Below are 72089 nucleotides of genomic sequence, written 5' to 3'. Positions count from 1 at the left end.
AATGCTTGGGTGGTCTAAGACTTTCGAATAAGACTGTTATGAAACATTTAGAAACTGGATGAAAAAAAATTACTCGTTCAAACGTTGAGTAATTTTTAAAAGATGATTCCACACCAAAAAGGAAAACAGCACTAGATACAGTCATATAAATCCACAGCTGAAGTATATACATAACAACATGGCTGCCATTACAAAGAGTGATACTTAATGCAAGGATATGAAGGAAGACTAAATGTGGCAAAATTGCTGCTCCAACGCTCAATTTATTTAACATTTTTATATTGCTGATCAGGGTTGTGCGGTTTATGTTCAATGATTATTTACACTCCAATCTGTTCAATTGTTGTGTGCTTGTTTTGAGTTAGAATAACGGCTGGTATTTGTGTAACTTTATATTAATATATATCCATACTTAAGTTTTACACCAGTTTGAGCTTCTCTGTGCTGAGGCAACAATGGCGCTATGAGCTAATGTAAACATTAGCAAACCTGCTAAGATAACGCTAACTAGCTAGAATACTGTAAAACTCGGCTAATTTACTCTAGTTTCAAACCGTTCAAAATGGTAGTTGAACTCTAACCTTAAACAATGATATTGACTTTACTTTCTAATGCATTTAGTGTCAATGCCTACTTCCTGATACTTTTCTTTCACATTTTTAGAGTAAAGAAGTGGGTTTTGTGTTCTTGAAGATAAAAGACAGAATGTTGTATATGATATTATTAAATGTAATTGTACAAATCATGGGTCTTATGACGTAAGGGAAAATACCTAGCTTGGCAAAAAGTACCGTCTTTCACACATTTTAACATTCATTTTCATGCATTCTTAAATAAATATAGACTTCAAATCTAAAGTGTCAATAAGAAAACAAATGTTTTGGTATGAAGGAAAGAATAAATGTTATAGTTGGTTATTAAACTCTGTGAGCAGCAGACATTGCTAATTTCTTCAGCGGTGTTTAAACAGTAACAAAACCAATGGTGTAGTCGTGACATATTCACACACACACTAATAAACATTCATTTTCATGCATTCTACTGACTTAAAACCATGAGTCTCAGGTGATAAAAAGTGGCAGCTTACTTTCACCTTCTTTCTCCAAAAATACATCAGTGTCCATCTTTGGAGAGTTGAAGTAAAATATTTAGGAAAGTTTATTTAATGACGAAGGAGTGAATAGGAGCGAATGTGAAAGCTTCGGGATGTTTGGATATTCTGACAGGCATTTATGGTGAGGATAAGTGCACTACGCACGTTCGCCAGCACTTTTTCTTTGACAAATGTGCCGCTTTTAATCAGAGCAAATGATCTCAGGCAGAAAAAGAAGGCAATGCTAGCACCAGGGAAGATGGAACATCAAGTTCACATCCAGCTGGTGACTCGGGAGTGTGTAGGAAAGTGGTGCACGGAGCTAATGCGTGTCGTTATCCAGCAAGCTAAATATTCTTTGGCAAAGTTGTACGAACACACCACTCAATACCAACAATGCCGACGTGAGCAAGAGTGGAAAGGAGTTGAGCGACGGGATGGAAACAGCTGTAGGAGGATGACGTGGATTCAAGTCAAGCATTCATGAAAATGCTACTTTCAGTTTTAGCTTCTCTTACTCAGATGTCGCCCATCTCGCACATGCTTGGCACTCCTTTTTTCACTTTTGCCCTTTTCCCTCACCTTCCTGAGTCGCCTCGGCGGAGGCGTCCCCCTCGACTCACTGTCCTCTTGAGCGCTGGAGGTATCCATTCCATCCCGCTCCTCAGGAATGTTGGGGATCGCTCCGCTGCTTCCATCTAAAATGTTCCTGAGGGAGAAGTCTTCTGGGGTGCACGTTGCAGTGTTGCCACTCTCACTACTGCTTAAATCCGGGTCTTCGTTGTACCTTCCTCCTCTGCCGTGAAAGGGAAGGGAAGAGGCCCTGATGGACGGTCGATCTCGCTCTTGCTCTCTGATGCTGTGCAAAGGCTCGTTCATGTCCACGCCGGAGTCCAGGCTGGTGTCGTTGCTGCTGTGTGGACGATGGCGACCCTGGAGCTCGATGATGGAGTGGCGGACCTGGGCGGCGGGTTTGCCATCGAGTGACACGAACCAGGCCCTGGCGTGAGACTTGCCTCTTGTCAACTCGAGCAGGGTACGCTCTGAGATTCCCTGCAACTCACTTGGTCCTCCATGTCCACCGCTGAAGCGCTCCATCCCAGCAGCTTCGTTCAGAGTCCCCGGTACCGAAACAGATGACTCTAGGAGATTGTTGTAGCGCCCCCATAGGTTGGGACCTGGACCCTGCGGAGGAGTCTCCAGAGGTTGTGGGTCGTCTTGACTGTTGGTCTGTGGACTGTTTCCATCTTGAGAGTGATGGTGCTTGGGCAGTGTCTGGGTGTAGGTGTCTTTGCTCCCGGGCTCAGAATCGTACTCACCACCATTACGGGGGAAAGTGTTGGATTTGCAGCCGGACATCTGCTGCTCCTGAGAAGCGAAAAGGTCAGAGGCCTGGATTATGGCCACTGGCTGGTTACAGATGTGAACCAGCTTATCCTGAAAGAAGTTAGTCTCGGAATTCAGGTTGACGCTGTTCTGTTCCGACTTTTCCCGAATCCTGGCCACCTCTTCGCTGTTGATGTAGTGGGACTGTTGGCCTTTCATGCGCTCTGAGGACAGGTTCTCGTACAGAGGAGCCGACGGACGGCCGCTCGGGTCCTCCACGTAGATGTTGAAGTTTGCCTTGTGCCTCGGTGTCGATAGGGTTTCACACTGGATGCTGCAGGAGGCCAGGCTATTTTCTCCGTGATGAAAAAGCAGAACCTCCTCCATATGTGTGGAGGTGGTCTGGTCTTTTTTCAACACGGTGAGTTTAGAGAATCTGGCTTTCCTTCTCCTCGGCTCACGATGAGAACGTCTACAGTGCCATAAAACAACACATCAGTCGTGAAGGTTTGCACAAACTTCCCTGATTCTCTTACCGGCAGTGACACAGCATCAGGCAGAAAAACCCGATGACTACGACCAGAGTTGCGCCCAGTAACCCCACCAGGAGATACGTTTGATAGGACATGAAGTGGAAGAAGTCCCCATATCCTTGATCTGAAAATGAAAAATACAAGATGATTAAAAACAAAAAAATCCCGATTTGTCAAACGAATATAATCACCATTTGATGAGGGGAGTGGCGCAGCAATCCAGTTGCCGAGATGAGAGGCAGTGTAGGTCCAAACCAACTCTTCCCGAACTCTGGTCACGATTCCCAAGCCCTGATTCTCCCACGCACCTTCACAAGAAAGACAAAAAAACCCACTTTTTTTCATGGCTTTGGGGAAATGTACATGATCTGATGCTTATTGCACTTGCTACCATCAAAAGTACATAGAAGTTTTCTACGGATACTGATGATGTGTTTGGTGAAACTACCTCCTAAAGTGGTTTGATGCATGTGACGGCTGGTACACCCGAGCAGTGATGCAGTTTATTTATAATATCTATATATTTAAGATTATGAAAGACAACGCCAAAACTAGCTTTTTGTTATCAGCTGAGTTTTCAGGAAGGGCTTTATTTAGTCTAGGGAAAAAAAGGTATACTCTTTACTATGTGAGCCACGACAGTAGAATTGGGAACTGTTCTAACACCATGTAAGATTGTATATATTGCCATTTTAAGGGTTAGTGTTTACGTGGAAGAGGGAAAGCATTCTCTGAGAACCACATTTCTTACCAGTTTTCAGGTTGAATGCCCAGGCTGGAATGGTGTCAGAGGCCTGGAGATGAGAGTTGTGACCCAGAGGGATGCTGACTTGGATCGGGCCGCGGACTTCGAGCTCCTCTCCACCGGAGTAGAGCAGGACACTGATGGCTACCACGGGTTTCAGCTCGACGCTTGCAAGAACTACACACATAGAAACAAAGCACACAAAATAAGTTGACGGTTCATAAAATGCAAGTGTTGATATTAAGGCTCACCGGATTTGTTGAGGATGACCCCAGGGGTGCAGTTGACGCAGTCCCTTGCTAGCTGGTACTGAGGAACTGTCAAGTACGCAGTGACTGATGAGATGTTGCTATTATCAGAGTTTGTCAGCAGATTCTTGGGGAATTTCACCATAGGCTGAGATGAACTGTCTAGAGGTAACAAGGCGTTGAGGATTAGGTTGCAGGTAACGGCTGATCCGTTAATGTCAAAAAGGAATCACAATACTTACCAGGCAGCTTGGCAGTGATAAGGACAGAATCTTCAAACAGCCAGATGTTTCCCTGACTTTGAGGAAGCAGCAGAATCGTCACGCTGGAGAAGACTGTGGAGAAAGTTAATATCTAATGATTTATCATTGATTTAACAAGGAGTTTCAAGTCTGCAAGTTTAACTATATACAGAATGTATTTAAACAAGAAAAATAATAATCTTCAAGCAGGTGATTGATAAGTTTTACTTTTATTTAGTTTTTATTTTGCATTATAACTTCCCGTTTCTCCATTCTTATCCCATGAGCTTGACTAATGGCTCACCGATTGAACCCATCATCCATCAACACCAGCACTATTTCAACCACACAGGATTTCCTGTGTTGAAAATTGACTGTTCGTTATCTTTTAATGCCCCAGTGCTTTAGTCCATAAGTTATATTAAATATTTCCTAGCTAGTGTTTCTGTTCAATTTTCAGATTCGCTGTCCGTGTTTATTTCCTAGTTTGTGGACATTTACTAGGAGATAATAACCTCGATATTTGACTCAGTCTTATTCAATTGTAGGAAACGAAGTAAATAAGTAAGTAATGATTATTTCTAGAATGCCTTTCTAGACCAGGGTCACAAAGCGCTTTACCAATCACAAACAATACAAAGTTAAAATGTATCCTTTAAAGATCAAGACACATAAGACAAACACAGGAGTCCCAGAAAATCAGTGAAAAGTCTGCACAAATAAGAAGGTCTTAAGATGTTTCTTGAAGGAGTCAGTAGATCCATCAAACACAGAGGGAGAAGAAGATTGTTCCAAAGCTTAGGAGCAACAGTCTGGAAGGATTTCTCTCCTCTTGTCCGGTGTGTTCAGGAGCCATCAGTAGATTCGGATCCACAAACCTCAGAGCCTGAGCTGGGGTGTAAGGCTGGATCAGATCACTAATGTAAGGAGGAGTATGACCATGAATAGATATGTAAGTAAGAACTAGAATTGTAAAATTGATCCGGAAAGAAACCGGCAGCCAGTGAAGAGTTTTAAGGATTAGGGAAATGTGAGTTCTTCTACTAGAGCAGGTCAGAATTCTTGCTGCAGAGTTTTGTATTAACTGCAGGCGAGACATCTCCTTCTTGTTTAAACACGAATATAAACTGTTACAATAGTCTAAACGAGAAGACACAAATGCATGGTTCATGGCAAGCTCCAGATCGTGTTGTAAAATAATTTTCCTAAATTTAGAGATTTTTCTCAGTTGAAGGAAACAGTTTTTGGTCAGTTTTCTGCAGTGTTGCACTAGAGACATGTCTCTGTCAAATACAACACCCAAGTTTCTCCCAAGGAACTACAACCCTGGAACCTTATCATCAGGAGCAACAACCAGAGTTTCAGTTTGGTCCACATTTAGCTGCAAAGTGTTTTCATTCAGCCATTGTTTGATTTCTAGCCAACAATTGACTAAGCTGCATTAGAGCTGGATGTCATCACAAAACATTTGGTAGTAACATCAGGAAATCTCTGAATGATTTTACCCAGGGGAATCAAGTACTGCAAAAATAATAAAGGACCTAGACGGACTCCACACAACAGATCTGCCGATTCAGACCTCATTTGATTGGCAGATAAACTAAAACTGCGCCCAGAAAGGTAAGATGAGAACCACTGTAACACAGACCCAGACAGTCCCACTTCATCCCTCAGTCTTCTCAGCAGGATCTGGTGATCAACTGTGTCAAAGGCTGAGGACAGATCCAAGAGAACCACAACAGTGTATTGACCCAAATCAGCCGACATCATGATATCACTGTGTCCATAGAGTGATGTTTGCGGAAGCTGGACTGAAACTTCTCATGGATGCCGCTCTGGTCCATGAAGAATGACAGGCAAGTTTAAATGCATTGGGAAAACCCCTGTGGGAAGGGAGAGGTTTTAACAAAGAGCCTACAAGGGTAGGACGTCTGACGATCAAGAGGAGGGTTTCATCTTGTTCACCAGTGCTGAAATATCAGCCAGCGTTACAAAGTTGAAGGAGGACCACTATGTGGAGACAGGCTCAGTGACAGCAGGGGTTCCACACAGAAGTGGAGAGATTTTCTCTTTGATCAATTTCATTATGTCAGTGAAAAATCTCAACAAAGCATTGCTGTCAGCTTCACAGAAGACAGGGGTGGTTGGAGCAGCAGGACACGAAAGAGAATTTATCGTGTCAAACAGCACTTTGGTTTTTTTTTCATTTGTTGTAACCAGTTTCCGAATGTAATCAGATTGTTTGTTTTTTCTACTTCATTATCCGCTTGTGTCTCACCTGTACATGGAGTTGTCCCTTTTCAGTCTGTGAGAGTTAAATGACAATTTTAATTTAATATTTAATATTTTTCTAACACTCACAAATGCTATCCCCAAAATGTAGGGTTAGCTTGCCTGGCTTCTAAAAATAAGGGTTTTGTTCAGAAGAAACTGTTTTGTCCCATTGACCATCATTGTCCGGACGGCACATTTTTCAGAACTAAATATATTTAAAGTGTAATAATAATAATAAACATAACTGCAGTTTTCAACAAGTAAATATCTTAACTATTTTTAGCTAGGAAAGCACAGGTCATTGCAGTTTGATTTTGTAGTCATTATTTGAGGTAGAAAGGTGACTAGCCTTCTCCAGGCTAGTTTGGTTCTGTTTCAGTCTGTCCAGGCTCAAAAAATGTGAAATATGTACCTGTCTGTGGTGTGAAATAAAGATGTTTCCTAACCTACCCCAACACTGCTGTTTTTTTGTTCTGAATTTGCAACTCTATTTTAAGAACTCTCAGTTTAACCAGCAGGTGGCAGTCTCGAGCGTGTATCTTTTTAGGGCTCACTACCAGAACAAAGGGGAGGAGTCTAAGAAGCTCTCATCTCTCACACATGCTTTTTTCTCTTATTAACCCTTCCATGTCTGGGTGTTGTCGCAGAAAAACCTGCTCAGTCTGAGTCAGAGGATGCCAGTGAGCAACACAGACAATAAATCCCAGAGAGCGCCCCCTTTGTAAAACATTGGTGTCGCTCACATCCCCCCACCGCCTCCCTGTGTTTGAACCAGGACAAAGACACACAAGCCAGAATCCAAACGCTGCTGTAGAAAAGAGTCTTTAGAAGTGCAGTGAACAGATTCACTCCAACGTACAGCCAGAACATGAACCGCTTCATACAGACTCAACAGCATCTCAGACGCTTCATTAATCTATAATGACCATGAATAATGCAGCTGCAAGTTGGAGAAACACAGTCGCTGTAAATGGGCACTTACACATATTGTCTACTTAGAGGAAATCCTCATTTATTTTCTCCCCAAATTAAGTGTTTTAAATGTCTTTCCACCAGCCGTCTGAAAGCTTTAACGCTCTAATTTGGTTTGCTCTTGACTGTCCAATCAATATGTGGAGGTGAGATGTAGGTCGACTGTGAGGCCCCCAGATTCAGTTTCAATCTGCATCAATTGACCTCTGGTGTGGGGGCGACCATGGGTGAGACGTATGGCAATTCGGTTTGATTGCACCTGAACCTGTTCATTTGTAGCTTTAGAAAAACTTACAAAGATTTCAACAATCTGAAGATAATTCATTATTTAACCAAGAATTGGGATCGTAAAGGTTTTTTAAAGAATATATTTAGATTTATTTTTAATAATGAGTAGAATATATGAATTGAGTTCGTAGTCCGACTACTCACTTGGTCTCTTGGTGGTGCTCCAAGGAAGCGGGCTGGGTACGTAGCCCTCCATCTGGCCCACCAGGGTCAGACTCAGCCCGGGGCTGTACAAGACCCACAGAAGAACTTCACCCCCCGCGCCGGTCTGTGCCGTGGTCATCACTGTGTGATTGACGCACAGACGAACTGTGGCTCCTGGTAGGAGTTGACGGGTCACCCGATCCCTCACCAGGACCTTGAGGGAAAATCCAGATTCTGCCGGAACACAAAACAACCTCATGAGTAGGCAGAGATATAGCATAGCATAGATATAGTACATTATTATAATATATAAATAAGCTTAATATGATAGCTCCAAAACTCGTTCTCACCAATAAACCATGAAGAATCTTCAAATAATATGTGGATCCAGATGGTGATTTGAAACACCACCTAAATGTAATCTGTCTTTGGTTCCAACATTACGATTGCCTGGCAATAGTATTGAAATAAATGTTGCCGTCTGGACAAATAATAACAACAATATTGTTTGTTTCGTTGCATCAAGTCTCCCCTTGTACTCAGTTAGTATTCAAGACACCACAGCCTCCCAGTACGAGCCTCACAGCGCCAGCTTATTCCCTCAGTGACCTTCTCCCACCATGAAAAAGTGATGAGGCCAGCACAGCTGACTCGGCATGAGAAGGAAGTAGGGATGAAAATAGGACAACTCTCCAGTTCCGGTTTATTAAAAAACACACACACACACACAAACAACACACACAGTATCACACCCCTTTGTTATTAAGTTAAAAGTAACACAACACAGAGTGAAGAGCACAACAACAAAGCAATCACATGGTCTTATTTGACATAATTTAAGAATAAATAGTAAATATATAGTTTATACTGTATATTATTCTCCTTTAATGGTGTAAGTGCGACTTTTATTCCTGGTCTGCGTGTCGCTGTTTACATTTTAATTATGTTTCAGAAATTGTGTAAACAAATATAGGTGAAATGATGTCATCAAGACAAAACAAACAACAACCAGCATCCTTTTTCTTCCAAATCCCAGCTGCCTCATCCGACCATGACTCAGTCAATGCTGCTAATTTACATTTTTGGGGGAACAATGAGCGAGTCAGCGAAGGCTCACCTGCTGTGGCGGCGGCTGAGCTCGGGGGTCGCCCGGGAGTGGTGGGCCAGGCGCTGGATGCATCTCGCGGCGTGGTGCTGAAGCCATTGTCCCCGGGCGCGGAGGGAAGGAGGCCCCCGGCGGCCACATGCCCGGCTCTCACCGCCTCATCCAGGCAGCAGATCAGCAGCAGGGTCGGCAGGAGGAGCAGCAGCGGCGGCGGCGGCGGGGGGCGTTGAGCAGCGGGCATGGCGGGAGGGGGAGCAGGCTCTCAGACATAACGAACCGAAAGCAGCGGGTGATCTTGGAAGAGGGGAAACTACGACGTCCAAAATTGACTTCTCATCGAGGCCTCGTCCCTCTTCTCGGTGGTTTTCTGAGCTCGGGAGGAAGAGGAGGGAAAACCCAGGGGACGCAAGATGCGCTGGTGCTGAGGCTGGGCGTGTGTGGGCGAAGATCCTCTATTGCAGTATGAACGCTCACTCTGGGCCGAACACAAGGGGCGCTGGAGATGTCGCAGGGAAATCCTCAGAAACGACACAACAGAAAAATAAATGCCAAAATGTATTCATTAAATTAATTGTTTGCAGTTTTAAAATTAAAACCCTATAAAAATGTTGTTGTTTTTTGTCTGAAATCTATTCCGATTTTTAATATAAAAAAGATGGTTTTAATCCAAATAATCGCTTTTTAAAACCGTAACAATCTATAGCCCACTTATAAAGTCATTGTTTTTCAAATATAAATCTTCGTTATAAACAGATATTAAACAAAACTATGAATAGCACCGCTATTACACAAGATGGAAAAATTTTCGACAGAGTGATACATCTTACTTATTGTTTTTCTTTGCGCGACGCCGTTACTTGACTGGTCATCTCTGTTGTTAAACTGAAACCCTGGTTCGCTCATGGTCACAAAGAAACGTGCACATTTGCACGTTATGGATCATTTTTATTTAAATACAACTCGTAACTACGATGCTTAGAGTAGACAACATGTCTAATATAAAAACAACCTTTATTCGACTTTTAAAATAACCCATATTCCGTGTTAAAACTAGAATTATTATGTCATGGAATATGTAAAATCTGGTTATATCCTACTCTGAGTATTAATATGATGATTGTTTATTGAAAATAAAATATTATTAATGATATTAAGACAAAGCAAGCCACAAAAGTACTGCAACCATCCACTAGATGGCAACATTATTGCAAGAGCCGCAAGACCTCGTTCCCCCTTTGACGAGTTCTGCATGTATGTTTGGACTAAAGGGCAAGAGTACAATCAATAGCAAAATTGAGAGAAACGACTAATTATTTAATTTAATTATCAATTTGATAATGTTGATGACATGTCATGAACAGCATCACCAACAGCAGCTTCTATAAAACTGTTTTACACCAACAACATATGTTTTTCATTCTTACTAGAAGACTTTATTGGAGTTTAATCACTTCAATGCCTTACGCAGGCATTCTAGACATGCGTGTATACCATAGCCCCCCTGAATGATGCAGCTTATTGTTTACACCTGTGATTCTTATACGCAAAAACAAGTTTATTTACAACATTATAGAAGCGATGTGTTCCACAATTACACGCCTCCATGTGGAGTAGGTGTTACACTGATGATTTTTATTATTGTTTCCAGAATGTGTTTGTGGCTCGCAACACAATTCTAGTGCTTCAGCAACAAAATTAAAATGTATATTGCAGACTTTATGAAGTGGACTTGAGAATCCACAAGAATTTACAGAGTGACCGTCCCCTCGGCAGTTGAGATCGCAACCCCCTGGTCTACATTGAGTATTTGAACTAACTTTCTATTCACACAATGTTTTTTGTATGAAGAGAAATCTTGTCAAAGTTAAAACTTAGCATAAACAATCTTATTCTCCCACTCTGGAATATTTTTCTATAATCATCAAACTGGACATACTGGACATAAACAAATATAAAACAAAATGTATTTTACTTACATAAATATAATACTATATTTTGGACAGAATCATCACTCAAAAGAAACAAAATATGTGGATAATGGTAAAAAAAAATTACAATAAAAATAAATGTATTTTTCCCTCAATCTCAGTAAAATATACCATGATGAAAAAGTGATGAAAACATTGTAAGTTAAAGTGAATACAATTGATAAAATGAAGAGGTTTAAACGAACTGAACTCTATGTGAGGCTGATGTAGATGAGACACTCATTACTACGCTTGTTCAAAAGTAACACATTGTACGTCTTGTACAACAGTAAGAGGAAAACAGATCCCAGTGATTTTGTCATTAAAGAGGGAATGTTGTTCCAAACAAGGCAGATTGAGAACAGGTGCATCCGTTAGATGACACTGCTGATGAATAACATCAATACTGTAACAACAAGCGTCGCTCTCACTTCCAACTACATTTAATAAAGCTTAGAGAAAATAAACTACAGTGAGTCGCACAACATTTGAACTGTTACGCCTACATATTCAGGACGAACATGTTAGTCTGAGTGAGAAAAGATCTCGCCACAAATTGTTTCCAGTAGTTGTTGAGCAGGCACAGAAGCCTTCTTCTTCTGTCTGAGGAATCCGACCCTGCAGCCATTTTTAAACACACAGGTGGAAACCCTTTACTGACGTGTTCTCACCTCTGTTAGGGATTAATCTGAGAGGATGATGGAAAAAACATTTCGTTGGGAACCCCAGCTGTAGTGTTACCTGGTAGCTGCCAAACAAAATTATTTTATGGAGGAGACTATTAAAACCACCGCAACATATCTCTCGCATTAAAGAAAGGGGTCTCTGGTTTCCAAGCCTACGGATAGGAGAAAGCATGACTTGTCGGAAACTCTGAGGAAATCCTCTTCAGGTTGATGGTTGGTTCTCTGAGCTGCTGGGTCTCCCTGCTGTGATAACAAGCTCTTTTTTTTCCTTGACAGCTGAGCTACATTTACGAAACCATTCACACTGATCCTCGAATTATACGATGTTTCCATCTTTGCAAGGACTTCCTGATATAATCTTTAAATCTCAGTATCTCAGGGATTAACCAAATAAAGTTCTATATTATTCAGTCAAGTCCAAAAGTTTAGACAAACCTAATGGCCTCACTTAAAGTTGTGACCATTTTCAGGCCTGGCTGACCTTTGTTTCCCCAAGAAATGATGGTCGCTCGTTTCTTTCACTCATTGGTTCTTGTCATAATATTGTCCGATAAGGCTGTCGGCTGTGCACTCGCATCATTAAAACTACTATGGAATCCCCGACATCTGTTTCCCATTCTTTGAGTACGCACTCGTGTGCGTGTGAGTTTCCCTCTCAGCTTGTGTTCCGGTGGAATCACGGTTATTGGTGTGAGGTCTTTCACTCCTAAATAGGTATTTCCACATTGCATCCGGGCACTTGTTCGTGGAGGGAAGCCCCAGTTAGCCGTGTGTTCGGCTCGTAAAATAGGTGGTGGTGTCGTACCCTGTTGTGAGAATGCAGAGGGGATGGGAATATCGGTCTGAGATAGATGGATACCTTGAGTTTTATATTTAGTTTTATGTAAGAGTAGGGGTTCCCAAACTTCACAATGCCAAGGCCCCCCAAAACTACTTTTATTCCCCTTTTTTAATACTAATTATTTTCTCACTCCGGGCACTAATGTATGGATGTTTAGGCATACTTCATGTTTGCTGCCTCATAGTTCTTGTATTTCAAATGTCAATGCAATGTTAGCTTCTTTGGCGGCGGAATCTCTAGCTCCGTTTGTTGGGTAATCAATGCCTATTTTTCCTGTTAATAATCTGTCCATTTCCTGCTTACTATCTAGCTACAAGCTACTGATTTGTCACTAGCGCTAAAGCTATCGTTAGCATATTTACCGTGTTCTGCAAAATTACAAACAAATGACATTTGTATTTAATAAAATCCGCACATTTATGCTCTTTGTTGTCGCAATTTTTAATCGTTTCTGGGTAAATCCATCATACCCCTTAAGTGTGCCTCCGACCTCAATAGTTTTCAAGGGCTACCTGACCCTTTGTCTTACCCCTTCCCCTTCATCCAAAGGGGAATTGGGACACCACTCTGTCTCACGAGATGGGCGCAAAGGGTCCTTTGGTAACTGTCATGTCCTTTCATTTATGTTCCCTTTACGTCTTACTACCTCGGCTTATTGTGAAGTCTTGATCCTTGTCTTGTTTACTTCCTTTCGTGCTCCTGATCTTATTGCCCTGATTCGTGTCTTTGTCTCTGATCCTTGTTTCTCTTGATTGTTGTGTGTTCAAAACCCTCCTTTGTCTGTCAATCTCTGTCGTGACGTCAAACTTCTATGGTTCCAGTTTTGCTCCATGTTAGCACATGTTCAGTTCAGTTCACTTCGTTGGCCAATGTTTTGTGCCTTTTGTCAGTGTCTTGTGTCTGCTCTTCTTGTTAGCCTTTTTGTTAATAAATTAGTTTGTTCATCATTCCGGTTTCCTGCCTCTTCATTTGTGTTTCCTGCCCCCAGTCCTGAGAGTAACGGAAACAAACAGCCAGGTTGAATCCGAATCATGACATATTTTGTGATTAAGTACAATTGCAAACTCGGAATCTGAAGTTTCAGATAGTTTGCGTGTGCTATATTCAGAGCAAATGATTAATAATATTTATTTTACATCACAAACATATTTCCAGTTTTGTAAACACAACATAGGACTTTCTTTTTGTTGTGACAGTACAGAATATAAGTATGAAATAAGATAACACACAAAATAAGGAATAGAAAAACAGAAACAAGCATCAATAAATGACTTTTTTTCCCTTCCCTCCCATTATCTTAGCGCCCCCTATCGCCCCTTTGTGGTCTCTCTCTCTGCACATTATGATCTGATCAACTGAGCAGATATTGCAGGTTAAAAGGGTATTCTTATAAAAAAAGATGTGGAAATCCAAGTGTTGACATTAGACTTCAGAAGGAGCAAGTGAAGTTGACATGTTGAAATACGTAATGGGAAACCAGTGGCAATTCGTCCAACCAGTGGTCTACTGGCCGGTATCAAACCAACATTAATTTGTCGCAGCATGAACCAAATACTACTCGCTCTGTCGTGTGAGAACACACCTCTCCTGACTCATGTTTCTAATGTTGAAATCTTCTTCTCCAAGATGCAGTAAGTCCAACATGACAATGGGCTTTTAACACATTAGTTTCCCTTCATTTTAGGCTGTGCCCCCCTTCGTGAACAGGACTGTAAGTATTCGCCTATCTGACCTTACAAGCCAAGTCAGAGTTCAACTTACAGTGTTTGTAGTTCAGACGTGTCGGGTTTGCGTTGCTGAGCTTGTTTCAAAGCATTAATTATTGTTGGGAAAATTAAGGATAGTAAAGGTTTTTTAGTTAGTTTAAAAGATTCAGGTTTGTCAAGAAATAATTAATTAAATCAATTAAACTGTTATAGTAAAATGAATTTTAATAAAGATATGATTAAATAAAATAAAACATGAATTAAGCAAAATAAAGTATTGAAATTCATACTTTACAAAAGTTTGATGCCATTATTTTCATGGTAAATAAATAGGAAATACAAATGTCGACCTCTATAATCAGTAATAGTCAGTACCAGTACCTTGAATCAGAACACAAATAAACATATATTGTTTAAGTGAATATGAAACATATTTGTCTAAAACACACACTTCTAGAGTTGAATGTCTGTCATTGAACTTTTTTGTTCATTCACGTGTCACCTCTTAAGTTATAAGTCATACATATCTTAGTGAAATCACAGTTTTCTTTTACATTTGACGTGTTTAATGGAGTCAGGGATGACAGGGGTCCCTGCATCCAGAGGCTCCTCCCTTCTCTATAAAAGTCAGCGTCGAGCAGAACTTCCCTCACAGTCCTGCATCCTCACCAGGACAGAAGATGTCTCACCTGCTCCTGCCTCTCTGGATTATCTTCCTCCTGAGCCTCGGTGAGGTCTCCGGGAAACGAGATGACCCCGCCGAGGACGAGCCCTGGTCGGATGACGTCCCGAGGGCGCGATGCTCGTCCCGGTGCTTGAGTTTACACATCGTGACCGCGCAGCGCGTGACCGCGCACTCCACTTTACCCCAGGTAAAGCACTTCACCTACACTCGAGTCACTGCTAAAAAACATTGAGAATGTCTAGTATCTGAAGATATATATATATTGGTAGATACATTTTTTGTTTTTCTCATCACTTCATTGAGGTCAGAGTTCATCATTTAGTGGTAGATCATAAGCAGTATTTTAATTGAACAACTGCATTATTTGATCAAAGTATCCAAAATATCATTTACAACCCCAGATTATTATTCATGTGACGCGACAATTATTCGAGAACATGTATTTATCAGCACATGAACTGAATTAAACTCTCCTATGATCATACTTTGAAATCTCATTTGAATAACTTGTCCTTGATTTGGTCTGCCTTGGCTTGTTATTTTAATGATGAGGCTCCTCTGAGCTCGTTTCCACAAGGACTCCTGGCTTTCTCTGCTGCTGCGGGCTTGTTGCAGACATCCATCCAATTACAACAATGATAACATCATCCAATGATTCCATAAAAAATGAGTCGTCGGGGGAGACGTTCAATGACAGCTGACCTATCGTGGCCTGGTTTCATGCGGCAAAGCGAAACAGAGTCAGACAAAAGTCAGTCAACATATCCAATGACGAATCAAAGAAGACAGTTTTTTACGCTCTGTTTGTTTATTGACCCCGTGTTTGTAACGGCCGCATGATTTTGAAGGCTTAGGGACGGTCAAACTTGACCCCAAAAAACGATATGCTAGTTGTAATGTATTTCAATTTTTTTTTCAAAGTTATTTATTAAGGTGCAGAAAATCATTTTAATGAAAACTTGTTTGGTGGCTGGTAGTTACTATTTTTAATCCTATCAGGAAGACAATAAAAAGGCCTATTCAGTTGAGTCTTCCTCATATTTCAGAGTTACTCAGTGAGCCTACACTTTTGTTATTTCTCTAAAAGCCTGAGGCCAACTGTAGACATGCATTACTGAAAAACTCATTTGTTTCTCTGCGGACAAACAACAGTATACCTTCCAGCTCTGAGCCATGTACAGCATGAAAAAGAAAGAAATAAACTCACTGTTAATGTCATTACTCAGTTTGATACATTTGTGTTTACCTACTTTTTTGTGTTTCTTCTCCATCCATTCTTCCAGAATAATGGATCCCTGGGCTGGTGCCATCATCATAAACAGTGTGCGAAGGTAAGTAAACACACCTGCAACCATCCGAGAAAAGACACACACACACACACACACAAAGGATGTAATGAAAGCAATAACTGCAGCATTCATTAGATCCCTGGAGATGATTTGTTCGTACTAAAGGATCGTTCCCGATGATATCATCAACCATGTGCAACTGTTACACAACTTAAGCAAACATCTAAACGTGCTTTATTTTTATGTCCTCGCCGAGAGTGTGATCTAAGGCAGTGGGTGCCTATGAACGGCAGGTTTATTCAGTGATGGCTTGAAGTTTAAAAATGATGACAGGTTTCAAAAGAACATCTTTTTCAAAGCAATTTAATATAGATCAGAGAGTGGAATCCAGTGGACAGTGAAAAATAAAGACAGTGCTATATGAAGCTACAACATATTCATAATTATGTGTCGTAAAATTGATATATATATGTATTTTTTATTAGTTAAAGCAGCAATTCGTAAGATTCAAGTTTCTGGCTCCCCTGTGTGTAAGAAAAGCTTGTTGCAATGTTGTTACTCCATCATTGCACAGTTGAAATAAATCACTTGTATATTGTTTTTCAAAACTAGATACAGTTTCTCTCAGCACTGTATATCAAAACACTGTCTCAGAGCAGTTTGATGGTCATGTGACACTCACAGACTCTATGGATGTCACCCAGAAAAAGTAAAAGTAAAATAACTGTTAAAAAAAATGTTATAGACTTCTACTGTATATGTAATAAATGTTCAACCAACCATTGCATAGTAAATAAAACTAATAAATAAGTATAAATGTTTGGTGTCTTTGAAGAGCATTACTTACTTACTATAATAAATTACCTTTTATGAGTTGACCTAAGTGTGATGAAGCAGTTTTCTTTTTTCTTTTTTTTAAACCACTAGAGGGCACTCTTTAGCCTTTATTTTAATTGAGTGCGCCACCTAGTGACCTAAAATAAAATAGGACGATGCTTCATGAGGCTTTGTCAGTCCATCAGAATCAGTATTTACTGATAAAAACAAAGGTTTATTTTGAGAGAGGATGAAAAAGGATGAAAAACATCCTCTTTACTGCCTTTGTTGACACCTGCTGCCATCTCTTCTCGCCTCAGCCATCTTCAACTCTTGTTCTGTCATCAGGCTCTGGAACCAGGGTGCCAATGATTGGGCTCCAAAATCTAAACTTGCACTCATTTAGTCAGTTTTCTTGGAAAATATTTAGAAAAAAGGAATGAACACAGTTGCCCAGGAATGCCACTATATACTTTACAACTAAGAGTCAAAGTTTCTGTTTGTATGATGTTCTAAAAAGCTGATATTCATACAGGAGCTGAAATATTGAATGAAAACATCCATGTTTATTATGTACGGAACATTAACACGCTGTAATAAATCAGCTGTTAAACATTTATAGACCGATTTGTGTGTGTGTACATGCATGCATCTGTGAACAGTATGATGGATGCTAGTACACCGCGCTGGTTATTACCTATTTTTCACTTCCATCATTCATCACTAACCAGCAGTCGGTTTCCCGGCATCCTATACATCTCGTGTGTTTTCCAGTCATTCATCAACCGATCGAAGCTACAATCTCACTTCATCAAGTTCGCGCTGTTACAACATCATTTTCAAATAATGAGTCTGCCCCCACTTAGCCGGCTCTGTCTAAATATCCAACCCCTCCCAAATGGAGTATTGTGTTCTTCAGAAGTGATGGCGGTGTTAACAAGAGTGAGCAGCCTCTCACTTTGGTCGGCGTGCTCTCCTGATGGAAGCTGATCGTGGCGACGCGATAACACTCTTGACAAATCCTTTACTGCCGTCTGAGAACCTTTTAAAGGATGTTTAGTTTTTATAATGAACTGTGACAGTGAAGCGAGCTACACAATACATCATTGTGTCCGACATCATAGAAGAATCTCTTTAATCATAAACTTAAATTCATGCTGTGGTATCGTTTCATTTAGTCTAGAGAAGAAATTATAGTGACATCTAGTGGTAGTTTCTAGTCGAAGCAAAGTTAATAAACAATCTTCCTGTTGTCAAAACCAGTTAATAGTATTAATACAATTTGCCAAATATTTATATTTACAGATGGTACAGCTACATTTTAAATAAATTGTGTTTCATTCATCTTACAAAGAAGATTGTTGTAAAACACAACACACAACGCAAAAACATTTTGTGTATTGTTAACTGGAATCAAAATTAAATTAAAAAATAACTTAAAAAAAACATGGTAATGTATCTAAGAATTTATATTGAATGTTCACAGCGTTAAATTGAATCAAGGGGCCAAATATAGTCCAAAATCACATAGTGATGGGAGTAGGCTGCGATGCAGCACATTAGCTTACCATCAGGAGCGATAAAGGTTAAGTGTTTTGCTAAATGACTCAACCAAACAATTATATATAGATCTTGGATTTAACCCGCAACTGTCTAACATCTTAGATATGCTTGTACTTGCGGTCAGGTTACATTTTGAGTCCAAATTAGTTCAGTCTCGTTTAAGTACCTTTTTGTTTTTGTTTCTTTTTTTGTTTCTCTGGCCGTAGTAACAAAACAAAATAGATGCAATGCCGAAAAATATTCCCGTTTAAAAATGAACGACTTAATATAATGTTAATGGATGTAATGTACATAAAAGTAAAGTTTCACACACATAGTAGTTCTTGCAGAAAGTTCAGGGAAATACTTTCCATTCTGAATTGTGTGGCATGAACCATTTCCTTCATTTAATGGTCTGAGGGAAGTGGAATCAAGCGAACGCTGGGTCTCACTGGGTATGGAATTGTCAATCTGGATTAGCAGAGACGTCGAGCGTGGAGACCACAGTGTGGAGATGAGAAACGACAGCTCTGGCACAGAGATTTTAGACACGCCTGAAAGATCAGTTGAGCTACAAAACACTTGATGACCTCGAGCACTACGAGGACACTTGGTGTTTGGAGATCATGGCTAAAGTGGGAGGAAAGTGTTTTTTTGTAAACGTGGGACTGCAGTAAAATAAGGACAAAATATAGAGGTGGAAAGAATGGTACATTTTGTAGATTGAATTCAGTAAAACTCCTTTAAATAACAAACCTATAAATTCTATACCATATTTGAAATAAATAAATGTATTTAAATGCATGTAACTATGGCAGCTCAGAAGAGTAATCGCAGCAACAGGCTCCTCTCCATGCACTGCAGAACAGAGGCTTTAAGCAACCTTTGTTCCTTCGGCCATAAGGTGACACAACAGGACTCTCTCTCAGGCTTGGCATGAACGTTTTACTTTTTGTTGGCAACTTTTGAATTATTTCTTTATGTCTTTTTATATGTTATGTATGTATTTATTCTATTATTTGGAGCATTGTATTCATTTATTTATTTGATTGTTTTTACATGTATTTACTTACGGATGTTTGTTTGGATGGATGTGTTATTGCTGCTGGACAAAATGATTTCTCCTCCAGGGGATCAATAAAGTATCCATCCATGCATCTGTCCATCCATCCATACATCCATCTATCTATCAGTCCATTATACTGTAAATACTGTAATAAACATATTAATACTTGGTATGATAAAATTAATGAGACACGTCATAGTTGTTCTTTTTGGAGGTAATCTATGTCTTTTATAATGCGAAATGTCTTAAATTATGTTTTAAAATAACGTATATATGTCAATAGATTATTGTCAATAGGAAATGTTGTCATTTCCTGTAACACTACAGATCATTTTGAGACTTGCATGCCTGTTAAAAGCACGTGATTTAAGAATAATTAATATCATACTTTCAAGCTAGTCATATTTTTAAGCTCTGGAAAGTAATATGTCAGTAAAAAGCAGAAATGTATGTTTATGTATTTAATAAATAGTTAAATAGGGTAAGAATTGATTTGAAGGACTTAAGTAAACAAAACATATTGCTTTTGAAAATTAAATTATTATTTTGGGCTGCATTGGGTATAGATATACTTACGAAACATACATTCTATGAGGATACCCTATTAAGAATGGCATCCTTTTATTTCCCCAGAAACGGAGGTCGTTGTATAACATATTACATGTCAAAAGAAAACGTTGTCCTTGTGTAACTCTCTCCTCCCCACTGTTTGTGAGTACAGCATGAAATTAGCTCCTGTTCTCCGTGGACGCCTCTGCTCGCGGTGCACGTTTATGAAAGGAGAATCGCTGCTGTGACAAAAATAATAATGAGAAAATATATAATCAGGAGGTTCTGATGTTTCTCTTCAATGGCTGGAATCTACATCAGAAGCTATGAACATAACTATGTTCTAAGGTTATATTTAGTTTCAAAAATACTAACATTAAGATATTATGGATAATTTTACATTTGGATTACATTTTTAAATAGAGTTTTAACCATTAATTGGTTGATAAACGTGAAAGCTTTCCTACATTTTTACAACTTTTAAGTTTATATTTGTCTCTTGTCTTTCAGTGCCTGGAACCGTGTATCTCATCCTTGCCCAAGAAGAAGAGAAACAACTGCAAGAAATTTTGTGAGGTATACAATCTTTGCGTCATCTGCTGATCCATCTTAAGAGACCTTACGATGAACTCACCACTCTCTGGCGACCTCTAGCGTGCGTTTCCGAAGCAGCCCTGGGAGTGTGTGACCAGCTGCGAGTTCCTGCAGTCGGTGTCGTCGGTGAAGCAGGGCGGCTGTCCTTCCCCGGAGGACGCCAGCGGGTTCGCGGCCGCTTGCGTGGAGAGCTGCGACCGAGACCAAGAATGTCCGAAGCAGAAGAAATGCTGCTCCAACGGCTGCGGACACACTTGTCAGTCTGCGAAAGATCTGTACAGAGGTAACCAGAGAGTGTGTGTCCCAAACTTTCTCACATGTTTCACATGTCGTTTGTTCGTAGTACCTCACACTTTCACTACCACACCCCTATAAGAAAAGCGTGAGAAGCAAAAACACTTTTACAGTCTAAAAAATAGTTTAAATAGTTTTTAAGAATACTAAAGTGGTGCCGGTACGACCACCACTGGGTTCTCTTATCGTGGAAAAGAAGCTGATCTACCCTGAGTCACTGCAAAATGACTGAGCTCCTTAAATCACCTATAACGGAGAGTCCAGACACCGACAGATAAAACTTGTTTCCACTGCTTGTATCTGAAATCTTGTATTTTTTAGTCGCTACTCAAAGTTGGCAAACATATGTGAGAGTAGGATCATAGATCGACAGCTAAATGAAGAACATTGTCTTTTGGCTCAGCTTTTTTTTTTTCAGCATGACAAACAATACAGCAACCTCATGACCACGGATGCTGCAGTGATCTATCCCTTAGTCACTAATTTATTCGTAAAATTAAATGCAGCTATTTTACGATTTCAATATGAAAAATAATAATAATGAAAAATACTACCAAAAATATATAAATATATTTAAATATATTTTGCATCTGACTGAAGGTCACCAAAACAAACCTTCGGAAATATATGAATATTTATATATATTTAACATACCAATAATCACATTCAAATAACTCTGGGTCTGAATTTACATTTACTTTCACAATAGCACATTTAGAAATGTATTTTATCAGTTTTGAGCCATGTGATCAATCTTATCAAGGGCTATTTATGGTCTTGGGGTGCGATGGTGGGTCTTTTGTTGAGTGTGTTCCATCTTGTCTTCTAAAATATGAATTCAAGAACACGTATCGACATTAGAATTAAACATAATGAACATTAGCGCCACTATTAGGGCAAGATGTCCATGTGCAAGTGAACCTAGCGTGATGCGTTCATGTGCAGGCGTGCCTCTGAAGCCGAGGAAGGAGCTGACTTTTGAGGAGCCTTCCATTGGAAACCTGCTGGTTCGCTGGGCTTCGCGGTTTAACATCTCGGCAGATCCGGTCGTTTTCGTCCTGCAGAGAAGATGGAACTTCGGCATCCAGCCCAGCGAGGACACGGCCACCAGCTGGGAGGTCGTCACGGAGGTGAGTTTTATGTTTCTGTGTAACAGTTACTCCAAAAACTTAATGCAGTATTTATTACTTTGCATTCATTTCAATGTCATGTGTTACACTATGTTATGTGTTAAATTATTATGTTGATGTGTTAAACTACTTTTATTTGACTTTTGCATTATTTCCACAAAATATAGTTTTTTAATAGAGCAATATGAACTTAATTTATAGTTTCACGGCATAATATAATTCATACAGAAATGCTATAACTTTTGACATATACAGTAACACATAGAATCAATAGATCTACAGCCTATTAGTTTTGTTTATTGCAACATTCATTCTGACGTGAATGAGAGGAAAGGTGTGAATGTGAATAGACAGGATGAGCAAGAGCGGGAAAAAAAAGATAATTTACAAAAACTCTTTTTATATTTCCTTTTTTTTTGAATGGCAGATAGTACTTCATCAAAATTAATCATATATTAGTCCCTAGTTTCAGGAAAATGGAAACGGATTAAACTGAGATTACAAAAAAAGATTTAATAAGACAGAAATGAACATAAAGTATTTTAATTTAAATTAAAGTCACTTTAAACCACTTACAAGCTTTTGCTAAAACTTACTTCCTTCTTCAGACCCAATGAAGTGAAACCTCGTGAAGCACTTAATGATGTTTATTCTTGAATTATAACACATGCACTGACTTTGTTAGAATGTATTCTGAGAAATGTCCTTAATCTAACAAGGAAGTATATTTTTGCAAAGCCTTTTTTTCCAATTTAGCTACTCTTGAGTGGTTAATTTAAATTAAACTTAAATCATTAAAATAACAATGTTGTTTTTTTAGAGTAATATTTTACTATATAAGCATTTATTTAGTGATGCCCAACGCCACTGCCTTATAGTAAAAAGTAATAAATAACTTTAATTTAAGTGATTTATTTAAGTTATTTATTTTTCTTTTATCCGGATCCAGACGACCGAGCATGAAGCCAAGATGTCGGACTTCCGAGCGGGCCGCTGGTACCAGTTCAGGGTGGCCGCGGTGAATACACACGGCACACGAGGATTCACCACGCCCAGTCGACACGTTCATTCCAGAAGAGGTTCGTGTTTTTTAACTCATCTTCACCTCGTGTCTCGATCGCTCTCAGCATTCTTCTTCATGTTTGAACCGCAGACCCATCCCCTCCGCCGGCCCCCACGCAACTCAGAGTGGCCAACCTGACCTTTGGCCCCGGAAGGTCAGTGCAGGCTACGCTGCAGTGGAAGACGCCCGCTGACCTCGACGTTCCCGTCCACCACTACAAGTTCACCTGGATGTGGACAGGACCCCTGACATCTTCTTCTTCTCTGACGAAGAGGAGGAAGACGGTCAGAGAGGTATGAGCCTCACAGCAGCAGAATAAAAACACAACTTTATTATTAATGTTTATATATTTATGTTGGTGTGTGTACAGTGCCAGGTGGTGCTGGACAGCATGCGCGCGAACAGGAGCTACACGGTTGAAGTACAGGCTGTTTCCTACTGGGGAGGAACTCAGCTGAAGGGCCCTCGAGCAACACTCCAGTTCAGCACGCTGCACACAGTGTCGCCCGGTATGTCGTCACTATTGCACTCAGTTCTGTCTGGAGTTATGAGGTCGAATCTGTTTTTGTTCTCCAGCAACAAACATGAAACCTGCCGTGTCTACGGGTGATATCGTGGACGTGGGAACGCCGTTCTACCAGGACGGTCAGCTCCGGGTTCACGTGTACTGGCAGAGAAGCAAAGGTATTGTTTCTGGAGATGAATCGGCAGCTTGAAGAGGATTTAATCATCAACATACATGATCATTTAAAGCATATTTATTGTGCTTTATAAGGATTGATCAGAAATCTAAACCCATAAGTACTAGATGTGTTGATGTGAAGATTGAAAATTGATTTATCAGAAATGTATTTTTGTAGATCCATCGGTCGAGTTCTACAAGATCCAATGGGGGCCAGAGTTCTGCACACACAACCTGACCCGCCCCACAGAGACCACCATGACACAGGTACGACACATGTACACAATATGAGAGATTTTTTACATAAATATGAGCATTTGAAGTAGAATAAAAGGTTCTCTCAGGCTCTCATTGTATCGTATTTTGTGACGTGATTCTACCTGTAATATGCCAAAACGAACCAGAGGGGGAGCTATTTGTATTCTTACAATATAGGTATCTTTACAAACATCTCATCAATGACTAAAATAACAACAACACAGTGAATATATATTGTTTGTCAAGCAAAAAAACACGTAAAAAAAGGGAAATTATTTGGGTTTGAAGAAAAACTTTTTTCTGATGCAAACTAATGTATTTATTTATTTATAATACATTTGCTTTTATGTCGTTATTAAATAGAATTTTGTCATTTTAAAATACAGATTCACATGTATTACCCATGAGGGTACAGGACAATGCTGCTACAGAGTTTAAATATATTAAAAAAAAAAAGTTGATTCACAGACTTTTAGGGCCCAACTAATGATATAATACCAATAATTCACAAATGATATTCTCTCTTGAATATGATCAACATAAAACCAATGGATGGAAACTGAAAAATAATAGTTTATAATAGATAAAAGTTAACTTATGAATTACAAGATTAAAAATGTACATTGTCACAAAACCAACCGAAAAAAACCCCTGAAAAGCCTCAAAGAGCGGAGACTTCTTTAGCTTTCATAAGAGCTGATCTTTTTTTTTTCCTATTGTAACTGTCTTTGTTTCTATCTACATATTCTCTGGTCGTTAAGAAAACAACTAACTAGTGTGACAATAGCATCATGTTTGTTTTCTCTCAGGAGAGCTTCATCAGTCTGGAGTCCCTGCTCTTCTCTTGTAAGTACAAGGTTCGTCTCCAGCCCATCAGCAAGAAGAACCATCCTCTCCCTGAGAGCGTCACGTTCTACACGCCCGCCTGTGCCGCCGTCCAGGCCAAGAGTCCCAATCCGATCAAGTGTCTGGAAGACGCAGGTACGTCGCCGATGCTTAAGGATCAGCTTGAAGTGGTGTGGTCTCCTCACGCCTCCTGTTTCAGAGCCCGTCGTGAAAGTTCTCCCGAGGGCTGAAAACCTGACGGCCTTCTTCAACCTTCACTCCGGTAACGTGACGGCCATCTTTAAATGGAGCACGGCTTCGCTTCAGCAGATCATGGGTCATCAGGTGACCTGGGCAGAGATCACATCTACCGCTCGCCTGAGTGACGACCAACTGCCTCAAGTTCTCATTTCACAGACTCAGATTCTACCTCCGGTTCGTAACAGTTGTTCTAAACATCCTCAGAACCCTCTTGAACTTCTTCAACTGTCTTCGTCCTGCAGGACATTGACCACGTGGTTGTGCCAGGTCTGCACTCTGACAGTCTGTACCGGCTGGAGGTCCAGACCATCACGCCCGAAGGTGAAGGTCCAATCAGTAGCAGAATCTTCCAGACCCCGGGATACCAGAACACCCCGAGACACCGTGAGTAAACACATGCAGACAAATGTTGTTGATCAATCACAGGTAACAAATATGTACAAGGAGATGATAATAATGAAGACTTAAAACAACATCATACCACATCAACATCAGACAGACAGACAGACAGACAGAGAGACTTTATTAATCTAGTTCACAGCAGATGATAGAAGGTACAGCAAGCTTCATAGAACCACAACAGGAACAAAGTGCAATGAGATCACAAAGTGCAATGACATAACAAAGTGCGAAGAGATAACAAAGTGCAAATAAAGATAACAAAGTGCAAAGTGATAACAAAGTGCAAATAAAGATAACAAAGTGCAAAAAAGATAACAAAGTGCAAAAAAGATAACAAAGCACAAAGTGAAAACAAAGTGCAAAGAGATAACAAAGTGCAAATAAAGATAAAGTGTAAAGAGATAAAAAAGTTCACAAAAGACAACAAAGCATAAAGAGATAGCAACGTGCAAATTAAGATAAGAAAGTGCAAAGAGATTATAAAGTGCAAATGAAAAGAACAAAGTCAAATGAAAAGAACACATGGCAAATAAAGATAACAAATTCCAAAGAGATAACAAAGTGCAAATGAAAAGATCAAATATCAAAGGAAACAACACAAAGACCTTAAAAGATACAAACAACAAGTACAAATAACAAACATAGTAATGACAAAGGATTATATAAAACAAAATAACTCTGAAGAGAGAGAGGAAGAAAGTAAATTCAGGTGGATTATATGAATTATAAGATAAATCATCCTTATTTATTTATTTATGTATAACATACAGTATATATTTAACATGTATTACATACAGTATATATTTAACAAGTATTACATATGGTATATATTTCGTAAGATTGTGACGTATTGGAGTTTTCATGGGGGTCTTCTGTCCCCTTTTTTCTTTTCCCTTGACCTTGTTAAGTCGTCCTCCCCCATAAAACCTGTCAGTATTTCACGTGATCATTTTCAAGACATTCTGTCCAGTAGTTTGTGAGAAAATTGATATCGGGGAGACACACACGTGCACACAAACAAAGACACACTGGCATTATGGGATTTTCTGTTACACAAATCCACACAAACATACTTATGCAGACAACACACACATATATAGGATTGTCTGTCACACATACACACAGATGCACACACACATTACATTATGTATTAGAAAGAAAGTCTTTGAAAAGAAAAACATCATAATAAACACACATGAACAAAACTGTAGCTTTTTTAAAAGTGTTTCTGTAACTAACCAAGTGCATGATCTCTCTTCCAATCAGGAGCCAAGGTTAGAAATCATCAACAAAAAGTCATACAGAGGCACTGATCTCAGACCAGTCTTCAGAGTGTTGTGACTCCTCATCAAACAGCCACACATGGAGACAACATCAAGCAGCTTTATCTCCAACAACATTCCTCAACAAAAACGAGTTTATTGTCATGTGTTGATATTCCTGAGCTGTTGATAGTGTCTGATCAATTGTATATATTGAAATCACTGCCAATAACATTATGTCGACGTCAAATATAAATGTCACGTTTAAGCAAAGGGACGACAATCATCATCGCACTGAATAGTAGAGTTAGCACCTCGCCCTGTGTTTCCCTGGTCAAAAGTAATGTGTCGATGAAGCAGTGTCCACTAGATGTCACTCTCTGATCTGTTATCTGCTCTACTGAAACCTCACATTATTTTTAAACTGAGGGCGCCACCTACTGACCTGTAGAGTACATGACACTGCTTCATGAAGCTTCATCAGCGATTCATTTACTTAGTACTTGTCTAGACAATAAGTCCAAAATATGAACCCATGTTCCCACTTTCTCCTATTTGTTTGACCCGTAAACATGTTTCCTTGAACATATTGCGTGACATTTCTGAAGCATTTATGATTGTATCATATTACCATTGATCATTTCCTCTTACATTTCTTAAACCGAGGACAACACTTTAGTTGCTGTACTTTTAGCGTCATTGTCAGTTTATCATCCGATTTACGGCACTCATAATTGTAGTCATATATATGATTTATTTAAATATATTACTATATAATACAACCCCCCCCCTCTCACTCCCCTCCCTGACACACACAAACATTATTTAAACTAAAAACGCATATAGTATCATAATGTGGCTCAGATTGAGAAGCAGTTACATAAGACTGACACACGGTGGCAGCAGAGGTTTTCCAAACAACTGCAAACCAGCGCCTTTAAACAGAAAGATGAGGGCGCCAACTACACACAAATGAAGAAAAAAAAATTGAAGCCAGACCGATTATTATTAAGAGACGTGTTTAGGATGTAATACAAATCTGTCTCTTGAAAACGAGTGCTGCTATTACAGTTTGGGCTAACACAGAGGTGGACGATTACATTTCCTCAGGGGCCACAATTTAACTGAGTGATGTATTGTTGTTACAGTGCTTTGTGACCCTGGTCTGTGAAAGGCCCTGTACAAATAACAGATAAAAAAAATATGTCAATAGAATATTTATAAACCATTTGTTGAATATATAAAATAACTTTTTTTTTTTAAATATTCACTCACACTGAAAACGAAAAGGAATAAATAAATACAATTATAAAAACAGAATAAAATTGTAAACAATTTCTACTGGGATCATTTTTCCTTCGACATTATGAGAGCGGCAGACATACATTCTACCAAAAACAATTATTTAACAATTACATCACTTGAAGAATGCCACATAAATACAAGCAAAGGTTTGTGTGATATTGATCTACTGTTCACATCATATTGCATGTTCTTAATAAAGAGGTTGTTGTTAAAAACATTCCTTCAACTTTTATTTATTGATGATCTGAGGCGACTTTTGCCGAAGAAATGTCTTCTTGGGTGTGTTTATGTTTTTACACTCTGTTGTTATGTAAATATTGTTTGTATTTATTGACTGTGGTTGTGTATGTACTGTGGTGTGTATCCTGACCATGCTCCTGGACAAATAAAGAGTTGTTCAATCCTTGATTTCTGACCATCTGGAATGTTTCTTTCATTAATCTAGATTTGTATTTATAATGTACCCTAAAAGCAACGTATCCTGTGTTAAGCAATACATGGGCCATAAAGCAACACTTAATGTTAATATTTTCTTAGTCGATAGCTACACTTTAAATGTAAAGGATAGAATCCAGTCTCTGGACCTGAATCCAATGCAACATTTGTCAAGGCAGTTCAGATTCTGTGTTGCTCGGCGACAGCCCTCAAACATCACAGCTTTTGAAAAGGTCTGCATGGAATAATGGTCCAAAAACACCAGCTAGAGTGTGTGCGAGCCTACAGGAAACGTTTGAATTGTGTCAACACTAAACAGAGTTACATTACACAGTATTGAGGTGAACTTTTATTATTGAGCAAATACTTGTTTTCTGTCCAGCGTGTACCCTGCCTCTCGCCCTATGATACTGGGATAGGCTCCAGTATCCCCATGCCCCCGGGATAAAGTGGTGGAAAATGAATGAATGAATATATGAATAAACGCTCTTTCCATAATTTTCTTCCATTCTGTCTCTCACTGTACTTTTTTTTTGACCCACTGAATACATTGTATATAGAGTCTGTATATAGCTATAGCGACAATAGCAACAGGACAAAGGAACATGACAAATCTGAAAAATACCAGGGGCTGAGGTCTGTGAGGGAAGAGTATAAAGAGTTGATCAAAACACTACATCTAAAACTATTCATTTACAAACAATTTAGTAGCGCCACATGCTTCCTCCCAAGTCGTATCCAAACAGTTTATTTTCATCAGTTTGTATCAGAAATCTTCTTTTTTTTCACTTTGTTTATTTTTACTGGAGATGTGTATGAGGGAACCAAAAACAAAATAGCTCTGAGTTTTTGAGGTGTTGCCAGAGGGAGTCAGCCTCCGTCTACTTTGATAATTCTCTCATAGTGATCTTCAGCAACCGTGAAGCCCATTAGTGGCCGTCTTATATTTTGATCTACATTTAAAACATTCTTGTTCCAACAAAGAAAGCTGAGCCCGGAATATATATAAATGCCAAGTCCTTCATGTTAAGAAAATGTTTTAATCTGTCATCATGTCATACAAAAACTCACACTTTAACGCACATTTATAATAAATATGAATTATCACATCTTGGCAATGGTGATTATAACCATACAAAAAAGCAACAGTTGGTTAAATATCACTAAAAAAGGGGAATTATAGATGAATTAAAAAACACGATGACATATAATAGCATGTTTATAAAGGTAATTTATTGTGTCAATTTTATTTTCTATCTAAATGTTTTACCAGATAAACATTTACATCATAAAAACCATCAAATGACGGAATAATTACAGTGTTGTAAACAGGTTTTGGAAATCGCGCCCTCTTGTGTCCATCTCGAGAAAAAGTGTTTATGTTTAAATGTTAAATCTGAAGACACAGATCCCTTTCCCTCTTCTGCCTGTAATACCAGCAGACAACATGTTATTATCCTAAAGTTACAGGTGTTTAAGTTTACATCTGTTACTGAATAAGTGTATTTTGTGTGTGTTGTTTTGTGTGTTAGTGAACGGAATGACTTGATGGAGCTTCATGAAGTCATTCAGAGTCCAGTGGCATTGCATTGAAACCTATGAGCAAACATGTTTTTTAAACTGAGTGAGTCACCTACTGACCCGTACAAAAAAGATACTGCTCTATAATCTTTATGAGTCGATGGCTGCTGCTCGGTCCATATTGACTTTGCTCTACACTTGGCGACCTGCAGTAAATGTGAAGTTGCAGTTACTTACACAGAACATGCTTTGACTCGGAGACACAACTTTGCAATTCAAACAATGTCTTTCGGTTGATTTAGTTTCACTCTCATGCACATTGCTCTTGTCAGCGGGATCAGGAGTCGGCAAAGTTAAAGCTCATCCAAAGGGAATTCTTAAAACATCTATAGCACCATTTTGTCTTTGATGTTTTCGCTTTGACATTGTTTAACCTGAATTTTCAAGATTATGAAAAATATACCAAGTCCATCCGGCATCCAATTCACACGAAGACCTGGATTCAGTTTTCCGCGTCTGAGATACATAATTGTTAGGAGAATTCCACAACAAATATCTTTATAAAGACACTTTGTCTTACATAGTTATTTGATTTTAGATGGTGACTTGCAAAGGAAATCCAAAATAAACTCATGCTTAATCTAGATAATTTCTTTCAGTTTGATGCAGAAGCGTCAAACAGTCAGCTTTAATTGTAGGGTTTTGTTATTCATATCATCCATCCTAAACAAAAATAATTGGCAGAGTACGAACAAAGGAATGAATAACTTGGTGACAAAAAAAAAAGAGATTTGTGTTCCCAGTTGGGGGCACGTAGAGAGCATCTTTAAATAATTAGTTTCATACTCTCAGAATTTGGCAACGAGGAAAAAATAAAAAAACACAAACAACAAAAAATATTTCCTTCAATCATCCAGTTTCTTCTCTTAAGTGTTGACGGAAGAAAACAATAATAATTCAGATTTCTCGAAGGGAAAGTGAAGACCCATTACTCAATTTGATATTAAACCCATTTGACCTTCATCTCCACTGCTTAATAAAATGAACATGAGTGGGTCGCAACAATAAAATGCCCATCATAAGTCATAATTATGAATAATTCAGAATGATGCTGCGTCAAAAGAGTGATGAAAATGTAGCTTGATTTTCATCTCTGACCTCTCGGGAGGGCAAGAGATTTTTCCTTTCTGATGTCCACTCGTGTGATGCAAAATAAAATGTATCTGCTTAATATCACTTCTCTTCTTTTTTGGGGGGCTTTTATTTAGTTTATTTATTTAGTTTTATTTAAATGTTTGCCTCAACAGTGTCAGCCTTGTCATGTCATGTCTCGCACATCCAGCTGTGCCCTTTAATTACGGACCACAAAAGCACTGGAGATAGCCTGTATGGTCCTCTATTCCTGGAGTGAATCGATGCAAATCAGCATCTTAATGTGTGTGAAAAGGTTATCTGCCTGCTCGCAACCAACACTCTTTGGGGAAATGATATGCAGCAAGCAAACAGACACACTTTGCCAACATGAATATGACTTGGAACTAGTTTTGACGAAGATCATGCAGATTCAATAATAATAATAAACCAGTATTAAAAACCTCCAGAGAAACTTTTTTTATTAAAATAATATTTTTTTTGAATTAAAAGAACAATTTCAAATAAATGTATATAATGTTGTTGAAGGAACTGCAACAGGTGAATATTTGCCAATCATTTTTGATGGACAATATCTTTATTTATTCATTTTTAAATTGTCAAATTGAATATTCTTTTGAGTTCTTCCGGTAAAACAGATTAAACTCACAGTGTATAAAGTTACATTTTTAACTTTCCCAATTCTGATGTTTTGTAGATAAAAACGATAATCTTTGACACAAAAAATGGAACAATCTAAAAGTAATTTAACGTAATCGAAAATCTTATTTTAGCAACTATATATTTTCTGTGGATTATTTTGAAAGGTTTCATTAACCGGAAACTGCTAATGAAAATACTATCGTGAGCCGGAATTCGCCCCAAATTAACACTGGTGGGGAAACAAACGAGCAGAAAAAATAGTAATAAAATGCATTCAAGTCACAAAATAAACAAAAAGTGTAATTCTTAAGTGAGCAATCTTGACTTAATGTCACGCCATTGTTTTAATGTTACTCCCCCTAACATTCTTAATTTTGCTTTCTTACAGAAATATTTGGAGTAAAACCTTTTTGAGCGTGACTTGCCGCCGCCGCCAAGCAAACTAGGATCGCGGGGAAAGGTGAGAAATACCTGTTGCTGACATTTAACTGCACTTTTTATTAGCTTCAGTTTGATCTCAATTGTTAAGTTACTATAGAGTGTGACCTTAACTTTGCCATTACTCGAATATTTAGTTGAAATCGTACAAAAAAAGCGACTTAAAGTAAGTAAGTAAGTAAGTACTTTTTATTTGTATAGCGCTTTTCCAGACCAGGGTCACAAAGCGCTTAAACAATCAAAACAATACTCAATAAAGTATATACTTTAAAGGTCAAGATAATACTGAGAACAACACAGGAGTTCCAGAAAATCAAGGAAAAGCCTGAACAAATAAATAACGTTGAATAAAGTAAAAAAAATGTAAGCCAATGAAGAAATACCAGCTGGAATAAAACAGCAAATATTTGAGATGTGTTTTGTTCTTGTTCCAGACATGCCTTGAGAAAGATGTGGCTGCTGTGTTTTCTTCAGCTCTTACTGGGGATGAACTTTGTCTCTGTGACTCAGAGCAACAAACCCAACGTCGTCCTGATCATGGTGGACGACATGGGGATTGGAGACCTGGGCTGCTATGGTAACACAACACTGAGGTAAAAATTCAATAAAACCATAAAAGTGGGTCAGACTCAAACAGGAAGTGCACTATATAAAAATACAATAATTCATAATGCTCACATTCTGTGCTGTGATAAAGCAAATATATAGTTATTTTATCAATGTGTGATATATACATGTTTTTTCTCGACAGGACACCCAATATTGACCAGTTGGCACAAGAGGGCGTCAAGCTAACGCATCACATCGCTGCCGCGAGCCTGTGCACCCCGAGTCGGGCGGCGTTCCTCACTGGACGCTACCCTGTACGATCAGGCGTGTTGAAATCCTTGTATGATCGTGATTGTTTTTTTTTTTTTTGTACTCTAACCTGTCTTTTTTTCCGATCTCAGGTGTCGCCAGCCATAGCATGACTGGTGTCTTCATCTTCGCCGCGGCGTCCGGAGGACTTCCGAGTGAGGAAGTGACCTTTGCCAACATTGCTAAGCGGCAAGGCTACGAGACGGCCTTAATAGGTACGCTGCATGTGTCCGGACTCATCGAACCACATGACTAATATGATCTATGTCGCTGCCAAACATGCAAGAAAGGAAAATGCTTTGAGGCAGTGATGGGTTTAGCGCAGTGGGCCAAAGGGTGAGGCCCCTAGGGGGCGCCAGAGAGCTTGCAGGGAAGGCACAATATGAAAAAATAAACCTGAAAAAAGTGTTACGAGTGCTGTGTCTCAAATCGCATACTAACTGATGCATACTAATCGCGGTTAGTATGCATCAGGATAGTGTACTACTAACTAGTACGCAAATTCTCGACAGTAAATCAAGGAAAACAAATCAGAATCAATGTTTATTTCCAGTAGTGTTTCATCGAAAAAGACGTGTTTTTCTCACAAAAGACGAAAAAATCATTTGGGGAAAGAAATGAAAAATATTTTATGTTGGCTTATTTCCATTATGAAGAGGATCGTGTGCAAAGCTGGCCATGGTGCACAGTGAAGATAAAAGTGTTGGACTTTAATCTTTTAATTAGTCTTATTTATTAGAAATGAGAATTTGCAAGAGAAGGCATTTCATATGTATGGTTTGTTGAACTGCGGGCTCTGTTTAAAATATATTGTAAAATACACAGATGTTAATATATACCTTTAAATAAATGGTTAAAAAACCCCATACACAAACATGTTTTTTCCAAGTTGTTTGAAAAACAAATAAATATATTTAAATGTCTTAAAAACATACACATATTATTCTTAATCAATGTGATAAAATGTGAATAAACAAAAAAATATGTTTAAAATATACATTAAATGTAATTAAATAAACAAAGAGGTAAAAAAACACTTACATACATACACAAATAGTAAGTAATAAGTACGTTTTATTTGTAAAGTGCCTTTTTTACGCACTTTACAACAAAACAATACACAGTTAAAAAATATATACTTTAAAAGACCAAGACAAGACATTGACAAACCTAGCAGCCCCAAGATAATTAAGAAAAAGCCTGCACAAATAAATAGGTATTGAGATGTACAAATGTATATATATTTTTTCGAATATTAAAACATGTATACTTTACTTGTAAAATGTAATGTCAAACATAGATAAAGGAACTCTAAGAAGTTTTCTGCAAATTCTGCAAGTCCCTCATCATGACCATGTTTTGAAATGATTACTTTATAAAGTTCTCCCCCGTCTGAAATCTTGGCGAACAAGAGGTTACAAGAGCTGAATTAATATGATCTTTACTCCTCCTCTAGCCTGCTTTTATAATGCTTGCTTGGTTTATACAACAAGTCCCTAGAGGTAGAGACTACTGGGATTGATGACATTCGGTGACAAACCTCCACGTTCGACCAATAACAGCAGAGTGGGCGACGTTATGGTAAAATAGATTTAATTTCCAGAAAAAAAGTGTTTTCAGTGGGCGGGGCTTAAGATCATTTTCTAATGTAAATATTTCAATGAAAAGAGAGTTTTGTACAAACAGACACTGATGATACAATAGAGACCAACATCTATTTAAGACACACTTAAATTAACACTTGACTTGCCCTTTATAATAATAATAATAATAATAATAATAATAATAATAATAATCTCTATTTATATAGCGCCTTTCTAGACCAGAATGGCTGTGTCATCAACGATGATCGTTGTGAATCCATCAAAGCTGATCCTGGCTGACTCCACATTTATGTCCGCAGGTAAATGGCACCTCGGACTCAACTGTAACTCCAGCACTGATCACTGCCACCACCCGAGCGCTCACGGATTCAAGTACTTCTTTGGCATCCCTCTGACTAATCTGCGCGACTGCAGTCCGAACCACGGCTCCGTCTTCATGATCCATAAATTCTTACCGTACCGAACTCTGGCCGTCATCCTCGCGACCTCGGCGGCACTGCACCTCACCGGCCTCGTCCGCCCCCGGAGGAAGCTCCTCCTGGGCCTCCTGACTCTGCTGCTCTCGCTCGTGGCTGCAGTATTAGGATTCATCCGACTCATCCCGCACCTGAACTGTGTGCTGATGAAGGACCACGACATCGTGGCACAGCCTTATAATCCGGAGAACCTGACCCAGGCGATGACGCGCGACGCCGTGGCTTTCATGGAGAGGTGAAGAAGTAACTTCACATCATTCCCTCCAGGATAATAAAATAATGTTTTTTTTTTTTTTTAGGAACACCGAGAGGCCATTTCTATTGTTCTTCTCTTTCCTGCAGGTCCACACCGCCATGTTTGCCTCGGCAGCCTTCAGAGGAACGAGCCAGCACGGCATCTACGGAGCTGCAGTCCATGAGGTGGACTGGAGTGTCGGTCAGTGGAAAATGTATTCAAACTTCATGTCCCGCACTCTTACAAGATGACAGGTAGTCATTTGTGAACCAGTTATTTCATCTCTTTAACTCTAATACTCTTAACACTTATTCAATACTAGTTTAACCATGACTGTACTTGATCACCAGCATTATGAGTCGACATTGCGATACCATGCTGGTAAAAAATAAGAGATATTGATTATATCTGGAGAAAAGGGATAAGTATTCAGTCAATTAGAGCTGCATAAATAATTTTAGTCCTGATCAGGATTTTGGCTTCTATGATTCAACAACTCTAATCAGCCACTATTATTACAGTGCAAAGACACACTTATTGGTTTGCCTGAAACTTACACTGCCTAGAATAACAAGAGTCAAGGTGCGAAAGTTGCAACCTCAACCCACTCAGGTCTGAAAATAATTCTTAAATCAGGAAAAAAAACATCAGAAGAACGAAGGCAACAGTGTGAGTGAACTTTTTATAGCATATTTACATGGTGGGTATTTATCAATGTTATCCTCTTATTTAATGTACTGAGTTTCTACAAATGTGTGCTCTGCCTCATAAAAGCTGTCGCCGTTAGTTAGGGAGGTAACCCATAGCAACAGCCTGTAGAGGGCAGAGCAAGCATGAAGTAGAACTGTTGTTTAAATTGACAAAATACAATGTAATAGTGTCTTCAAAGGTCGGATTTTGAATCAAATTGAAACAAATCGATTCAGAACCTTATGAATTGAAATGGAATCGATTTAGGAAACTGGCCATAATACCAGCCCAATTTGTAATTATTAGTTTAGCCACAATCATGCAGCTCTAATGGACATTTTAAGACTTGGACTTAAACATTTCTGCACTTGCATGCTTTGAAACTCCTGCTCTGATTCTTACGCAGGTCAAATCATGCAGACTCTGAGTCGACTGAAACTTGCGGAGAACACTCTGGTCTACCTGACGTCGGACCAGGGCGCTCATTTGGAAGAGATTTCTGCCAGCGGTGAAGTCCACAGAGGGTGGAATGGGATATATAAAGGTCCAACAGTCTCTTGAAGTAAAAGTAAAGTTTAGAAATTGGAGGCAGACAACAAGACTCTTTTTACAAACAGGTGGCAAGTCCACAAACTGGGAGGGAGGGATCCGTGTCCCGGGAATTCTACGTTGGCCCGGAATGATCCCGAGTGGCAAGGAAGTGGATGAGCCCACCAGCAACATGGACATATTTCCAACTGTGGTGCACCTGACTGGAGCTTCAGTCCCCGACGACAGGTAAGATGTCGCTCAACTAAAAATATAAAAGGGACATTCAAAGGAAACAGAAATTTTGGAAGGATAAAATGCTGCTTGTAAAACGGTAATATGGGAGTCCATTGACAATCATGTAAGTTCCACAGAGGGTTGTTTATAGAAAGAACATAGTAGATCCTGACTTTCTTTCATGTGCTCGGCAGAGAGATCGACGGTCGGGACATGATGGACTTGCTACAGGGTAGAGCAGAACATTCTGAGCATGAATTTCTGTTCCACTACTGCAACGCCTTTCTCAACGCTGTCCGCTGGAGGCCTCGGAACAGTGAGTCTTCATCCAACACGCATTGATCAAAGTTCGGAAGCTATTTAGGGTCACATGCAGAAACGAAAGTTGGAAATATACCGTCTTTTTAATTGCAATATTAAAAAAAGAAATTCAATATTTTAATGTAAAAAAATCTGCACTCAATCATTCAATAGTAACAAATGAAACGTATGAAGTTGAAACATTTAAAATGTGAAATTTAAGCATTCAATATACTGATATACTTCCAAACTAAAGCACCATCAAATCACATTATTTGTATCTCTTCAGGTAGTTCAGTGTGGAAAGCGTTTTACTTCACGCCAAACTTTTACCCGGAGAACGAAACGTCCTGCACCAACACGCACGTCTGCTTCTGCACGCCGCACTACGTCACCTACCACAGTCCGCCGCTGCTCTTCGACCTCTCCCGAGACCCTTCGGAGAAGAGCCCGCTGACCCCCGACACCGAGCCAAACTTCCACTCCGTCCTGGCGGCGATGCAGGCGGCGGCGGAGAGACACCTGCGCTCGGTGAAGCCGGTGGAGAGTCAGCTGTCCGTGAAGAAGGTGGTGTGGAGGCCGTGGCTGCAGCCGTGCTGCTCCACCTTCAGCCAGCTGTGCCGCTGTCAGCCACAGACGGACGCTTAGATAGATAAAAAATAAATAAATAAAATCAGGTTTGATTCACTGGGTTGTTACGACAATTGAAAAAGATAATAATTTACAAATATTTAAAACTAATTTATGCTTTTTCCTTCTGGGCTTTTGTGCAGACGTGTTCTGGAACACGACCCACATTAAGATTTCAAATGCTAAAAAAAGGTATTGAAATGGATCAAATAAGTGAAGCACATTCATGTGATTTGTTGGCTTAATGGTCTGTGACACCATGTCCATAAATATTCAGAATAAAATGATCTTATATTAAACTTTGTCAAAGAACACAGAACGACTGTCTCAGTAATGAAATTGTATTTTGTGGCGAACAAAACAGTAATTCTTCTTTCTAAGGACGTCTTTGTTGAAAATCATCACTGATCCTTTAATAATACTAATAATAAATGAGTGGCCAATCAGAGAGCTGTGTTCTCCGAGTGCTTTTTGAGTGATGACTTGAAAAGCAGTGGATTATTCCTGCTGTGTGATTTTAGTTTTTTGTTTTAGTAAAAATGTCACAGTTTTCTTTATTTTACTTTATTATGAACCAAGAGGAGTCATCCAGTGAAGTAAAAAGTCTCATCGTTGGAACGTGAACTTGGAACTGTGAATCGCTCCGACATCCAATAATATTCCCCTCCAGTGCTGCGAGCTGATGGAGAATTAAATGGCTTGAAAAACGGTGTTCACTGGACGCGTGTTCTTCAGACGCGGTACTGAGCGAGTGATCTTATAAACCTGGGGAAAAGGTTCAGGGACACATTTTGATCCAGACACCGAGTGAGTCGCTTCCCTTCAGTCGTCCATTTGATGCCCCGAAGTCAAACCGTCCGTTAACAAGAATCCATCGAGAGTCATGTGACCGTCAGCTCAGCCACGACTCTCTCCTGAGGAATCTCAGTGTGTCATCGAAGCCTTCGCGACACAGGGACTGCATGCCTTTGTTGTTCGGAGGGAACAGAGCCTGGTTCAGGCGTTTGATGTTTTCCGTGGAGAGCTGGAGGAACACAGCAGGGAAAACACTAAGTGAAGTCCAAAGACGCCAGAGCAACACCAAACCACAGATATCAAACACAACTAAACTTCCTCTAATATAGTTATGAAGCTCCTTTTCTCTTCTTTTGTCTTTCATGAAGACAACGTTCAGGTTATTATAACAATTATTTAATTATGTTTTATATAATTATAATTTAGGGGGCACGGTGGCACTGTCACAGCAAAAAGGTTTCTGGTTCAATTCCAGGCCGAGGCAACCTTTCTGCGTGGAGTTTGTATGTTCTCCACGTGTTGCGTGGGTTTACTCCGGGCACTCCGGTTTCCTCCCACAGTCCAAAAACATACAGAGGTGGATTGAGAACTTTGGGAAAATTGTCTGAGAGTGTGTGTGTGAATGGTTGTCTGTCTTTGTGCCCTGTGACAGACTGGCATCCTATCCAGGGTGTCCCCTGCCTCTCGCCCCATGTTACTGGGATAGTCTCCAGTCTCCCCGCGACCCGAGGATGAAGCGGAAGACAGTGAATAATTATAATTTATTTTGGATGTTAGGCTAATTTGATATATATTATATATATATATTATATAAATGTGTATATAGATGAATACAGACATTTTCATTTTGGAAAATGTTAAAAATTTTGTTTGCAATTTTGATAAAATGAATATTTTTGTATGTGGGTGGTCACCTTATTACAGAATATATACATATATAAAGTAGGAGGAGAACCCTTAAAAAAACAAGTCGAATTATGAAGAAATTCATATCATATTTAATAAAGGATTTCAATATTTTCATCTTCTTTTGACAATTGTAAGACCCATAATGCACCTGAACTTTTTGGGGTTATTTGCTTTTAAAATGTACATATCATTCTTTATCGTTTATATTAGCACACATTCAGTGTATCTATATAGTTGTCATTTCTATAGTAATTTATTTTTTTAATTAAAAAAATCTTTATTTTTTCTATAATAATATATACTTTTAAAATACTTTTTCTATGTACCTGACTTACCCTGGGCAATCTTGGCTATTTCAGCTTTTAATTTGATATAATAGTTATTTATATATTTTTTTTTATTTTTAACATGGCGATAAGTTTATTTTGATGGGTACTACAATTTAATTAAAAGGTAAGTTAAACCTATAAAATGTAACACATTAAATTAGAAAGGAAATAAAAGTACAAACACTATATTCAGCATTAAAAATAAAGTATTTTGTCCGTAGAGAGTAGAGTTGAATTCTTTTGAGGTTCCCTGCACCAATTTATCTTTTTGGGCGCCTCCTGGTTCTAGATGTTTCATCTAACGTGACCTCATTAGGATTTAAATTCAGATAATTAAAAAAAAAAGTCTCCAACAATCGCTCAAGACTTCAAGGCTGTTGAAACTGTAAACTTGTTGATAAAAGTATGATTTTAATGTGTTTACTTATCCCAAGGCCTCCACCGACGCAGAGTAACATCAGTGGGGTTTTAGTCAACAACATTTCTTAGTCTTGGCAATGATTTGGACTCACGTCTTGTACGCTGCTGTGCCGCGTCTGAGGCTGACTGCAAATGAGACGTTTTTATTTTTGGGACAATTACGCTCGTCGTGCCGCAGATGAACAATGTGACTCGAGTCTGTGACTCGAGTCTGTGCCGGTGAGAGCTCACGTCTCTGTGCTCTCAATGACAATCTTACTGTTAGAATCAGGAAGATAGACTGAGCTGTCAAAACAGTGATTAGATCGAACCAGGTAGTTTCCACTGCTTCTCAACTGGACGTGATTTATCGCGGGAGGCTGTTAAACGCGTCGCACTCCAGCACTCGCGCTGATTTGCATCAGAAACAGAATAATTCATGACCGGCAACATTTTTTAAGTTGCAGATCCTGCACAGCTTTGTGCGGTTATTTGCTGCCTTTTAACAAGCTGCTCTCTGTTACACGCCTTCCTTTCTTTCCACCGACTACCACACGATTGATAAAACATTAGATGAACCTTTGTAAAATGACTTTTTGACACCTTTTACAGTTTTACTTTTCTACTCAAACTGTGAACTGCAGCATACTTGTCATGATGCTTACTCATCGGTATGTTGTTTATTGTCACACAGATGACTGTTTCTGTTTAAGCTAAGATTAAACTGCAGGTGACAGTTTTAGACAAACCTAAAAACAGACATGACAGTCGAATACACAAAACATTTGCATGTATATTTGCATATATAGAAAACCAAAAACCTATGTAAGATGATTAAATCCAGCCTTTTATCAATCACTAGCTACAATATCTGACTTTGCTTGGGTGATTGTGTCCAAGAGGAGTGTCAACAGGTTGGACAGGTTGATCAGAAGGGCTGGAAGAAACTTTGTTCTTGTTCTTATTTTTATTTGTATTAATTATCGTCGGTATTGCTGTGTATTGCTATTTGGAAAAATATCTATCTATCTATCTATCTATCTATCTATCTATCTATCTATCTATCTATCTATCTATCTATCTATCTACAGAAAATGAAATTACTTAAATAGATTATTAAAAAATTACCTTAAAGACTGAAACTAGAAGGAAGATTAATTCAAGGGGATTATGGTCAATATAATCGAATTATATATTGGACATGTTTTAATTTTCACAGGGTCTTCTGCCTCCGCGATTGCCCATTTTTCTCTTGACCTCTAGTTGACCTCCCCGCTAAAACCTAGTAGTCTACATCAGGAGGCCCCTAACTTTATTGCACCACAGACCAGTATTATTTCGGCATTATTTTCACGGACCGAATTCAGATAAAAAACGTTAAAAATACATCAAATAGAATTTGTGTTTTACTCATTTTCACTAGTGTACAGCTTCTTTTTTTTTTAATTTCCTTGACTTAAAAAGAGGCTAAAATACCTTATGTCAAAACAAAACATATTTAAGACAGTAATAATCAATAATACAAATTGTTATTCTTTCTATGCGACCCGGTAACAAATGCCTCACAGACCAGTGCCCATCGTTTTAAAGACATTTTGTCGAGCAGTCTTTAAGAGTATATATAGTGTATATCAGGGACGTGCAGTCAGGGGAGGTAGTTGAGGCAGTGCCTCACCTCTCAATGCGCAATCCATCATAAACTGCATTGATACATACAATTGAACAGGTGTGTGGACTTTAGATAAAATCAAGACCAGAAATGGTTTTCATTTCAATGGTAATAAAAAAGAGATAAGACTAAGAAAAATAAAATAGAATATTAAAAAAACAACTACATCTTGGCCATAAATAAAATAAAAAAAAAATTGTTTTTATCACGCTTATATTGACCCGTTTAATACTCAATATTTATCTTTTCGCCATAATAACATTGTTCCGGTTTGCGTAGATCTAGCCAATCACTTAGGGCCTGACGCAATATTAACCAATCAGAAGCAACAAAAGGCGGGTCTATCTATCACTACAGCACCACTTGTCTGTGCCAGAGCATATCACTCTTGAGACAAACTTTACGGTAAATTCCCTTGGAAACTATTAATTAAATCATATATTTTTTTAACTTCATATGCGTGTGTGAAGAATGCTGATGAGATATGAAATAACCAGTAGCCAATTGAATAAGTTTCCCTTTTGGGTTAATATACTTTATAATCTGACACTAAAGGAGTCAGTGCCTCACCAACCATGAACCTCACCGCACGTCACTGGTGTACATACATGTTTAATCCATTAAATTAAGTATTTGCTGATCCAGGCAGATACCCTTTAAATAATTTTAATAATAAAATAAATAAAAATATTGTTTTTAAACTAAGTTTAAAGACGGTGGCTCCACTTGATAATTCCTATGTTATATTAGCAAATTAAAGTGAAAATTGTAATGTTTGATTGAAACTTTGGCCAAACATAAAATAAAATGTCCTTTCACAAATACAAAAGTGAAGTGAAACCCACCATAATATTCATGTTGGCAAGCCTCAGTTGTCTGTTAGAGCGCCCCCTGTGGATGGGACACACGTCTTGCTGACCGGCAAAAGGCGACACAGTGATGGTTCGCCCCTCAGGCAGGACGGGCAGACTGTCCGTGAAACCTCCATCGATCCATTTCTAAAACAGAAAGTCACATGAACGCGAGTGAGGACGGACAAACGAACAAACCCACCTGTCCACGGAACTCCACAGCCTCCAGTCCAGCATAGACGGGCACAAAACTGCTCGCCAATAACGCCTGCATGAGGAGAAAACAAGAATTGAAATCTTGTTTCTTTTTTTTCTTCCCCCTCGGAGAGAAGGAAACGAGTTTCGGACACAATCTAATATGAGCAGCGCCTCTGATTGAATGTCTTGCTCGGCACATAAAAGAGATAGCAAATTTAACTTTTGTGCCACCGCTAATAAACTAAATGAACATCCATCACAGTAATGGGACCGGGCCTGCCAGCGAGTTCAGCCAGTCAACTGGAGCCGCCACACAAAATATATGACACGTGTCTGTGCCGTCAGCCATCAATCACGCCCGCTCTCTCCGTTTGGCGGAGGATGACCCGACGCGCAGGTGCTGAGTGGATACTGTCACCTGGAACTGAGCTTGTAGTGAAGCTTTTATAGTGACTGTTTTTTTTTGTACTACACAATATTATCTCTTTTAAACCAACAATTTTAGGCCCTAAAATGTTTAATATCTTTCAATTCAGACCTTCTGAGAGAGCAAAAGAATGTAGGTACGGGTAGAATATAACAACAAAAAAACATACACGATGATCTTGATTTTTAATTAAGCTACGCTAAATAATTAAAAATGAGTTGTCCTATATTTTTGTTACACACTGTACATGAAAAATAAAAAAAAAATCAATCAGGAAATTCCAAATACTTTAAGTTTTGGGGGAAAAAATTGCGGCTAATATGGATTAACTTTTACAAACCGTATGTTAAAAAGAAGTTTGTGTTAAATTATTGAGCTTCTTAAAATATGTCATAATTACTTTTTTCAAGAAAATAATTGAGCTCTTTAAAATCTCGAAAATCTTTATTATAAATTAAAATATAAGTGGACCCGTGACGATTATAATTTTCATCATGTTGCGTGGGTTTACTCCGGGCACTCCGGTTTCCTCCCACAGTCCAAAAACATACAGAGGTTGATTGGGAACTTTGGTAAAAAATGTCCGTAGGTATGAGTGTGTGTGAAAGGTTGTCTGTCTTTGTGTGCCCTGCGACAGACTGGCGTCCTGTCCAGGGTGTCCCCTTCCTCTCGCCCTATGTTACTGGGATAGGCTCCAGTCTCCCCGCGACAAAACGATAGACAATGAATAAATGAATGAATGAATCATAAAATACTGTAAGAAGTGCATTGTTAATTGTCTACCAAAGAGCTTTACAAGAACATAATGATTCATATGTCAGTGATGCATCGACACTGATGCTGCATTGATGCCACATTACAGCGGAACAAACGTTTCTCAGAGCAAGTTCTTATTGGCAGGTTTGTGGAAGCTTCATAATGGAGTGTGAAAAAGGTTTTGTGAAGAAGAGCGAGCAGTGCGGAGCAGCATGAAAACATATTTTTGTCAACGCTGCTCAAAGATCGCTGGGGAATAAGTCGGCAATATGATGCCGTGTTAAGTTCCGTACCTTGACGAGCTCCTCTCTGGACGTGAACTTGGACACGAGGAGATTCTTGCTGCTCCTGGAGTGTGTGAGGGACACATGGAGGCGGTCAGTGGCCAGACAATGTGCATCAGCGGGAAGAATCTCCTCAATCCCGTCCCTGTAAAACACATTATTCATTCCCTAAGTCATTTAATCAGAGGACGGAACACTTTGAAAAAATATTTTATTCTCTAATAATAACAAAAATATTAAGTTCAATCAAATCTAGATTTTGATATAATTTTATAATTATTTTTTAAATTGTCACTGTAAATATTGGTTTCATTCGGAACATGAAGTAGAATTTAAACTATTATTTTAATGATGATTTTCGCCAGGTCACTCTTTCTAAATGAAACCAGAGAAGCTCGAAACAACTTTTAAAGGATTTAATTTTCTTGTTCTTTTTCGAAGCTTGGTTTCGTTATCAATGATTTCCAAAACAATACAAAACATACTTTTATGAAATTCAAGATGACAAATAACCTTTTTTCAAATGTAACTTTTATTCTGTCCATATACATGCAACTGACTGTATGATACCTTGGCTGGCTGATTTATTGTATTTTAAAAGGGACAAAATGTTGAATCAATCATTATAAAACCTGTATTTTAAAACCCAAACTAATATGAAAGCATGTACTGACATCACAAGACATGTTGTCCTTTTAAACATTTTCACTGGATTCCAATCTCATTTGTAAAATAAACTAAACAAACTAAGTGGATGTAATTTCCCTTCCTATACACAAATATTTATTGTTTAATTGTGTTTTTCAGATTCAAGTTCTTCGTAATAACTGGAGCATCCTGTGTTTAAACAGTGAACCTGTTTGAGAGGATATATATATATATATACTGTATACACACATATACAGTATATATACGCACACACACACACACAGTGTTGACTCTATATATCATGTTTAAAATCTTAAAGTGCATTTGTCTAGAGGTGAAATTCCCCGACGTCCACGACAAGAGCTCAACACAAGCGATGAAAGCGACTGAAGTGTGTCTTCGTAATAATTACCGTAGCTTCTGCATGAAGTTGAATCCCGGCGTGACAGCACCAAATCTTTGCTCTCTCACGCTGTCAGCAAATTTAAATGTGAATTCCTTACAGTGCTGCAAGAAAAGAAAAAACCACTAAAAAACTTTCTTTGTCATATATTCAAACTAGACTTCTCTTTAAATAGACACATTTGATTTTTGTTTCAACATCTTAAGCCACTTTAATCAGTTTTGTTAAGATACACTTATCATCATTTCCCCTCATGATCTACATCACTTTGACACAAACTTGGCGTTTTACTGAAGAACCTCTAGAACCCCCCACAGGGCCCCTGAAGGCTGCCCTACTTTTCAAACTCTCAATCTGAGCAGGAATACACTTTTCTACCTGCACTTTGTCAGGAGCCGTGATCATGACTGCAGCCACCAGAGCTCCGGCTGAGGCCCCGGCACACGCCTGGAGGGACCCCAGCATCTTGGGACCGTGACGGAGGAAAGCTTCCACGGCTCCCAGGTGGTAGATTCCCAAAAACCCGGACGCAGCGAAGGACAGGTTGAGCACTGGCATCTTCTGATCTGGAGCAAACACATAAAAACAAGCATAACAAATATTTTCATGTTTTTAATTTTTTTTTTTAATTTGAATGAATTAAAATAAAGATTCGTTACAATGTATCGAATAATATGTATTTATCAATATTTGTTTCGTGATAAAACGTGATTGTGAGGCGTTTTTGAATAATAATAATAATTATTATTATCATAATGAATCTCCCGCAGCGTTTTCAAAAACCGGATATACGTCACAAACAAGCCAGAAGTACTTACCGTTTAGCTCAAAAAGCTAACATTGACGATCCAGCCTCGCATTTATCTACAAATAAACAACGGGAGTTTGTGAAGGGAACTAACAACGCGAACATATGAATTCGCCCCAGTAAGTATGCAATGTTTCAATTATATTCACAGTTAATAAAACTAGCGACAGACACGAACAGCAATGACACAAAAGCGCAGGTGGGGCAAAATCAGTGTAGTATTTCCGTTAATAAGTTTCAAAATAAAACAGAAAAAAATAAAAATAAAACGCACGGTACTATACTTCTTTCGTTTGGATCTGTTAATTTAACTTTGTAAGTGCACACAATTTAATTTGAACTTTCTATTTACAATTTCAAAAAGTTAGTGACCCAGAACCAAAATACAAAGAGCTTTACTTTTGGAAGCTAAAATAGGAAAATGTACATCATCAGACTTGTTGTTTCTAATGTATTTGCTGCTCAGTGTTTTTAAAAGACAAAAAAAATGTGTATTATTTTAATTTTTTACTCACTTCATGTATCACTATAAAAATCAAGAAGTCACAAAATAAACCCTTGAGCTGCAGCAGTTTCAATACAAGCGCTTCATTCATGGTTTCCCACCTTAAGTAGAGTCTGGGGTGTGCAGTTGTTCCTCCTGCTATCACTCCAGTCAGCGTTTATTTCCCTTGGACCCTCAGCCGTCAGAACTCTAAGCTCAGCCGCCTTTCCTGATACGTCAGCAGGAAACTTCTGAGCCCGTATGTGTTGTGAATGAATGTAAAAGTCGGTTACATGACGCAAGTATGGAGGGCTGCTTCACTCCAGGTGCTGCTCCAACCAAAGAACAATTGGCTTTTTTTTTTTTTTAGGAAAAAAACGAGAGATGCCATTGACCGCATTAATTCTTGAAAATCCAGATCCTTCTGGTAACATGTTGAGTTGTAACAATGTCACAAAGAGTCCCTGTGGCTTGTATGTAGTCACTTTGTTTGGTCTTTTTTTTTACAGAAGCGATAAAAAGATTTTACAGTGTCGTTCTGACGTTCTAACTTTCTCTTCTTGTGCCTTGTATAAGGGATAAGTGAAAATAAAAAATAATTTGGCCCCAAAGATAAAGTGGATTTTGGGCCGTGGACTTTAAAAACATCAGATTCCTAATATCCAACTTGTTCATATCGCTGTATAAAAATGTTTCAAGATATAAACTCTTTATTATTTATTTTGGAAAACATATCGTTTAAATTAATAGTTTCAGTTTTTTTGAGACTTTGGCCAACATTTATTTGTGTTCACATATCAGTTTTATCTTGCCCTTTAAAGTATATACTTTATTGAATATTGTTTTGATTGTTTAAGCGCTTTGTGACCCTGGTCTGGAAAAGCGCTATACAAATAAAAATTACTTCCTTACTTACTTACATGAGGCCCCAGATATAAACCAGATAAGTATTTCACCTTTTCAGAGACAACGATTTTTTTGTCCATTTAAATGTGTTGTAATGAAAAGAGGTTTAATTTTCCCTTTTTTTTTTTTAAACCAAAGCAAATCAGATTTTCAACATTTGGGTCACATGTCTTTGTGTTTGGCGTAAATCAAAGAGAAATCTAAATGGGAGCAGGGCGACAGGGAAGGAGCGTGAGCGGTTGATGAAGGGGAAAGGAAAAGACAAAAAGAGGCAAAAGACCAAAAGTGACAGATAAGAGGGAGGTGGCGGCGGATCGCTGCAAGTCCATTAGCACAATCACATCAAACCAACCAGTCTTGCTTCTGCACCTGGATGACGATTACTCGCCGCGGACGATTCATCGTTGCTCACCCTCCAAATGGAGGCCTTTCACACTTGAATCCTGTGAGACTCATTAGAGAGTAGAGATCTACCTCGTCACACAAACACACAACAACCTCTGATCGAGGACATGGAGAGTCCAGATGTTTTTACATGCATAGGCTGGAGACGGGGAAAAAAGAAAAGATCAGTAACTTGAATGAGCATCAGCCTGACGTCTCGGGAAATGTCTAAAATCAAACAGTGTCTCCTTGCGAGAATGGAGGGCATGCTATTTTAGAAGGGAAGAATTGGATATCCTTCAGGAGGAGGCTGGAGGAGAAAAAGTAATCGTGATTCTTACAACGGATGCTTCAGGCAGCCGAGAGAGGACGAGGGCCAGAAAAAAACCTGTATCAAATTTAGGTCGCAATCGAAACTCAATCGCAAGAAAGCGATTGGACAAGTTGCCCGAATGAAAAAAACGGAGCAAAAGTTTCAGGGTCTTGGAGGAATTGGACAAGCTCACATTCAACAACAAGGCTGGCAGTGTCCTGTGATCTGTACCTCCACTTTGGATTGTTACTTCAAATAAGTGAAATGCTTCCCTCAGATTGTTTGTCAGAGCCTGCACGTCTTTTATGACCACGTATGTGGACGATGTCCTATGTTGCATAATGCATGATTAAAACTGAACAATTCACATCTGCTGTAGGTTGACTCCAGAATATTGAATACTATACCAGTAGTATGTCTTTGAATCCTAATTTGTTTGCATTTAGGTCGTCTAAGATGTTTCCCACGTAGTAGGAGTTTCAGGAATTCTGGAGCTTTATATTTTCTGCTAATATTAAGTATGATTGCGAGTGGCTGACATCACTTTATGAATGTGCGTTTGAATATTAAATTAATTATAGATCAGTTATTCTATGTTAGTCTTTGTATCCTCTGTCTTTGTTTTTTTTCTTTGATCTATATTCTTTATCTTTATCTCTAGACATAGATTGTATCATCTTGTTCTTTCTCTTTATTTCTCTTTGTTCTTGTTCTTATTTTATTTTTATTTATTTTTTATGAAAAATTGCTGTATTTGCTGTGGCTAATTGGAAAAAAACAAACAATTTCAATAAAGTTCTACCTAACCTAACCTAACCTTAAAATATCACAATTTCGGAAACAAACGTTATAGATTTATAGACTTAATGTCAGATAAATGACGAAATCAAAAACTTATTTTTAAATGGCTTTAAGGGATGTTTCATTATTTAATAAAACACATTGAGAAAGCTACATTTAAAATTCAAAAGACGACACTCTGAGTTCAGACTCCAAAGTCCATGAGTTGAGCTAAGTTTCCTGAGGGCTGCACTACGAGAGCACTGGAACACAGAGCTGGAAGAGAAGAGAGTTATTGTTGTCTGCATCGCTGGAGTTCATCTCCATAAACAATAAAACGCTATCGGGCTAAATCTGTGGATAGTACTCAAAATGAAAGTTCAGCATGTATTGCATGATAATATGCAATGACGACAACCATCAAAGAAGGTGTTTTCAGCTCCTGTTACTTCACTTATAATAATAATAATAAATTATATTTTTAACAACACTTTTAAAATGTGGTTATTATTTTAGACAGAACCCAGAAAACAAAAATAAATAAATATAAAACAAAATGTTTTGTTTTCATATGTATGTATATCAAAGTTCTCTTAAGACTGACAAAATGATAGTTTATCAAAACTAAAAGTCTGCTCTTTCGCCGGCACTTTGCGCATCTTACCAGGTTCTCCACATCCATCCATCCTTGATGTTTCCTTGTGCACTTCATTATTCCCACATCCAGATAATGCTTTTTTTTTTATAAGGGAGATTGTATACGTAGTCATGTGGATCTAAGGATAGAGCTCGGTGATGTACTTCACTTAAAATGAGCGCACTTCTCTTTTACTTAATGGTTTCCAGCTCTTTGTTGTTCAGGAGAAGATTAAGGAGGACAATGAACGGAATGATGTTCAATCACATTGTGAAAGATGTGGCAGAGATAGTGGTCTATTTATCAGCTGCTAAAAGGAGACACAAAGAGCGAACATGTTCTCAATTAAAACCCTAACCTTTTCTTTAACTGAACGAGCAACCAATGACAAGGTCGTGACTCACGCACATTTTTAAAATGTTGAAGTCTTCCTCTCCAAGATGCAGTAATTCCTTCATCATGACCATGTTTTGAAGTTATTACTATACAAAGTTCTCCCCCGTCTGAAATGTCGGTGAATGAGAGGTTACGTTAAGTCCATTATGATGTAATAATGGTCTTCTTTTCTCCTCCAGCCAGCTTCTATCATGCTCGCTTTGTTTATACAACGAGTCTCTTGGAGGTAGAGACTACTGGGACGATGAAATTACGTGAAAAACCGCAACGTTTGACCTATCATAGCAGAGTGGGTGTGGTTATGGTAAACACTGCATTGCTGGCGTGTTTTCCTGTGTGTGTGTGTCTGTGCTAATCCAAGTTAATTACCTTGTACAATCACACAAGTCAAATTGTATACATTGCAATATATTGATGAATGTATATCGTTTTTATCACAGCAGATGCACTTAAATATGACAGAGAAGACCAGTGTTTGCACTTTTTTTTACTCTTACACTGTAGTTTGTGTGATTTATTATTGACTTATGTATATTAATATTTACATCACTCATTTTAGCATGTTTATGCAGGTGTTTTCAAGTATTTGCAGTGAATATTTACAAGGCTTCAAGTTATACATTTGTTTACAATAAATAAAATTGGATTAGGTAAGAAATGCATGAAAAAAGAAAAAAAAAAGAAAAATCGCAATTATATTGTTTTCAATTATCTTTCAGCCATATTTACCGCTAGGCTTCTTTGAAACCGTAGTTCTTACTGGTGTAAGACTTGATATTATTCTCTTCCTGTTGAAGTGAAGATGAAAACAACTATAAAGTTGTGATAAAGCTGCAGCAGGTACATTGTTGTTGTAAGCATCAGTAGCATTGTCTAGTACCAAACAGGATGCTGAACACAGTTAGATGTTATACTAAATTAGTAAAGAAATGTCTTGCCTGTCAACAATAACATTTTATTTTAAGCAATTTCTGTCCTGTTAGTTGACTCACCCCTCACGTGCCTCATGATAGGAACTCTAGTCTAAAGCAGACTGCCTGAGACTAATGGCTTGGATAAGGAAGGAGTGGATGTATTTTCTGTTTTCTTTTTGTATTCATTTACTTATTTACATTTTAGGGGAAAACTTGTTTATTTTTACTTTGGCTTTGGACCTCAATACATTAATTAGTCAAGCAGTGAAGTGAATAAATATGTTCTGCGAAATCATTCTGGCCCTTAAATTGAAAAATATTATTATTTTACTTTGGTACAAGCTAAGAGCTTTGACATGGACTTGATAAGTCAAGTCAGCATGTGACTCTTTCACCTCCCTGTCACATTAAAGACTTCTTCTACTCAAAGAAATTCCATTAAAAAGCTTGCTCTGATTCAAGAATGTTCCATTTTTGAACAACAATCCCGAAAAACATCAAATAGATGCAGTCATGAATTATTACGACTCCCTAGTCCTTGAAGTTTGTTACCACTCTGTGTCCTCACTCAGTGGATTTTTCAGGCTGATTAAATATTTATCTTTTTGCTCCAAAAATAAAGCTAAAATCCATCTTGGAATTGGGAAGAACAGACAGCGGAGTTTGGTATCATTATTAGCCATGAAACGCATTCTCGTCTTGCCTTTGTTCCCTATGATGTTACACCAACTTCACTTGATACCGAGAGCTCTGGATCGATACCATTTCTCGGATTCATGGCAGCTTCATGTGAAGGAGGCTGGAGAGGAGACGCAACAGCGGGAAGACAAAGAAAAGATTCATTTAAGTTGTTTCTTTTCACCAATTATCAATTAGTCAACTGCTGCTTCTAGTGAAGTAAATGTTTGTTGTGACAACCTCAACCCCTTCTCATCTATTCTATCTATCTATCTATCTATATATCTATCTATCTATCTATCTATCTATCTATCTATCTATCTATCTATCTATCTATCTATCTATCTATCTATCTGTCTGTCTGTCTGTCCGTCCGTCCGTCCGTCCGTCCGTCCGTCCGTCCGTCCGTCCGTCCGTCCGTCCGTCCGTCCGTCCGTCCGTCCGTCCGTCCGTCCGTCCGTCCGTCCGTCCGTCCGTCCGTCCGTCCGTCCGTCCGTCCGTCCGTCCGTCCGTCCGTCCGTCCGTCCGTCCGTCCGTCCGTCCGTCCGTCCGTCCGTCCGTCCGTCCGTCCGTCCGTCCGTCCGTCCGTCCGTCCGTCCGTCCGTCCGTCCGTCCGTCCGTCCGTCCGTCCGTCCGTCCGTCCGTCCGTCCATCTATCTTATCTTATCTATCTCTTTTTATCTTGTGATTGAAAACCTAAAATCTATTGTCAGGTAAAACCTGTAGACATCCTTCCTTCCTAATCTGCTGCTGCCACATCCCGCGGTTGTTTCATTTTCACTGGGGACTTTGTTTTTTTTTTCGTGTCCTCGTCGCAGCATTTACACATGCCAACAAGGCATGCGTGTCTGCTGCAGGGCAAGCAAGTCTCTAAAGAGACATACGCCATGTCCTGACTAATTTGAACAACACACAAACTGATTATAAACAGGACGCTGGCAGGCATTTGCTATTTTCAATTTCAATGCTCGCCCACGGTGCGAGCACTCGCGCGACTCCCTCCACGGCACCGTGTGTGAAGAATGATCAATAACACGAGACGTATTAGCCGTCCCTCTGTTTTGTTTAGGCCCGTGGTCAAAGTGGGATGTTTCTCTCGACAATTCCATTGATCACAGGCGGCCGGGAAACGGCGAGCGGGTAGGCAGGAATAATTAGCTGCAGCCGGTGTTAGATCTGGCCTTAAATACAAAGAGAATATCAGACGCGTTGTAATGCGCAACCGCACGAGTTTAGAGGGAAGATCACACGTCAAGTAAACACTTTCTCTCCATCATCATTCATGCTCTCCGACGACTATTGACTGAAGATTTTTCTAGATATTTTCACTCCTGACGTCACATTACTACGTCAGTATAACATAAAAAAACCCCACAAGATTCCTCCGCACAATGATAGAGTTATATATTAAAAATACAATACTCTATTAGGGCTATTATAGGATATTCAATATTGCACATAGGCCTTACAATTGCTGAAAGGAGTTATTGAATATGTGTTATATATGGTTTGAATTGGATTTTAATATTTGATAAAAAAAAAAACGTTATGGTCTTCTTCCCCTCTTTTCTCTTAATATTGCATCGAATGCTTGTATCATCAGTGAAGGAAAACCATCAAGTCGTGGTTCAGTTTGATTGGCTCTGTGTGATTAACTAACTGCAGCTTCTGTTTACAATATTTATTGTGAATCAAACGGATGCGAAGCGACTTTCATCCATAAATGTAGGGAAACTTGTGATTCATCAGAGTTTGTCACACTCTGATGAAAACGCTCTTCTTTCTAAACACTGTGGTCAAGGCAGACCGAGACAAACGAGTCCTCTTTGCATCTGTGGATCTTCAGGGAAATATGTTGGCGGACCGATTGTGTCAAACTACAGCCCCGTGGTCCGTTTTCATTAAAAACCCATGCGAGGGCACCAATGATTGCAGGTGAGAATGAGCTTCAAGTCATTTTCAAGACACAGCTTTTACACATGTAGGGGGACGATTTGGTCTTCATCTTTAGGGTCACATTTAACAATTGTCTTGTGAGTTTGGATGAGTTAATCAACTGAAAATGTTCATTATGAACCACATTTTCGTGAATTAAACTAATTTGATACTATACTGTTTTTAACTTTTTATATTGAAAGTATTATTTGTTATTCCAAAAACATGAGTTCTGCTAGTAGTGCACTTTGGTCCTGTAACTTTCTTGCAATAACGAAGGCACAGGGTCTTTGGGTGACATCCTGGTAATGATCCTTGCAGGTCCAATAACAGTGACCAACACAATGTATGTACTGTTTTTGCCTTATGGGTTGGTTAGCTTAAACTGATCAATTAACCTTTTCTTTAATATGGTTAAAAGAAGGTGCAGTGGTTCTAGAAGATAGAAATTATACCTGGATTCACAATTTAAAAAATGATATTCAATACTCACAGGCCATTTGTGTGCCAAAGATAGTACCGCTTTGTATGGACAAGAACCTGGCGATACGATACATATCATGTTACAGGGGCGATAATACGATCTATTGCGATACTGTAGGAAAAAGGATATATTTGTAGTATTGTCGAGTATTTTGACTCAATTTATTGACCTTGTTGACGAAGTTGTAACTGCTACTCATTTGTTTTGTAACCAAAAATTAGGTTTTAAAGCTACTGTAGTCGAATGTATCCTCTCGTCCACAGTCATCGCCAAACTATCGCCGGGTTTCTATGTTCATTTAGCTATGTAGGACCTAATGACTGCTGCCATCAAGCAGTCGGAAGATAAATAGCAGCTGAAAATGACAATGTAATGTATATTTGTGTATGTTAATTTAAAAAAAAATGTGGAAAATAATAATATTTCTAGTAGATAGTTTCTATCCCCTTAACTTTCCACCTTTAGCCCTTTAATTGGTCGCTAACAGCAATTAGCATGATAGCTGTTTACAAAGATTTTTTTTTTTAATTTTCAGACTAATTCAGACGACACATCTTTTTGCAAATGGATGTCACCCTTAATAAACAGCCAACCCTCTAAAAGAAACACTTTAGAAACTTTTTGAGTGAGTGTTATGTTTGTGTCTTTCAGAGAATATGCCTGTAATTATTGATTTCAGCAACTCATTTATTTGCAGCAATTAGCGGAACGGAGGCAGGACAAAGACATGTTCCGATGAAAAGGTAATGACGTTTTTGGTCGATCACCGTCTCTCTCTGCTGTTGTTAATATCGTTAAAAAAAAAAGAACCTCTTGGCCTGGCATCGAAAAATCATTTTTATTAATCCTGTTTGTAAACATTTCTCTTCCTAGTTTTTCAAATGTGCCAAAAATGAGTGGTAACAAAATTTGCTTCAAACGTGTTTAAAGCACATTACATTAATATGGATTTTTATACACTGAACATAGTTTTTTTTGCCGGTCAAGCTACTTTATATAATGTTTTGAAGGTCATGTAAATAATGCGTACTTGAAACCAGTCAGTGGTGTGTAAAAAGGTTGGGGACCCCTGCTGTAGCACATTAAAGCTCCTATCCTTGCTGAAGTTGACCTCTACAAGTTTACCTTTAAAGAAAAACTCTGCACTGAGGATGCTTTTACCATGATTTCAACTGAAATCAAACCATTTTCAACTGAAATCAAACAATTTTTGACTATAATCTCACCGTTTTTAACTATAATCAAACCATTTTAAACTGTAATCAAACCATTTTCAACTATAATCAAACCATTTTCAACTGAAATCAAACAATTTTTAACTATAATCTCACCGTTTTTAACTATAATCAAACCATTTTAAACTGTAATCAAACCATTTTCAACTATAATCAAACCATTTTCAACTGAAATCAAACAATTTTTAACTATAATCTCACCGTTTTTCACCATAATCAAACCATTTTAAACTGTAATCAAACCATTTTCAACTGAAATCAAACCATTTTCAACTATAATCAAACCATTTTCAACTGAAATCAAACAATTTTTAACTATAATCAAACCGTTTTTAACTATAATCAAACCATTTTAAACTATAATCAAACCATTTTAAACTGTAATCAAACTATTTTCAACTGAAATCAAACCATTTTCAACTGTAATCAAACTATTTTCAACTGAAATCAAACTATTTTCAGCTATATATATATACCAAGGTGATGGTCGGCCACCTGAAAAAAAAACATTAACTATGTAAGTCCCTCTTTCAGCCATATGCACGGAACCATTGGAAAAACAATATACAGTACATGCCACACTTATGTGTGGCGCTGTAACACACTTGCAACAAACAAAGAAAAACATTGTTTAGGTCTATTTTCATGCATTTGAAGCAAATCCCCGGTCAAAAATGGAGAAAATTGACAAAAATAGATTTGATATTTATTCATAAGGTTGTGAGTTGATTCAGTTTCCAAATCTATTCTTTGATAATAAAATGGCTTAACTGTATTTTCTTATTTTTTCATCTCATTTTAAACAACAGTCCTACTTTATGCATGCTCTGCCCTCTACAGGCTGTCTCTACAGGTAACTATAGAAAACAAATCCGACAATCAACAGAGATTCATATGTCAAGAGTTTCTCGGGTAAATTTAAGAAATGAGAAAATGTATGACTGGATCTCCTCCTCACAACATCCAACAATACAATATAATCTTCACTTATCAATCGCTGAATGAGTTTATCAGGAATCAACCCCCCTTATTTCCTCCTCATCCAAGCGACATCTGATGGAAGTATTTTTAGCTGGAAGGTCGTCACTTATGTCTGACATTGGCGTGTCAAAGCCGAATTATCTCTCTGGCTCACAAAGCAAAACTCAAATGGCCTTTTCTCACATCTTTTCCCAGGCCTGCGGGATGTGACCTGGAAAGGTTGCAGCGATAGTAAAGCTGCAGCTCAGATATTCGTTTAGCATGATTTCTTTATTTACTTTGTTAGATGGTTTTTGGACCAAAAACCACCTCAGCAGAAAAAGTGAATGTCGATGGTATCTGAGGCTGAAAAAAAAAGGACGCGAGTTAAAAAAAAATCTCACAGGGGATAAAAAACTAAATTGTGAGTGTGTGAGTGATTGTGTGTCTCTAAGTGTGCTGCGACCTGATCAGGTTGTACCCCGTCTCTCAACCGAAATATCTTGGATGGGCTCAATTATAGAATATTCAACTATAATCAAATGGAAATCAACTGTATTTAAACAATTGTATTCATAGAACTTTTAACCTCTAATCAAACTGTATTCAACTGAAATCAAACCATTTTCAACTGAAATCAAACCATTTTCAACTGAAATCAAACCATTGTCAACTGAAATCAAACCATTTTCAACTCTAATCAAACTATTATAAAACCATTTTCAACTGAAATCGAACCATTTTCAACTGTCATTAAACCTTTTTCAACTATTATAAAACCATTTTCAACTGAAATCGAACCATTTTCAACTGTCATTAAACCTTTTTCAACTATTATAAAACCATTTTCAACTGAAATCAAACCATTTTCAAATGAAATCAAACCCACTGTCAACTGAAATCAAACCATTTTCAACTATAATCAAACCATTTTCAACTATAATCAAACCATTTTCAACTGTAATCAAACTATTATCAAACCATTTCAACTGTAATTAAACCTTTTTCAACTATTATAAAACAATTTTCAACTGAAATCAAACCCATTGTCAACTGAAATCAAACCATTTTCAACTGTATTTAAACCTTTTTCAACTATTACAAAACCATTTTCAACTGAAATCAAATCATTTTCAACTGAAATCAGACCCATTTCAACTGAAATCAAATCATTTTCAACTATAATCAAACCATTTTTAACTGTAATCAAACCGTTTTCAACTGAAATCAAACCATTTTCAACTGAAATCAAACTATTATCAAACCATTTTCAACTGTAATTAAACCTTTTTCAACTATTATAAAACCATTTTCAACTGAAATCAAACCCACTGTCAACTGAAATCAAACCATTTTCAACTCTAATCAAACCATTTTCAACTCTAATCAAACTATTATCAAACCATTTTCAACTGTAATTAAACCTTTTTCAACTATTATAAAACAATTTTCAACTGAAATCAAACCCATTGTCAACTGAAATCAAACCATTTTCAACTGTAATTAAACCTTTTTCAACTATTACAAAACCATTTTCAACTGAAATCAAATCATTTTCAACTAAATCAGACCCATTTCAACTGAACTCAAATCATTTTCAACTATAGTCAAACCATTTTCAACTAAAATCAAACCCTTTTCAACTATAATCAAACCATTTTTAACTGTAATCAAACCGTTTTCAACTGTAATCAAACCGTTTTCAACTGAAATCAAACCGTTTTCAACTATAATCAAACCATTTTCAACTGAAATCAAACTATTTTCCACTGAAATCAAACCATTTTCAACTGAAATCAAACCATATTCAACTAAAATCTAACTATTTTCCACAGAAATCAAACCATTTTCAACTGAAATCAAACCATATTCAACTAAAATCAAACAATTTTCAACTATAATCAAACCATTTTCAACTGAAATCAACCAATTTTCAACTATAATCAAACCATTTTTAACTGTAATCAAACCCATTGTCAACTGAAATCAAACCGTTTTCAACTGAAATCAGACCCATTTCAACTGAACTCAAATAATTTTCAACTATAGTCAAACCATTTTCAACTGAAATTAAACCATTTTCAACTATAATCAAACCATTTTTAACTGTAATCAAACCGTTTTCAACTGAAATCAAACCGTTTTCAACTGAATTCAAACTATTTTCCACTGAAATCAAACCATTTTCAACTGAAATCAAACCATATTCAACTATAATCAAACCGTTTTCAACTGAAATCAAACCGTTTTCAACTGAAATCAAACCATTTTTAGCTGTAATCAAACCGTTTTCAACTGTATTCAAACCTTTTTCAACTGAAATCAAACCGTTTTCAACTGTAATCGAACAATTTTCAACTATAATCAAACCATTTTCAACTAAAATCAAACCGTTTTCAACTATAATCAAACTATTTTCAACTGATATCAAACTGTTTTCAACTGAAATCAAACCATTTTTTACTTTAATCAAACCCTTTTCAACTGAAATCAAACCATTTTCAACTAAAATCAAACCGTTTTCAACTATAATCAAACTATTTTCAACTGATATCAAACTATTATCAAACCATTTCAACTGTAATTAAACCTTTTTCAACTATTATAAAACAATTTTCAACTGAAATCAAATCATTTTCAACTGAAATCAGACCCATTTCAACTGAAATCAAATCATTTTCAACTATAATCAAACCATTGTCAACTGAAATCAAACCATTTTCAACTGTAATTAAACCTTTTTCAACTATTACAAAACCATTTTCAACTGAAATCAAATCATTTTCAACTGAAATCAGACCCATTTCAACTGAAATCAAATCATTTTCAACTATAATCAAACCATTTTTAACTGTAATCAAACCGTTTTCAACTGAAATCAAACCATTTTCAACTGAAATCAAACTATTATCAAACCATTTTCAACTGTAATTAAACCTTTTTCAACTATTATAAAACCATTTTCAACTGAAATCAAACCATTTTCAACTGTCATTAAACCTTTTTCAACTATTATAAAATCATTTTCAACTGAAATCAAACCCACTGTCAACTGAAATCAAACCATTTTCAACTCTAATCAAACCATTTTCAACTCTAATCAAACTATTATCAAACCATTTTCAACTGTAATTAAACCTTTTTCAACTATTATAAAACAATTTTCAACTGAAATCAAACCCATTGTCAACTGAAATCAAACCATTTTCAACTGTAATTAAACCTTTTTCAACTATTACAAAACCCTTTTCAACTGAAATCAAATCATTTTCAACTGAAATCAGACCCATTTCAACTGAACTCAAATCATTTTCAACTATAGTCAAACCATTTTCAACTGAAATCAAACCCTTTTCAACTATAATCAAACCATTTTTAACTGTAATCAAACCGTTTTCAACTGTAATCAAACCGTTTTCAACTGAAATCAAACCGTTTTCAACTGTAATCAAACAATTTCCAACTATAATCAACCATTTTCAACTGAAATCAAACTATTTTCCACTGAAATCAAACCATTTTCAACTGAAATCAAACCATATTCAACTAAAATCTAACTATTTTCCACTGAAATCAAACCATTTTCAACTGAAATCAAACCATATTCAACTAAAATCAAACAATTTTCAACTATAATCAAACCATTTTCAACTGATATCAACCAATTTTCAACTATAATCAAACCATTTTTAACTGTAATCAAACCCATTGTCAACTGAAATCAAACCGTTTTCAACTGAAATCAGACCCATTTCAACTGAACTCAAATAATTTTCAACTATAGTCAAACCATTTTCAACTGAAATTAAACCATTTTCAACTATAATCAAACCATTTTTAACTGTAATCAAACCATTTTCAACTGAAATCAAACCGTTTTCAACTGAATTCAAATTATTTTCCACTGAAATCAAACCATTTTCAACTGAAATCAAACCATATTCAACTATAATCAAACCGTTTTCAACTGAAATCAAACCGTTTTCAACTGAAATCAAACCATTTTTAGCTGTAATCAAACCTTTTTCAACTGTATTCAAACCTTTTTCAACTGAAATCAAACCGTTTTCAACTGTAATCGAACAATTTTCAACTATAATCAAACCATTTTCAACTAAAATCAAACCGTTTTCAACTATAATCAAACTATTTTCAACTGATATCAAACTGTTTTCAACTGAAATCAAACAATTTTTTACTTTAATCAAACCATTTTCAACTGAAATCAAACCATTTTCAACTAAAATCAAACCGTTTTCAACTATAATCAAACTATTTTCAACTGATATCAAACTGTTTTCAACTGAAATCAAACAATTTTTTACTTTAATCAAACCATTTTCAACTATAATCAAACCATTTTCAACTAAAATCAAACCGTTTTCAACTATAATCAAACTATTTTCAACTGATATCAAACTGTTTTCAACTGAAATCAAACAATTTTTTACTTTAATCAAACCATTTTCAACTGAAATCAAACCATTTTCAACTAAAATCAAACCGTTTTCAACTATAATCAAACTATTTTCAACTGATATCAAACTATTATCAAACCATTTCAACTGTAATTAAACCTTTTTCAACTATTATAAAACAATTTTCAACTGAAATCAAACCCATTGTCAACTGAAATCAAACCATTTTCAACTGTAATTAAACCTTTTTCAACTATTACAAAACCATTTTCAACTGAAATCAAATCATTTTCAACTGAAATCAGACCCATTTCAACTGAAATCAAATCATTTTCAACTATAATCAAACCATTTTTAACTGTAATCAAACCGTTTTCAACTGAAATCAAACCATTTTCAACTGAAATCAAACTATTATCAAACCATTTTCAACTGTAATTAAACCTTTTTCAACTATTATAAAACCATTTTCAACTGAAATCAAACCATTTTCAACTGTCATTAAACCTTTTTCAACTATTATAAAATCATTTTCAACTGAAATCAAACCCACTGTCAACTGAAATCAAACCATTTTCAACTCTAATCAAACCATTTTCAACTCTAATCAAACTATTATCAAACCATTTTCAACTGTAATTAAACCTTTTTCAACTATTATAAAACAATTTTCAACTGAAATCAAACCCATTGTCAACTGAAATCAAACCATTTTCAACTGTAATTAAACCTTTTTCAACTATTACAAAACCATTTTCAACTGAAATCAAATCATTTTCAACTGAAATCAGACCCATTTCAACTGAACTCAAATCATTTTCAACTATAGTCAAACCATTTTCAACTGAAATCAAACCCTTTTCAACTATAATCAAACCATTTTTAACTGTAATCAAACCGTTTTCAACTGTAATCAAACCGTTTTCAACTGAAATCAAACCGTTTTCAACTGTAATCAAACAATTTCCAACTATAATCAAACCATTTTCAACTGAAATCAAACTATTTTCCACTGAAATCAAACCATTTTCAACTGAATTCAAACCATATTCAACTAAAATCTAACTATTTTCCACTGAAATCAAACCATTTTCAACTGAAATCAAACCATATTCAACTAAAATCAAACAATTTTCAACTATAATCAAACCATTTTCAACTGAAATCAACCAATTTTCAACTATAATCAAACCATTTTTAACTGTAATCAAACCCATTGTCAACTGAAATCAAACCGTTTTCAACTGAAATCAGACCCATTTCAACTGAACTCAAATAATTTTCAACTATAGTCAAACCATTTTCAACTGAAATTAAACCATTTTCAACTATAATCAAACCATTTTTAACTGTAATCAAACCGTTTTCAACTGAAATCAAACCGTTTTCAACTGAATTCAAATTATTTTCCACTGAAATCAAACCATTTTCAACTGAAATCAAACCATATTCAACTATAATCAAACCGTTTTCAACTGAAATCAAACCGTTTTCAACTGAAATCAAACCATTTTTAGCTGTAATCAAACCTTTTTCAACTGTATTCAAACCTTTTTCAACTGAAATCAAACCGTTTTCAACTGTAATCGAACAATTTTCAACTATAATCAAACCATTTTCAACTAAAATCAAACCGTTTTCAACTATAATCAAACTATTTTCAACTGATATCAAACTGTTTTCAACTGAAATCAAACAATTTTTTACTTTAATCAAACCATTTTCAACTGAAATCAAACCATTTTCAACTAAAATCAAACCGTTTTCAACTATAATCAAACTATTTTCAACTGATATCAAACTGTTTTCAACTGAAATCAAACAATTCTTTACTTGAATCAAACCATTTTCAACTGAAATCAAACCATTTTCAACTGTAATAAAAAAAGTTGTTTTTTATATAAGCATCAGAGAAAATCACAATTATTATATGTGCCCGTTTAATTAAACTTTTCTATCTCCATTTACTAAATATTTAACTTCCTTTCAAATGTATGTCATTATGTTTATTTGTTTTATTTTCTTTATGTCTTGCAGGAAGATAGAGGTTTGAAGATAAAACACGGTTTAAATTAAAATACGTCTGTGATAACTCAAAAGTGTGCAACGATCAAACACTTTTCATTCAGTTCCCCAACTTTTCCATCTATTCAACTCTTCTTGAGGACTTCTCGTTGTGACTCGCGCTCAAACTAAGGCACAGGGAAATCGATGAGAGCTCAGCAAGGTTGTGTCGGTTATTTTCTTACAGACATGTACCTCATAAAATTTAGGAGAGCAGTATTTCTCCCGCTTCTTAATTTGTCGCACCTTAAAACTTTACCTTGCAGCCACCGCGTGTATTTTATGTACGTGTTTGATTAAAGTGGCTGATGAAGTGTGTCCTCTGGGACCACAAACACCTTGAGCCCGAGACCGTGCAGAACCCTGTGCGGTCTAATGGGGGAGCAGTTGGTCTGCAGCTGCTCGGTCCTCGGATCTGCTTGTTATTCACTCGCTCTCCAGCAGAATCCAAAGAACCTTGTTCTGAAATAGATGTGCTTTAGTCCTGTCTGCCGCTGTAATACAATCACCTACCTAAGAGATGTTGCCCGCACATTTCTCAGCCGACGTTAAAACATCTTTGTGTTCCAAGAGAGATTCTATATTTTTCCTGTCAGACTTCCCGAACAGGCCTTTTTCGACAAGGAGTTACGGATTCAAAAAAAAAAAGGGCAGAAGAGACGGCGTCCTTAACCAGCCGGTTATGTCACATCTGGAGCAGGAGAGCCTGGGGAAGGTTATCAGAGCGTCTCGGCTGCTGCATCCAGCGCGCACACGGTCATCCATCTTTATTTTGGGTGATCCAGCCTACATACTGATCAGGAAAAGTTATTGCCGTAGGGATTATACAGCAACGTGATCCATTATTCATGACTCAGCAAAAGTAATAAACTTCTACCCGGGGTAAAGCAACCGCTGCCTCTTCTTTTTTTTGGGGGGGGGGGTGTTTATGTTCCCAGAGGTCTCCATTATGAGTTATGAACTATAATGTTCTGTAAAGGTGTGAAGCTGCACACGGCGAGGAAGTGTGAACTGCAGCAGTTTGCGCTGAAGGAGCGTGGAGGGGTCGGAAATCAGTCGAGGCGAGGCGTACGACTCGCCAGCGCCGGAGTGCCTATTTGTGGTGCAGTGTGGTGTGAAACAAGCTTTTTACACCTTCGTCTCCATTTTGGAAGAATCATGGCCGAGTGCGGGAGGGAGGCAGGAACACAGTGCATGTGTCGGAGCGGTGAACAGAAATCTATACTGTACTGATGATGTTCACATCCAGTTGTTTCTCTGGTACCCTTCAGGACTGCTCTTCTTCTTCTTCTTGTAGGCTTCGCAAACTGCCCTGGTGAGGATTCTTCACAAAGGTCCGGTTGTTTCATATCCTTGCTGAGCACCCTGTGGATCATTTTTGAATTGTTTCAAATCAACCAAAATATATTAAAGGTTTCAAGTTATAACAGAGTTATCTCAATACTCTTTACAGTTTGAATAACACTTAATGAGGGAAGAGATTAAAAAAAAGGTCCCAGTGAATCACATTGAGCAAAAGTATTGAGTCTTCAAATCTTCCCTTTTAACAGGCAGAAACCTTCATCAGAACCAGACTCGGTGTGAAAGGTCTTCTGTCTTCTGGGAATGGAGTGATAGTGGGATGAGAGAGAGAGAGAGAAAAGGAGTTTACAATGTAAAGAAGGGAAAGCAGGCTCCAGAATGATTGTGACTATCTCTATCTTCTGTTGTTTTTTTTTGGTAGGTGAGAATGACTCACTTTAAAGGGCAACTATTGTGAAAACATCACTCTCCTGACTCACTTCCATGTTTCAAGTGTTGAAGTCAGCCAGATGTAATCATGCACGCTTTGTTTACACAACAAATCCTTGTGAAGTGGAAACTATCTGGATTGATGACGCGCAGTGACAAACCACGTTAAAACAGATAATAATTCAAATGTTGGGGGAAAAAAAACACCCTTAAATTGAAATGAGTATTCAAGACCTTAACTGCATTTAAACCTTTAAATACCTTTTTCTTTTTTTTTTAAATAACATAAAAGTCTGTTTTTTGGCAGCATGTCTATGTGAGTTCAAGAATTTTTGCAGGCAGCCTCAAGTGGACACCAAATGAACTGCAGCGTTTTTCAATTCCTTGTGGCTTTTACCTTTTAAAACACACTGGTGCACACAGTGGAATAGGTAAATCATGAAAAGAACATGAATTATCTGTGATTAAAGTTAACATTGATAATGATTCAAACTTAGAAAAATTAGTATTAGTATTTTTTACAAACACCCACAGAGCACACGACCCCCTGAGTGACTCTTTTGAAAACAATGAAACATTTGAATACAATCATTGAGGGTAACTCTTGATTGTTATCTTCACACACACCTCGACATGAAAATATTTTTTTCAAGTAAAGTAGCAAAATGTTTTCAACTTTGGACGACGTGTGCTCAACTGTGGTGTTTATTTATTTATTTTTTAGATAAATGTGTGAAACCATTGCAGCAGTGTTGACTAAACCTTTGGAATTTACTTTCTGTTTAAAGTTTTTTCTCAATTCAAACAATCAGATCTAAATGAAGACATGGCATGGCATTAAGGGAATATTCTGAATTGAATTTTAATAAATCGTTTTCACAATCTTACGATATGCTTAGCTCCCGATACGATATATTTTGATACACTTTCATAATTTTTGATTTTAGGAGATACTGAATTTAAGTTACTCGTTGTGTGACAGTTTCACTCTGTTTTGGTGGAATGAATTTAAACTGTGAGGCCAAGATTTGTTCAAATATCAGCTTTAAAAGAAGCTGGAGCAGGATGTATAATATCCTCTCATCCTCAGTCATCGCTGGGATATCTCAGGATTTCATTGTTCCTTTAGCTGCGCAGGACATAAGGACTGCTGCCACCTAGCGGCCGGAAGTTTAATTGCAACACCAACATGAACAAATGTTAATTTTTGCATGCTAATTGTAAAAAATGAAATAATAAAACAAAAGATTTTATATTACCACACTATTGAGAAATAAACAATAGAAACACTATACCGTAAATAAATAATATGATTTAAAAGCTTTCCAAAATGTTTTGATTATTATTATATAAAAAAAAAACGATACAGTAACATGAAAAAAAAAGTTGATTATATATCAGTTTATCTATTTCTTTTTTCTAATTGTGTATTAATGTTAATATAGCTTTAGATTTCTTCATAAAAAAATCTAGTTTTGTTAAATTGTGTTGCATTTTCAACGTGTTAATCCCTCAACAATAGTCAGACAATGTTTAAAGATCCGGCCCAGAGTCCATACAGCACACGCTGCACTTAAAAACTGATGACAAAAGCCTTCATAAAAAACGAGTTGTTAAATGACATGTTCTCATCTTCAGATAAATCATTTTATTTAATCTGATAATTGCCTCAACATATTGTCAATTATCCAGCAGCTGCAGACGTTGAAGGAATTTTCTCTCCACATTAAGGATTGTTAATCTGTTCAAGACTTTTTTCTTTTTTTTTTTTTTTATAAAGGAGACTCGAGGAACAATTTGCATTAGCAGCGGCTGGAAGAAAGTGTGGGTGGAAACGAGTTGCACCGCCAGCAGTTCTCATACTTTAACTGTTGACTGCACAGAAATGCAGCTCAGGTTCTAAGAGACACACATGTGTTTTTTTCCTGGAAGGATTAGCATGTCTGATGTACACTTTCATGACGTCCTCCATCTTTTCCCTTTGGTGAAAAGCTCATGTGTGAAGACGAGTCAGGAGTGTCTCCTAAACAAGATAAATCCTCAAACTATCTGTATCTGTGTTTTATCTGCAGACATGAGATTCTCCTGTCAGCGTAGAATGGTTTATATCCGGGGGCTGGAGCTTCTTTTTTTTATACAACACATTGCAGGACTGTCAAAATTAAAGGAACATTTAGTGCAGGAAAATTCCTCCATATATAATGTGGAATATAGGCTGGTTTCTCTACGGCAAGATGGTTCCATATACAGTAGAGCTTACGTTGTCTTGTTTTTGTCATAATTCTGTTCTTTTTTGAGTAAACTTGAAACTGTACATTTAATTTACGTTAAATGTGTGCGTTGTTCAATACAGAATCCTACAGAAGTAATCTGAATATGAATTTATAATACAATTGATATTTGAAATGGTAAAATAATTATAATAACAATTGAGTTTGTGTAGCGTTATGACCTTACACATACAATCTTCATCAACTGATTAATGTGGAAAAGTTCTTTTTTTGTTAAGAGGCAGAAATCCTCTCTCTACCAACTTCCAGGTTCACACCAAAGTCCCGGGTTGACGTCATCAGCCTGGACTTTTGACAGTTTTTTCAAAAGACACAACGGAGCATGAAAAAGTGTGATTTGATTTCTTTCACTCTTCTGGGAATTTTGGTTTATTCTTGTTTTTATGCAGCGATTCTTTGGGTCATCACCAGAGAGACAGCGTATAACAGCTGTTCATCTTTGAACGCTGAGACTTTTATGTCCATCCACAACTTAAAAAGCTCCAATTCCCTCATCACAATGAAAGAGTTGAGATCAAATTAGACTTCCTGATGAGTTGTATTCGCTGCACGTACGTTACCCGTATTGATGGGAAAAAATGTTTCCAAATAGCCAAACAGCTTTGGTTTAGACTTGTCAAACCACAACATAACTGATTTATTCTCGTTTTTAACATTGATTCACTTCATATATCAGCATCTGTTGCAGTCGACCTTGTTCATGTCATCATTGAATAATGAATATCATTAATCATAGAAATAATATTCATGTCTAAAGCGCAGAAATGAACGTTTAACGGTAGTCGAGACTTATTGAGTTTGGAGACTGTATTCATGTTTCCATATAACAAAGGCCAACAGGTTTCTGATAGAAAATGACTGATCTAATGTGTGAGTCACATTTACTCCCTCGCTTGAGCTGGAAATGGAATTTAGGGGGAACTCCGATAAGCCATCAGGAGAAAAACAGTAACTTTTTATGCTTCATTGAAGACCAGCTCTTTTCCTGACCTTGGTTCGAAGTATAAAGATGCGACTGAAGCACTTCTTGCTTCAGTGAGAAATCGAACGACTATACGAGTACTTCCTGTCTCCTTGTGCAAGTAAATTGTGACTTTGAACCCATTGTAAACTCTCTGATATACAGTATGTTCTTTGAGTTTCGGGATGATGACAGTTTCTTAACCGGACTGTATCTCATATTGCTTTCAGCTGTGCCAACTAATTCTTAGGAAGTAACAGTTATATTATATATATATATATATATATATATATATTTTAAGATATTATTCCCATGGGTGCTTAAAGTCAGAAGACCCAATAGCGGAACAAAAAGCTCCAAAAAGTGACTCACTTTAAATCCTAAAACCAAACAGCAGGAATCAGGGGCACAACTGGAGACGGAACTCACACAGATACAATAAAAAGGAAAAGAAATGTGCGTAAATAAGAGAGAGAAACAGTTCCCGTAAAATCCAGGAATCCGAGTATTAAAGAGTGATCAGAGTCAGAGCCTAATAGACCTGATCAACTAGTGATCTCTTCCTGCTTTGTAGCGCATTAACCCTCGAGTTATGTCAAGGTCAAGGCGACCCGGAGGCCTGGAAACAAATGCGTTTGAGGTATGCCTTGTGTTGTCTCTGGGTCAAACACAAGGGGTCAAACATAAGGGATACCACAAACACATTTGTTTTCTGAGATGACACAAGGGGGTGGGGGGGCGCGTCAAATCATCTTAGCCGTGCACACCAGAAAACAAACAGGAAGGAGATTTACAATATAAAATGCAATATACAGGAAACATGACAATTGGATTTCAACCTTCAGATTCTATTACCTTGACAAAGTTCTATTGATTCTTACTTTGGGAGTCAAGACTGCTTTCTTTGTTTTTTTTCGAGACAATTCAAAGTTATTACCATCCTTGCCAAGTTGTGGGAGTCATATACAATATTAATTATTTTCAATAAGGCACCATGGCTTTATGGTCTATTGTTATTGTAGCATATTTGTGTATCAAGTTAAGTTTCTAGAACAACTCCGTCTATGCCAAGACCTTTGTGTTCTGGTTAAACCAGAGGCTTATATTATACCTACCGATAGCAAATATAAGAGCAAATACAGTACATGCTTGTGTATCTGTGTGTATATGTGTGTGTTTTCTTTTACCTGTGTGCTTGATCTTAATGTCTTAGAGACTCACAAACTGGTGGAAGATTTGCTTGACAAAAAATTCAAATGGGTCCAATTGAAATGACGAAGTGAATGAATTTCAAATGTATGTTCTACTATCCTGTCAGTCATTTGTTTTTTAATTTCTATTCAAGTAATCTTTCCCCCTTTCTTCAGACCCTCGCTAAAACCAACATATAGATGAATCCCCATGAATGACTGACCTCGGCGGTTTTCTTCGCCTCCTTCTTATTCCATCCATTAACCTATGTTAACACATTCTGGCTGACTGATCGAGGAGGTCACAGTGGTCCGCGTACACTTTCAACTTTGAGCTTCATAATGACACACTAAGTATCACGGTCACAGATTTAATCACCCGTAGGTCACAATTATGGATGAGCCGGGGCTTTCCGTCTGAGCCGGAGTGTTAATGACGATGCCTAATTCTTTCATTAACGTAGCGTTTGGTGCTGGATGCAGAAATATTATTGAGTCTAGGACGAGTTAATCAGTCCATGTGAATCTATAATTGATCTTTTTTCTTTCAGGGAGAAACATGTTCTGCATTTTGAATGTATTACTTTTGTTTCTGATATATTACTTTAACAACATTGATTATGACCGTTTAAGAATGATCTTTGTCATGGCCTCATTAAAATACATGGATGCAAACTTTGAAAACAATCCATGCATTTTTAGAAACTTCCCCCCCAAATCCTTAAACCTGATAACACACTGAGAAAAACTCTCATAGGCTCAAGAGCTCCCCATAAAAAAGAGTTGTTCTCTTGTTTATCTGTTAACTTGAAAAATCTATTTGTGTTTGCCTGAGGTTTGTTGTGGGGATTTCAGACTCTGTTAGTCTAAAGTTGTGGAGATCTTTGTTAGTGACACATTTTCTAGACTGAGGGCCATTTAGCTTTTTGATTGTCTCGTTGTTTGATTGTGAGTATGATTTTGTGTCATCAGTGTGTCATCGATGTATTACTAGTGTATCGTCAGTGTATCACTAGTGTATCACTAATGTATCGTCAGTGTGTCATCAGTGTTTCATCAGTGTATTATAATTGTATCATTAGTGTGTCATCAGTGTATTACTAGTGTATCGTCAGTGTTTCATCAGTGTATTATCAGTGTTTCATCAGTGTCTTACTAGTATATTGTCATTGTTTCATCAATGTATTACAGTGTTTCATCAAAGTATTATTATTGTATCACTAGTTTGTCATCATTGTATAGTTAGTGTTTCATCAGTGTATTACCAGTGTTTCATCAGTGTAGTACTACTGTATTGTCATTGTTTCATCAATGCATTACAGTGTTTCATCAAAGTATTATTATTATATCATTAGTGTGTCATCAGTGTATCACTAGTGTATCGTCAGTGTTTCATCTGTGTATTGTCAGTGTATTATCAGTGTTTCGTCAGTGTATTATCATTGTATCATTAGTGTGTCATCAGTGTATTACTAGTGTATCGTCAGTTTTTCATCAGTGTATAGTCAGTGTATTATCAGTGTTTCATCAATGTATTACAGTGTTTCATCAAAGTAGTATTATTGTATCACTAGCATGTCATCATTGTATAGTTAGTGTATCGTCAGTGTTTAATCTGTCTATTGTCAGTGTATTATCAGTGTTTCATCAGTGTATTACTAGTGTATTGTCATTGTTTCATCAATGTATTACAGTGTTTCATCAAAGTATTAATATTGTAACACTAATGTGTCATCAATGTGTCACTAGTGTATCGACAGTGTTTCATCAATGTATTATCAAATCATCACTACTAGTGTATCACTACTGTGTCATCAGTGTGTCATCATTGTATTGTAATTATATTGTTAGTGTATCGTCAGTGTTTCATCAATGTATTATCAGTGTTTCATCAGTGTATCAACAACGCTCATCAATGTATTATTAGTTTATCACTAGTGTAATGTCAGTGTTTCATCAGTGTATTGTCAGTTTTTCTTTAGTGTATGAACAATGCTCATCAATGTATTATTAGTGTATCACTAGTGTGTCATTATTGTATCGTCATTATGTCGTTAGTGTATCGTCAGTGTTACATCAAGATGTCCTCAATGTATTATCAGTTTGTTATATACAATATAGATGTATGAAAGTGAAAGTAAAACAAACTAAATTTTATTTAAAGCTTGGTATTATTTTCAGAGTACCCTGTTCCTTTTAATAGTAGTAGCCAAAATTGTATTTCTATTTCAAAGAAGCGACTGGAGTTCAGTTGTCTTCGTCTTAATTTTCGTCCATTAAAAATATCCAAATACCTTAATGGTGCTCGTCTGTAACCTTTCTCTTGTATTAAAGCCTCAAAATAAGAAATTGTTCAGAAAAAAATGAGTGAAATTAGAATTTTGGGTGAACTTTCACGTTAATATAGAGAATACTGATGGGCAGTGAATACCTGTTGGATCCTTTTAAAACTGTAGTAGCACGAGCGCCTGAGAGGGAGCCCAGAGGTTGCCTGCTAGACTTTAACCCAACCCTTGGTACTTGTATACATTAAGCTGTAAGAAGACATTCATCCCGCTGTCATATCGAGGTTGTGACGCTCACACTTCTGGGTAGCACCACAGAAAGAGTTTGCACTGGAGAACAGCCCCGCTGTTGTTGTCCGCTTCAGGCCCTGGATCCCCCGTGTATCGCGCAAAAAGCCGACTTGGTGAAAAGTGACGATGAGAAATGGCTCAATGGCGTGGACAGAAGGCCTTCGGGCGCTTCTTCATATTGGAAACGAGAGCCGAGCCACAGATCCCACAGATTTGGGCTTCATTTAGCCAGTGCCCCCAACAAGGCTGAGTGCAAAGCCTTCTGGTTTCATCTGCGACGTCAGGACTCATGATGCACCATGTTTCCTTTCTTGGCTGACCAGAGCTGACGTGCTGC

The 72089-nt window shown here is 37.5% G+C and overlaps 4 protein-coding genes across 6 annotated transcripts in view; 2 read left to right on the top strand and 2 right to left on the bottom strand.

The window, feature by feature from the left end:
- fam171b (family with sequence similarity 171 member B) overlaps positions 1–9400 on the bottom strand; it is a 10220-nt gene extending 820 nt beyond the window's left edge. Inside the window, exons 1-8 of the mRNA XM_087791449.1 lie at positions 8983–9400; positions 7866–8099; positions 4188–4280; positions 3949–4107; positions 3704–3874; positions 3144–3260; positions 2956–3076; positions 1–2891 (exon numbers count right to left, since the gene is read on the bottom strand). The exon at positions 1–2891 is cut by the window's left edge and continues 820 nt beyond it. Coding sequence (XP_087647575.1) covers positions 1598–2891; positions 2956–3076; positions 3144–3260; positions 3704–3874; positions 3949–4107; positions 4188–4280; positions 7866–8099; positions 8983–9211 — 2418 coding nt within the window. The 5' untranslated portion in view covers positions 9212–9400 and the 3' untranslated portion in view covers positions 1–1597. The remainder of the gene's footprint in view (positions 2892–2955; positions 3077–3143; positions 3261–3703; positions 3875–3948; positions 4108–4187; positions 4281–7865; positions 8100–8982) is intronic.
- Positions 9401–14850: 5450 nt separating this feature from the next.
- anos1a (anosmin 1a) lies at positions 14851–28601 on the top strand. The gene is made up of 14 exons (XM_087792555.1): positions 14851–15042; positions 16139–16186; positions 20628–20693; positions 20772–20994; positions 21951–22135; positions 23085–23214; positions 23289–23491; positions 23569–23707; positions 23775–23882; positions 24059–24147; positions 24948–25119; positions 25184–25398; positions 25467–25608; positions 26893–28601. The coding sequence occupies exons 1-14, from the start codon at positions 14851–14853 to the stop codon at positions 26937–26939; spliced, it is 1959 nt and encodes a 652-aa protein (XP_087648681.1). The 3' UTR covers positions 26940–28601.
- A 3730-nt stretch (positions 28602–32331) lies between these two features.
- On the top strand, positions 32332–38387 carry sts (steroid sulfatase (microsomal), isozyme S). Of its 3 annotated transcripts, none has more exons than XM_087791452.1 (10): positions 32332–32403; positions 32816–32974; positions 33133–33254; positions 33332–33454; positions 35143–35554; positions 35619–35755; positions 36651–36788; positions 36862–37021; positions 37204–37325; positions 37599–38387. In XM_087791452.1, exons 2-10 carry the CDS (start codon positions 32832–32834, stop codon positions 37955–37957), a joined length of 1716 nt encoding a protein of 571 aa, XP_087647578.1. In that variant the 5' UTR covers positions 32332–32403; positions 32816–32831; the 3' UTR covers positions 37958–38387. The 3 variants fall into 3 exon arrangements, with proteins under 3 accessions (XP_087647578.1, XP_087647580.1, XP_087647581.1); XM_087791454.1 differs by lacking the exon at positions 32332–32403 and adding an exon at positions 32634–32744; XM_087791455.1 differs by lacking the exon at positions 32332–32403 and having other exon boundaries at positions 32958–32974; positions 33133–33244.
- A 73-nt stretch (positions 38388–38460) lies between these two features.
- Positions 38461–46603, bottom strand: pnpla4 (patatin-like phospholipase domain containing 4). The gene is made up of 7 exons (XM_087791457.1): positions 46426–46603; positions 45986–46173; positions 45617–45711; positions 44566–44701; positions 43094–43159; positions 42886–43038; positions 38461–38963 (listed from the first exon to the last, which is right to left on the bottom strand). The coding sequence occupies exons 2-7, from the start codon at positions 46163–46165 to the stop codon at positions 38832–38834; spliced, it is 762 nt and encodes a 253-aa protein (XP_087647583.1). The 5' UTR covers positions 46166–46173; positions 46426–46603; the 3' UTR covers positions 38461–38831.
- Between the last annotated feature and the right edge of the window lie 25486 nt (positions 46604–72089).

This window comes from Callionymus lyra, chromosome 5 (assembly GCF_982586985.1).
Source record: "Callionymus lyra chromosome 5, fCalLyr1.hap1.1, whole genome shotgun sequence".
Lineage (NCBI taxonomy): Eukaryota > Metazoa > Chordata > Actinopteri > Syngnathiformes > Callionymidae > Callionymus > Callionymus lyra.
The sequence above is the reverse complement of the archived record's forward strand: the minus strand, read 5'-3'. Positions and strand labels throughout refer to the sequence as shown.

Bases quoted from the DNA above. Each gene is read 5' to 3' on its own strand.
- anos1a (XM_087792555.1), top strand. From the start codon at position 14,851: ATGTCTCACCTGCTCCTGCCTCTCTGGATTATCTTCCTCCTGAGCCTC. The intron at 20,694-20,771 runs GTATACAATCTT...GGCGACCTCTAG, and splicing joins ACTGCAAGAAATTTTGTGAG to CGTGCGTTTCCGAAGCAGCC. The intron at 23,708-23,774 runs GTATGTCGTCAC...TTTGTTCTCCAG, and splicing joins GCTGCACACAGTGTCGCCCG to CAACAAACATGAAACCTGCC.
- sts (XM_087791452.1), top strand. From the start codon at position 32,832: ATGTGGCTGCTGTGTTTTCTTCAGCTCTTACTGGGGATGAACTTTGTC. The intron at 35,555-35,618 runs GTGAAGAAGTAA...TTTTTTTTTTAG, and splicing joins GCCGTGGCTTTCATGGAGAG to GAACACCGAGAGGCCATTTC. The intron at 36,789-36,861 runs GTCCAACAGTCT...TTTTACAAACAG, and splicing joins GTGGAATGGGATATATAAAG to GTGGCAAGTCCACAAACTGG.
- pnpla4 (XM_087791457.1), bottom strand. From the start codon at position 46,165: ATGCCAGTGCTCAACCTGTCCTTCGCTGCGTCCGGGTTTTTGGGAATC. The intron at 45,712-45,985 runs GTAGAAAAGTGT...CTTTTCTTGCAG, and splicing joins CGGCTCCTGACAAAGTGCAG to CACTGTAAGGAATTCACATT. The intron at 43,039-43,093 runs GTGGGTTTGTTC...TTTCTGTTTTAG, and splicing joins CTGTGGAGTTCCGTGGACAG to AAATGGATCGATGGAGGTTT.